This window comes from Bombina bombina, chromosome 7 (assembly GCF_027579735.1).
Source record: "Bombina bombina isolate aBomBom1 chromosome 7, aBomBom1.pri, whole genome shotgun sequence".
In the NCBI taxonomy this organism is placed as follows: domain Eukaryota; kingdom Metazoa; phylum Chordata; class Amphibia; order Anura; family Bombinatoridae; genus Bombina; species Bombina bombina.
The window spans coordinates 507,774,460-507,836,938 of record NC_069505.1 but is presented as its reverse complement, the minus strand read 5'-3'; the positions used below and the strand labels follow the sequence as shown (position 1 = coordinate 507,836,938).

At 38.3% G+C, this 62,479-nt stretch overlaps 1 protein-coding gene across 1 annotated transcript; it reads right to left on the bottom strand.

The window, feature by feature from the left end:
- Positions 1-2,324: 2,324 nt before the first annotated feature.
- DLL3 (delta like canonical Notch ligand 3) lies at positions 2,325-49,797 on the bottom strand. Its single transcript, XM_053689487.1, is given in 8 exon segments — positions 2,325-2,570; positions 3,963-4,068; positions 17,249-17,888; positions 18,783-18,999; positions 25,975-26,336; positions 34,754-35,011; positions 39,444-39,501; positions 49,510-49,797. Coding segments are annotated over 8 exon segments (1,935 nt in total). The 3' UTR covers positions 2,325-2,564.
- Between the last annotated feature and the right edge of the window lie 12,682 nt (positions 49,798-62,479).

Here is a 62,479-nt window from a genome sequence, read left to right as displayed (position 1 = left end):
CCGTCCTTCCCAGTGTCAAATATGTAGGCTTAAGCTGACCCTTGACTTTACCATCATATAGCTTCTAAGGATTCTATCTGTCACTGCATATACAGGACTTTCCTATTTCATTTTTACCTGTTAATTGCTCCACAACACTCCGGATAATTGGAACTGTTTGTTAATATCTGATGCTAATATGGAACTATATATTATAGATATGTATACTCCAGAAAGGTTTATATTATTTTAGTGTCAGCTATCACCTGTATGGAGACCTCTAACTTGTCCTAACTGGATTATAAAGCTCATACTATTTTCACTATCGTTAGATATGAGGAATTTTAACTGATATGTGGGTTTGATATCAGCTGTGTGTTCTACCATTGTTATAGCCTGTTTGTAGACCAGAGATAGTTTGCAACAAACCAATACTTAATTTACATATACAGTGATATATTTCTGGTTCTGCGGCCCAGACTTCGGAGTATAGTCATTTATATTTATGTGAGTTGTGTTTATACACCGGTAACAAATACATATATGGATAGAAGCTTAATCCCTTACATCCCATGAATGCGGATATCTGTTACTTTTTCACCAACATGGCACCTTCATTCAAAATGAAAGTACTGTATCTGTACTATTTTAAGGTTTTTTACACTTAGGTTAGAACATATTTCTTTCTTTCACTCTAACCATAAGTAGCGTAACCAACCCTCGAGCATATTTTTCCAAACTACCAGCTCTTGCTAGCATACTATTGTATGGGTCTTTTTCTTGCATCGCTCATATTCCCATAGTAGACCGCTATATACCACTACTCTCTTTAGAATCTCAGCTTACATATTCTCTTGTGGCCCAGCAATGTCCCAGTGACATACTAGATACAGGATTATACTTCACTATTATTGTATTTTATTATGCATGACTATTATTATTATTAGTAAACTAGATATCTATATATCCTATAGCTGTCATAGGGCCCAAAAGTGGCCGCCGGTGTGAGTACCATATCTACCCCATCTTTTATAACCAAGTTGTCCATAAGTGTCCAGCCAAGTAGTCATCTCAATAAGATAGCATTACTGTAAAATGGAGGTATAAGAAGTCTGTTTTGTCACTCATTGTTTCTCCTATTTCTATCAGTGTTCAATGTTAATTGTCATACTTGTTACATGACGATTGTTGTATGTTTTATCTTTTGCAAAACCTCAATAAAAGATTATTTAAAAAAAAATATATATATATATATAAATAAAAAAACAGCCATGTTGTTAAGGAGATGAATGAGATGGGTCTAAATAGCTTTTAATTATTTAACAGACCTGTCTGATGATGGAAATAAAATTGCAATGAAATTCAACTTTATATCAAGTTATTACCTGAACCTTTATTCCCCATTCTATTTCCATTTTACTTTCATCTTTATTATCAGACAGAGCACTGCTGTATGGTATTGTTAGACTACATTGTATGTAAATGTATGCATAGTTTGTTTCTATAGGGGCTGGTAGGAGCACACTGAATTTCCAATAAATTAACACTTAAAGGGACATGTTACCCAAATGTTCAATCACTTTTAGGGGCCAATTTATCATGTTTGGGTGGACATAATCCGCTGTAGCGGATCATGTCCGCCTGACAACGATAAATGGCGACAGCATATGCTGTCGGCATTAATCATTGCACAATCATTTCGTGTGAAATGCTTTTGCAATACCGCCCCCTGCACATTCGCGGCCAATCGGCAACTAGCAGGGGGTGTCAATCATCCCGATCATATCCGATCGGGATGATTGCTGTCTGCCGCCTCAGAGGTGGCGAACGAGTTAAGGAGCAGTGGTCTTAAGAGCCTAAAGGCTCGCGCAGAAACTGCTGCATTTGCAGCATCCTAAATCGGCCCCTATGTCTGAAGAAGGTACTGCAACCCCAACACTTTACTGTTTGGCTTTAAGGGTTCAATCACTGCACATTTCAAAACCAAATAAGTGTAAATCCTGCTGATTCATTTTATATAGTCTTTGTCGCTGACACCCTGGTAGTTGTTTCCCACTTGATGCTAGTGTTGAGCCCTTTTAAACTTGTTCACTGTTTCAGTGTCTAACCTGTGATACGTACTGCCTCTGCACGCTTTACTGGAACACATTTCCACAAAATGAAAGACATGGTTTGTTTCAAACAATATATATTTTATATATATTTATAAAAAACAACTTTTGTACATATAAATACAAACATAATTATATACATCCATATAAATATAACTAGGCAATATTAGTATATTTAGGTAAATAATTTTAATAGGTTCCTGTAGTGTATGGGTAGTGTATGGGGTCTATACATCTAACCCAGTTAAGAGGCTCAAATCCTCTTTCGGGGAGAATCTCATAGGAACCAATTGTAGGCAACAGTTTGAGTTTATTTGAGCAGTCTTTTGATTTCAGCAAATATAAATATAAATAGCTCTCTTTGTTAAATATATATAAATAATTAAATAAATAAGTAAATAAATACAAATCTTGAGTCATGAAAAATAGCTTGGAGTTTTAAAGATGTTGTCTTGAAATCTTCTTTGTTATCCATTACACCTAAAATCGGAGGGTAGAGGTTATTCTATGTCTGCGTTCATGTCAGAAACAAGATTTGCACAACTGTGAGTGTAAATAAGGGAAGCCGTACATTGTATAGAACAGTGTTTCTCAACCATGGTTCTCAAATACCCCTAACAGGCCAGGTTTTCATTATAGCTGAATCATGTGATGGATGAGAGCAGATTAGTAACCATGGTTACCTGTGCTCTAATTCAGCTATATTGAAAATCTTTCCTGTTGAGGGGTACTTGAGGACCGCGGTTGAGAAACACTGGTATAGAACAAGAGGTGAGTTGCATGGTACAAGGTGCAATCTGGTTACAAATTAAATATATTCATAGCTTGATTTACATGGGCACACCACCATTTTACTGGCTATCCAGCTAAAATGTAAGCCAATTTGAAGCTAAAAAATTAGATAATAATATTATTTTTTTTCCCCAATGTTTGCTGCACAAATTATTAAACAACTGTGTGTTAAATTATGCATTCATGATTCAGATAGAGAATACAATTTTAAACAATTTACTAATTTACCTCTATCTAATTTGTTTCATTCACTTGCTTTCATTTGTTGAAGGAGCAGCAATGCACTTATGGTTTCTAACAGAACTCATGGGTGAGCCAATCACAATCGATATACATATGCAGCCACCAATCAACAGCTAGAACCTAGGTTCTCTGCTACTCATGAGCGTGCCTAGATAAACCTTTCAGCAAAGTAGAACAAGAGAAGGAAGCAAATTAAATAATAGGAGTAAATTAGAAAGTTGTTTAAAATCGTATTCCCTATCTGAATCATGAAAGAAAAATATTGGGTTTCAGGGCCCTTTAAGTAACATTTATAAAGAACAGAAAACGTGATATTGCAAAGTATTAAAGCTACATGAAACCCCCCCAAAAAAATATTGTATGATTCAGATAGAGCATACAATTTTAAACTGTTTTCAATTAGCTTCTATTGTTTAATTTACGTTGTTCTCTTTATATCCTTTGTTAAAAAGCATACCTAGGTAGGCTCAGGAGTTGGGAGACCAGCTGTTGATTGGTGACTGCAAATAAATTCCTCTTATCATTGACTTACAATGTGTTCAGCTAGCTCCAAGTAATGCAATTGCTGCTCCTTCAATAAAGGATGTCATGGAGCAAAATTGTTAATATAAGTAAATTGGAAAGTTGTTTAAAATTGTATTTTCTATGTGAATCATGAAAAAAAAAAAAATGTTGGGTTTCATGTCCCTTTAATCTGCCCCACCTGGCTACTTCATAATGCCCCTGGCTGGCAATATTTCTGTGGAGTACACTGACGTAGGAACAGTGTGTGCATGTGATGTCTGTTCATATCAGTGTCTATAGATATAAAGTTACTAATAAGTTGAACATGATTACCTCAGTTGCAAATATACATTGCGCAGATGGCTCAGGCAGTATGTATATTGGGTAGTAAATTTCTTCCTCTGAAGAGGCACTGCAGTGTCTGACATCTGATTTCAAACTGCAAATCAAACCGTGGTATTTAGTCACAAGAACTAGAGTCACTAATAAAATGATTACATACTAATCACAAGATATTCAGAGGAGAGGGTGGGCTATTCACAATAATGGTGGCATGAACTATGGATATAGAGTAAGGAAAAGAAGGGGCACAATGTATTTATTTTTATGACCCTAAAGATTTTAATATAAAATGTTTGGTTAAATGTGGTAAAACAACTTTGCATTATGCTTTATTTTTTATTTTGCCCCCTTTCCATATAGTCAAACTCTGACAAGGGTGCATTTTCTAATTCTCAGAACTGTAATTAAACCCTGTTGGCTTCTCAAGGTTAACCCTTCTACATATCTTTCCTTAAAGGGATAGGAAAGTCAAAATTAAACGTGCATGATTCCGATGGAGCAAGTAATTTTATTTATTTTTATGACCCTAAAGATGTTTAATATAAAATGTTTTGGTTTAAATGTGGTAAACAACTTTGCATTATGCTTTATTTTTTATTTTGCCCCCTTTTCATATAGTCAAACTCTGACAAGGGTGCATTTTCTAATTCTCAAACTGTTAATTAACCCTGTTGGCTTCTCCAAGGTTAACCCTTCTACATATCTTTCCTTAAAGGGATAGGAAAGTCAAAATTAAACGTGCATGATTCCGATGGAGTAAGTAATTTTATTTATTTTTATGACCCTAAAGATTTTAATATAAAATGTTTGGTTAAATGTGGTAAAACAACTTTGCATTATGCTTTATTTTTTAATTTTGCCCCCCTTTTCATATAGTCAAACTCTGACAAGGGTGCATTTTCTAATTCTCAAAACTGTAATTAAACCCTGTTGGCTTCTCAAGGTTAACCCTTCTACATATCTTTCCTTAAAGGGATAGGAAAGTCAAAATTAAACGTGCATGATTCCGATGGAGCAAGTAATTTTAAGACACTTTTTAAATTCAGAGTAATGAAAGAAAGAGGAAATTGGATTATTATAGAAGCACTCAAAATAGCAAATAAAGATACTATAAGTAGAGTGGAGGCTGTCTAGGGCGGGTTAAAGATTAAAAATGAACTTTTATTAATTTAAGTAAAAGATAGTTACAAACTATTGGTGTATGCAAATGTAAAACTTAGATTAAAATAACGAGCTGGCATACCCAGGTAATAACCATACCTATGTACTTTAATCAAATAACACAGAGTAGAATCACAATCAGTGACACTAGGAAGGTGTAGACAGTAACGGAATATCAGGTAGGTGTGCACCCTAAAATGCTCACGGATTGCACAAGAGAAGCTATCTAAAAAAGAGGATTGACCTCAAACAATTGTACTATTCTAAGTGCAATACTGGAGCGATGCAGGCCTGTCTGAGTCCCAAGAAAGCTGTCCACAATACAGTATAATTTATTTAACTTAGTAAATACCACTATTAGTATAAACTAGAAACATAGGGTAAGGTAGCAGAGCTCTTTACAAGCACCCGATGCGCATTTCGCCAAACGAAGGCTTTCTTAAAGGCTAACCTGACTTCGGAAAGCCTCACTGCTTAAATGACGATAATGGGCCAATCATGGGTGAGTAATCTAACACACCCCCAAAAAAGAGCCAATGAAAATGTCCTCCTATCACTGGATAGGCGTTTGTCACGTGACTCTGACGTCAGGTAAAAGGGGTGTGTGTACTGTGACGAGCATAATAAACCCGTGGCAAATAGCAGGGGTTGAAAAAATTGATGCGTCAAATAAGAGTGATCAGAAGAGAAATGCAATCCATGATTTCAATATGGAATTTATGAGTGGTCAGAAATACTGACATACACGTAACTATAGGTGACTCAGGGGTACAATATACCTGTATGTAATGATGTTCTCTCAATGTGGGGTAACATGACTGTAGTACAAATCGGATACTCGGACATTTATATATGATGAGAAATGCTCGCATATAAAGGAATTTTATCTAATCATGGAGTAATAATTAATATTCCAGTGTACAATCAAAAGTGTGACATGTAGGTTAATGTGGTGATAACACATGCATCTATTCCTATTTGAAAGGAGATTGTTAGTTAAGATAAGAACAACCGTGACAGAGATGGTATCCACGATTGTAATATGGACTTTATAAGTAGTCAGTAATATTGACAAAAACGTCACTATCGGATGTTGAAATAGATACACTAGTACATGTGAAATATAGAGCATGATTAATAATGGCAATGAATCCCATGATTTTAGATAGTATTTACCTCTATTAACATAAGGGGAACATTTAATGCACCCATGAAATTTCAAATACATTCAAAGATACACTGAATAAGACTAGGGACCCCATCAACCCATGAAGGGGTAGGCGAGTCAGGGGTACAGTATTACTATATGTCATTACAATCGTGGATACCATCTCTGTCACGGTTGTTCTTATCTTAACTAACAATCTCCTTTCAAATAGGAATAGATGATGTGTTATCACCACATTAACCTAGATGTCACACTTTTGATTGTACACTGGAATATGAATTATTACTCCACGATTAGATAAAATTCCTTTATATGCAAGCGTTTCTCATCATATATAAATGTCCGAGTATCCGATTTGTACTACAGTCATGTTACCCCACATTGAGAGAACATCATTACATACAGGTATATTGTACCCCTGAGTCACCTATAGTTACGTGTATGTCAGTATTTCTGACCACTCATAAATTCCATATTGAAATCATGGATTGCATTTCTCCTCTGATCACTCTTATTTGACACATCAATTTTTTCAAAATGAACGAATATATTGGTTATCACTTTATTAACGTATATGTCATTATATTGATTGTCACTGGGAATATGAATTTTGACCCCATGATTAGGTAAAATCACTATAGATATGAGCGTTTCTCATCATATGTAATGTTCGTAGTATCCTATTTATATCTCAGTCATGTTACCCCACATAGACACTTTTCTGACTCGCATTTATATATTGTTTTGATGCTCCTTCATATCGTCGTTCATTACCATGTGTATCCTGTTACGAGCATAACTTATGAATTACGCTATGGCAAGATGTCATGCTATAATTAAAGATCTAGGAAGGAAAGGATAGAGGGCGCCACATGGTGCAGATCATAAAAATAAATAAAAACAGCAGCAAATGGATCACAAGAATCCTACTCACACAGTGTAAAGCACACAGTGTAAAGCACCAATGTGCAGTATTCGCAGTCCGGAACCACACGTCGTCCGGTAGACCTCTTTCAAGGGATGTCGTCAGGTGGGATTCCTCGTCTCACCAGGGAGAGTCCAGGGAAATCCCAAAATGGTGTGATGGGAGCAGGTCAGTGTCCAATATGTTTCATACCAGATAATCCCAAAAAAAACAAATGGATGGTGGTGATATAAAATTGTCCTAGGCCAAAAATGATGCAGCAGATAGAGAGTTAAAAAGTAATAAAATTTATTCCAAATTAAAAACAACAGCAACGCGTTTCTCAGTGTTCAACACTGTTTCATCAGGCTATACAAACATACTCTCAACATTGTTTCAAATAAAACTATATAAATTCTCTAAAAATCTGCAGAACCTGTTATAGTATGCTATATAAGCAATCAATTACCAAAGACAATAAATATATATAGTTTTATTTGAAACAATGTTATAAATAAAAACTGCTGTTCACCACATTAAGTGTATAATGGTATACCCCAATTAGGGTGTGGATTCTGATCAGATTGTTGATTGGTTCCTGTTTATTTTAAATATGGCAGTTGAGAGTATGTTTGTATAGCCTGATGAAACAGTGTTGAACACTGAGAAACGCGTTGCTGTTGTTTTTAATTTGGAATAAATTTTATTACTTTTTAACTCTCTATCTGCTGCATCATTTTTGGCCTAGGCCAATTTTATATCACCACCATCCATTTGTTTTTTTGGGGATTATCTGGTATGAACCATATTGGACACTGACCTGCTCCCATCGCACCATTTTGGGATTTCCCTGGACTCTCCCTGGTGAGACGAGGAATCCCACCTGACGACATCCCTTGAAAGAGGTCTACCGGACGACGTGTGGTTCTGGACTGCGAATACTGCACATTGGTGCTTTACACTGTGTGAGTAGGATTCTTGTGATCCATTTGCTGCTGTTTTTATTTATTTTTATGATCTGCACCATGTGGTGCCCTCTATCCTTTCCTTCCTAGATATATCATCCGTGTTGCGGCACAACACCCTGGAGGAGCAGCCTATACTATCTTGGAATACCCTCACCTGTCTATCAGCTTCTGGAATTGCCATTGTGTATTCTTGGACTCTGTATCAGAATACATACATTGAACTTTACAGGTTCTATTGTTACTTTTACTTTTGAGTGTCATTACAAGCAATGTTCTGATACTAATATTATAATACTGTTATTGTTATTTTATATACATTTATATACAATTATTTTTATCTTTACAGTTCATTTACTTTTTTCATCACTAATCTTTGTAATACCTATCCTAGGCGCATCTTATAAGTGCTGTAGTGATATCATCACTGAAACACTGGTTATTGTCTATAATTAAAGATGTTAATATAACCCTGCTATTTGCCACGGGTTTATTATGCTCGTCAGAGTACACACACCCCTTTTACCTGACGTCAGAGTCACGTGACAAACGCCTATCCAATGATAGGAGGACATTTTCATTGGCTCTTTTTTGGGGTGTTAGATTACTTACCCATGATTGGCCCATTATCGTCATTTAAGCAGTGAGGCTTTCCGAAGTCGGGTTAGCCTTTGAGAAAGCCTTTGTTTGGCGAAATGCGCATCAGGCGCTTGTAAAGAGCTCTGCTACCTTACCCTATGTTTCTAGTTTATAATAATAGTGGTATTTATTAAGTTAAATAAATTATACTGTATTGTGGACAGCTTTCTTGGGACTCAGACAGGCCTGCATCGCTCCAGTATTGCACTTAGAATAGTACAATTGTTTGAGGTCAATCCTCTTTTTTAGATAGCTTCTCTTGTGCAATCCGTGAGCATTTTAGGGTGCACACCTACCTGATATTCCCTTACTGTCTACACCTTCCTAGTGTCACTGATTGTGATTCTACTCTGTGTTATTTGATTATAGTACATAGGTATGGTAAAATAACGAGTATATATTATTATACTCGTTATTTTAATCTAAGTTTTACATTTACATATACCGATAGTTTTTAACTATCTTTTACTTGAATTAATAAAAGTTCATTTTTAATCTTTAACCCGCCCTGGACAGCCTCCACTCTACATATAGTATCCCCCCATTACACATTATAATTGTTGGGCTACCTTAGCCATAAACTATACTGTCAGTTTTCTGACAAACTATTGTGTTACTGATACGTATGGGGGGGTCTTGATAGATTGTATTACGATTTTTCCCTTCTATATATCATACTTTTAAATTCACTCCTATTTTCAAATGTGCTTTGTTCCTTTGGTATCCCTTGTTGAAAAATATTACTCACATATCTTACACTAGTGGGAGATGCTGCTGATTGGTGCCTGCACACATTTCTCTTTTGTGATTGGCTAACTAGATGTGTTCAGCTAGCTGCCAGTAGTGCAATGATGTTCCTTTTGCAAAAGGATAACGTGAGAACAAAGCAAATTTGATAAAAGAAGTAAATTGGAAAGTTGTTTAAAATTGTATGTTCTATCCAAATCATGAAATAAAATGTTGGGGTTTCCTGTCCCTTTAATTGGCTTGAGCAGAGAACAACTGCAAAACAATTCAGTTTATACTAACATAATGACAATAGTTAGCCTTGTCTTATGCAGAAGCAAGCTTGGATTGGCTGCTCCAAATAAGGCAAGTGGTGGGTGTTTTATTTAAAAACTACAGCAAACAACATGTTCATTTATTTTGAAAAATGTTTATACTTGGCTGATATTCTATAGCAAGACAACAGAACTATCTTGTAATTACAATTTGTTTAGTGTGTCTTAAAGGGACATGACACCAAATTTTTGTGATTTAGAAAGCGCATGTGATTTTTAACAACTTTCCAATTTACTTCCATTATCTAATTTGCCTAATTATCTTGATATCCGTTGTTGAAAAGCATATCTAAATACGCTCAGTAGTTGCTGATTAGTGGCTGCACATAGATGCCTTTGTGCATGTGCATTGCTATTTCTTCAACAAAGGATACCTAACGAATGAAGCAAATTAGATAATAGAAGTAAATTGGAATGTTATATTAAATTGTATTCTCTATCTGAACCATGACAGAAACATTTGGTTTCATGTCCCTTTAAGTGAGTTTGGACAGGGGTAGCGAGCATTTTATATTTTCAGAGTTGTTATAACTGCAAGTTTTTTTTATTTTTATTTTTTTATTATTTTAACATCTTTTTATGGTTTGGTATTTTAATTGTATCTTGTAATTTTTAATTACTTTTTTTTTAACTGAGAAACATAAATATAGAATCCTACATTTTGGTGTTTTAGGAAGTTGAACTGCTGGTATACAGTATGTGAAAATATAAAGTGTCCATGTGTGTTAGAAATATTTAGGACAAAGCTGTTTACAATATGCACTAAAATTATGTTACGTCGACTTTTTTCCATACATGAGTATTTTTGCTAAAAGTACTTTAGTCTTCTGAAGAAAAAAAAAAACATATTTTGTGTTTATAACTCACAGAAAAAGCACTGGAAATTAATGTGCAGCATACTAAAATTCTAATACAATTTCTGTTTTAATATATAACCATTTTGGAAATGTGGTCAGTTGTTTCATACATATAAAGAGTTAGGTTACACGTGGCATGCTTACTTTTACTTTCATTTATTTTATATGTTATGGGTAAAGTCAGAAATCCGGGTAATCCTAGGATTACCCAAGCAGCTCTGGGTAAAGTCCAATGTAGTGTAATTCCCCATCTACACTATTTTTTTTGCCTCTGCTTGAGGGGTTCAAGGAAGGCGCCCCCCGATCCTCTGGCATCCACCCAAGTGAACCTTGGGGAATGAGGTTTACAAGGGGGGCTTCACTTCCCTTGTACCCCACAGGTGGAGGCAGAAAAGATTGTACCCCCCAGGCGGAGGCAAAAAAGATAGTGAAGATGTGGGAATTACAGAGCCTCGTATATATGTTTGATAAATGTATTTATTGAAATGTGTTAAAAAGCAGGTCTTTTTTTTTTTTTAAATCAAATATATAGAAGATGTGGGAATTACAGTGCATCATATATATGTTTGATGCAGTGACTCCATGCACTTTGAGTAGATTTATGATGTTACTTCGGGCTTTACCCAGAGCTGCTTGGGTAATGCTAGGATTACCCAATTTCTGACTTAACCCAGAAAAAATTAGTGTAATAGTTTTTTTTCCATGTGTTTTTGATGTTTTTTGTGAACATTTATTTTTAACCCTTACACTTTAGACTAGGGGGATGATTTTTATTAAGATGCGAGCTGACATGATCGATCATGTCCGCCAGACATTGCTAAATGCAGACAGCAAACACTTTTGGCATTTAACATTGCACAAGCATTTCTAGTGAAATGCTTGTGCAATGCTGCCCCCTGCACATTCGCGGCCAATCGACAGCTAGCAGGGGGTGTCAATCATCCCGATTGCTGTCCGCTGCTTCATAACTTATGTTTTCCGATGCGCTGCATTCATGGCATGTTAAATGGGCCCCTAGGTCTTCAAGAGCTCTACTTCATTTAGCGCAAATCCAAGATGGCGTCCCTTCAATTCCGATTGGCTGATAGAATTCTATCAGCCAATCGGAATTAAGGTAGAAAAAATCGCATTCTATTGGCTGTTCCAATCAGCCAATAGGATTGAAGTTCAATCCTATTGGCTGATTGCATCAGCCAATAGGATTTTTTCTACCTTAATTCCGATTGGCTGATAGAATTATATCAGCCAATCGGAATTGAAGGGACGCCATCTTGGATGATGTCATTTAAATGAACCTTCATTCAGTCGTCGGATGAAGAAAGGAGAGGATGCTCCGCGTCGGATGTCTTGAAGATGGACCCGCTCCACGCCGGATAGATGAAGATAGAAGATGCCGTCTGGATGAAGACTTCTGCCCGTCTGGAGGACCTCTTCTTCCTGGCTTGGATGAAGACTTCTGTCCGTCTGGAGGACCACTTCGCCCGGCTTCGTTGAGGACTTCGGCCCAATTGGGTGAAGGGATTGTGATCTTCAAGGGGTTAGTGTTAGGTTTTATTAAGGGGGATTGGGTGGGTTTTAGAGTAGGGTTGGTTGTGTGGGTGGTGGGTTTTAATGTCGGGGGGGTATTGTACTTTTTTTTACAGGTAAAAGAGCTGATTACTTTGGGGCAATGCCCCACAAAAGGCCCTTTTAAGGGCTATTTGTAATTTAGTGTAGGGTAGGGCTTTTTATTATTTTGGGGGTCTTTTTTATTTTATTAGGGGGATTAGATTAGGTGTAATTAGTTTAAAAAACTTGTAATTATTTTATTATTTTCTGTAATTTAGTGGGGGTTTTTTCGTACTTTAGATAATTGTATTTAATTGTATTTAATTGTAGTTAATTTAGGGAATTAATTTAATTATAGTGTAGTGTTAGGTGTAATTGTAACTTAGGTTAGGTTTTATTTTACAGGTAAATTTGTTTTTTATTTTAACTAGGTAGCTATTAAATAGTTAATAACTATTTAATAACTATTCTACCTAGTTAAAATAAATACAAACTTGCCTGTAAAATAAAAATAAACCCTAAGCTAGCTACAATGTAATTATTAGTTATATTGTAGCTAGCTTAGGGTTTATTTTATAGGTAAGTACAGTATTTAGTTTTATAATAGGTTCCAGGCCCCTGGCACTCCCAACAAACGCGTCACCTACAAAAATGCTCCCGCACTGCTGAACGTGTCTGGAGGAAATCCCGCTCTGAACCTGATTTCATGCACTACAAGTTCATTCTCTACTCTTACACCTCTGCCCTTCACTTAGCTAAGCAAACCTACTTCTCTTCTCTTATATCCACTCACTCCTCAAACCCTAAAAGACTCCATTTTCAACTCTCTCCTCCACCCACCTGCACCAAACCCCTCATCTGCATTCAGTGCTCAAGACCTTGCTGACTATTTTCTCAATAAAACGTTTGCAATCCGAGGAAACATCCCAACACAAACCTGCAATCTCCCAACTCCGCTCCCAGTCACCCCCTCTGCCACTCTCTGCACCCTCCTCCCAACCACTGAGAGTGAAGTGGCTTCCCTTTTGTCTTCCTCACACCTCACTACCTTCCCACTTGACCCTATTCCTTCACATCTAATTCCTCCTCTGTCTACCACCCTCACTCCGGCTCTTACTCACATATTTAACCTATCCCTTTCTACCGGCTCATTCCCTGCCTCCTTCAAACATGCGAAGGTCACCCCCATCCTCAAAAAACCCTCCCTCGACCCTAACTCCCCTGCAAACTACCGCCCCATATCACTGCTCCCACTAGCTTCAAAACTCCTTGAAAAACTAGTTTTCAATCGCTTAACCCACTTCCTGTCCTCCAACTCATTGCTCGACCCCCTGCAATCTGGCATCCGTCCCCAACACTCAACTGAGACTGCCCTCACCAAGGTTACTAACGATCTCCTTTCTGCAAAAAACAAAGGCTACTACTCTATACTCATCTTACTTGACCTATCTGCTGCCTTTGACACTGTTGACCATCCCCTTCTCCTACAGTCTCTCAGTTCTCTTGGTCTCTGTGACACTGCCCTCTCCTGGATTCACTCTTATCTCTCTAACAGATCCTTCTCCGTCTCTTTTGCTGGTGACTCCTCCTCTCTATTGCCCCTGTCTGTTGGAGTACCTCAAGGCTCTGTCCTGGGTCCTCTACTCATCTCTATTTACACTTCTTCACTGGGTAAACTTATCAACAGCTATGGCTGCAGTTATTACCTCTATGCTGATGATACCCAGATCTACCTTTCCACCCCTGCACTCTCTCCTTCTGTCAACTCTCACATCAGCGACTGCTTATCTGGCATTTCCTCCTGGATGGCCTCTCACCACCTAAAAATAAATATGTCCAAGACCGAACTACTTCTAATTCCCCCCCTCTAGCTCCACTCCAGTCTCTAATTTTTCTATCACTGTTGGCGGCACCACTATCTCCCCATCACCCCAAGTCCGCTGCCTCGGAATCACGCTTGACTCAAATCTGTCCTTCATTCCCCACATCCAACTGCTCTCTTCATCCTGCCGCAACCACCTACACAATATCTCCAAAATCTGTGTGTTTCTGAGTACTGAAACTACCAAACAGCTCATCCACTCCCTGGTAATTTCCCGACTTGACTACTGTAACAACTTACTAACTGGCCTCCCTCTCTCCCGCCTCTCTCCCCTCCAATCCATCCTAAATGCATCTGCCAGGCTAATCCACCTCTCTCGACGCTCTGTTTCTGCTGCACCTCTCTGTGAGTCCCTTCACTGGCTCCCCATTCACAACAGAGTTAAATTCAAAATTCTCACCCTGACCTACAAAGCCCTCACCAATGCTGCCCCACCCTACCTGTCCTCACTCATCAACAAATATACTCCTGCCCGTCCCCTAAGATCCAACAACGACCTGCTTCTTGCATCCTCTACCATCACCTCCTCTCATTCTAGACTACAGGACTTCTCTCGTGCGGCACCAACCCTCTGGAACGCACTTCCTCGTGCTGTCAGACTTGCCCCTAACCTCTCCTTTAAACGTTCCCTAAAGACCTTTCTGTTCAGGGAAGCTTATCACCCAACTTATCAACAAACTAACTTCACTTAACTAACAGTTGCCCTCTATCTCCTCACTAATATCATTCTCACCTCTGCAGTCCCCACCTCCTGTTTCCAATCCTCCTACCCGTCCAGATTGTAAGTTCCCACGGGAATAGGGCCCTCAATTCCCCCCTGTATTTGTCTGTAAAATTTTGTGTCTTATTGTATTGTTTCTCCACTGTACTGTTATCCTTGTACCCATGGGCAGCTCTGCGGAATCTGTCGGCGCTTTATAAATAAAGAATAATAATAATAAATAGGAATAATTTAGTTAATTGTAGTTATTTTATTTAGATTTATTTAAATTATATTTAAGTTAGGGGTGTGTTAGGGTTAGGGTTAGACTTAGATTTAGGGGTTAATAACTTTAATATAGTGGCGGCGACGTTGGGGGCGGCAGATTAGGGGTTAATAAATGTAGGTAGGTGTCGGCGATGTTAGGGACGGCAGAGTAGGGGTTAATAAAATTTAACTAGTGTTTGCGAGGCGGGAGTGCAGCGGTTTAGGGGTTAATATGTTTATTATAGTGGCGGCAACGTTGGGGGCGGCGGATTAGGGGTTAATAAATGTAGGTAGGTAGGGGCGGCAGAGTAGGGGTTAAAAAAATAATGTAGGGTTCGGCGATGTTGGGGGCAGCAGATTAGGGGTTCATAAGTATAATGTAGGTGGCGGTGTCCGGAGCAGAAGATTAGGGGTTAATAATATAATGCAGGTGTCGGGCAATGTCGGGGGGCGGCAGATTAGGGGTTAATAAGTGTAAGATTAGGGGTGTTTAGACTTGGGGTTCATGTTACGGTGTTAGGTGTAGACATAAATTTATTTTCCCCAAAGGAATCAATGGGGCTGCGTTAGGAGCTGAACGCTGCTTTTTTTCAGGTGTTAGGTTTTTTTTCAGCCGGCTCTGCCCCATTGATACCTATGGGGAAATCGGGCACGAGCATGTTTTACCAATTTACCGCTACCGTAAGCAGTGCTGGTATTAAGGTGAGATGTGGAGCAAAATTTAGCTCTCCACTCACTTTTCTGCGGCAGAGTAGGGGTTAAAAAAATAATGTAGGGTTTGGCGATGTTGGGGGCAGCAGAGTAGGGGTTAAAAAAATAATGTAGGGTTCGGCGATGTTGGGGGCAGCAGATTAGGGGTTCATAAGTATAATGTAGGTGGCGGCGGTGTCCGGAGCAGAAGATTAGGGGTTAATAATATAATGCAGGTGTCGGCGATGTCGGGGGCGGCAGATTAGGGGTTAATAAGTGTAAGATTAGGGGTGTTTAGACTCGGGGTTCATGTTAGGGTGTTAGGTGTAGACATAAATTTATTTTCCCCATAGGAATCAATGGGGCTGCGTTAGGAGCTGAACGCTGCTTTTTTTCAGGTGTTAGGTTTTTTTTCAGCCGGCTCTGCCCCATTGATACCTATGGGGAAATCGTGCACGAGCATGTTTTACCAGCTTACCGCTACCGTAAGCAGTGCTGGTATTAAGCTGAGATGTGGAGCAAAATTTATCTCTCCACTCACTTTTCTGCGGCTAACGCCAGGTTTGTAAAAACCTGTAATACCAGCGCTGTCTGTAGGTGAGCGGTGAGCATAAACTGCTCGTTAGCACCGCACACCATTACCGACAACTCGTAATCTACTCGTAATCTAGGCGTAAGTATTGAAATAATGCTGTTGTACCTGAAGGTTATAGCTCTGAAGATATAGGGGTAGATTTATTAAATGTCAAGTGGACATGATTCGCTATAGCGAATCATGAACGCTCAACATCTCTAAATGCTGCTTCTTAACTTCAGTTTCAGGCGAGTCTGAAACAATTGGCCTCCGAAGTAGCATTCAATGCTTCATAAATGGAGCCCTAAGTACTCTTCCTGTAGTTTAAGGAGTTTAATTGTATTGTACTCATTTCTTTTCCATGTAGGTACACTCTTGAGGATACAAACGTTCATGATTCTGTTAGAGCACACAATTTTAAACAGCTTTCCAGTTTACTTTTATTATCAAATTTGCTTTGTTCTCTTGATATCCTTTGTTGAAAAGTATACATGGGCTCAGGAGCTAGATGCTGATTGGTGGCCTCCTGTCATTGGCTCACCTTATGTGATCTACTAGCTCCCCCTTGTGCATTGTTGCTCCTTCAACAAATTAGACCAAAAAAATGACACAGAAGGTAATTAAAGTTTCTTAAAATTGTGTGCTCTATCTGAAAATCTTTAAGTTTCATGTTCCTTTAAGGAGTTATAGGATTCCCTGTCTATCATTTTATGTGTACAGTGACACACATTGCTGTTGTAAAATCAGCCTGAGCTCTGGTGTGAGAACTCACTCAGCAGGGAAAAGGTTAATGGAATACTGTAAGGGAAAAGATTATTTAAATAAATACACATAAATATATATTTACACAAATACACGTACCAATTACTTCTGCGTCCACTTCGCTCTTCCTCACTGTCAGAACCTTGGAGAAGCTTCTGTTTACTGCTTGATTTTTCTCTTAGGCTGTCCTGCTTTGGCATCATGAAATGTGGAGAGACCAAAAATGGTTCCTTCTCCTTCAGGTTGTTCTTTTGCTCCAGATCATTGGTAACTCTCTCCATTTCTTTGCTCTGTACTCTCTTCATCCATTTCAGAAGCATCACTAACCCACAGCCCAGCAAACAGAGTGCAACAAGCCCCAAAGAAGCTATTGTAATCAAGTAGGATGAGGAATCTGATCCACGTCGATAGGATGGTGTGGGATCTTCAACCATGAACTCACAGGTAGATCCCATGAAGCCTACTGGGCATTGACACACATGGCCACTGAAATGAGTATAACAGGTGGCCCCATTTTGACAGGGATTTGAACTACAAGCGTCCATGCGCAGGGTGCAGTCTTTGCCTCCATATCCTAAAGTACAAGAGCACGTGTAGCTGTTTACCCCATCAACACATGTTCCCCCATTAGAACATGGCCCATGAGCACAGTCATCAATATTCAGCTCACATCGGGAGCCAGAAAATCCTGAACGACATTTACACAAAGCAACACGGCCCACGTCCAAGCAGTGACCACCTAAGTTACAGTAAAAGTGAAAACAAACAATCAGGATTGTGGATAGACTGATTCATATTACACTAGAACAAAAACCTATTCTGTATGAAATCGTATATGAGTTCTCACAACAAAAGAAATTGTTTGCTGCCTTTCTAACAGGAAGATTTGCACAGTTGTTGTTTGATTATGAAACTAAAATTTTTGAATATAGATCATTTTAATAAAATTTGCTGTGCTATTTTGCAAGGTACTGAACTTTGATCAAAACAACTGAATGTAAGGTTTACGTAAATCTTAATAGTTCCCATTGTTTCAAATGGACTTTGGAATACTATTTGCAGGGGTGGAAAAATCTCACCATTGAGTTGGTGAAAAAGGTTATTATAGACACAAATTTCTTACTTATCCACTGCAATTTCTTCCTTTATTATGGCTAGTTGAAAATTTTCAGTGCCGGATTGAACTACCAGGATACCAGGTGATTTCCCGGTGGGCTGCAGCAGCTGGGGCTGGAAAGCTACAATTTAAAGGGGTGGATAATGGATGCAATTGGGTTGTAGGATGCCTATATAACATCAATCTGGCATTTTTATTTATTGCAAAGTAATGTAATTTAATTCTGAAAAAATATTGGCTAAGGAGTATCTCAGTAATCCCCTTTGAGTTGGCATTCTACCAACTCAACGGAAAATAGGGGTTGTGTTCATATTTTTCCAGGCCTGCTTTTTATTCCGAGTCCGGCCCTTGTTGAAATACCCAGCCATTAATGTGAGTTTTCACTTACTATAAATCTTAACCTGAGCTCACGGGACACATTTGTCAGAAATAATATTCTTTGATACATTTCACATGAATTGCGAAGAGTTTAGCATCTAAGAAAAAGGATAACAGCTCCAGAAAATTGTTGCTCACCATTAAGGCAGGGGCTGTTGGTGCATCTGTCAATTTTCTTCTCACAGTTGGAGCCGTGGTAACTGAAGGGGCAACGACAGACATAGCCTCCATTGTTCTTTTCTACACATGTACCCCCATTAAAGCATGGGCCATCTGCACAAGTGATTGCGCTGATATCACAGTTTTTCCCATAGAACCCGCGTGGACATACACATTTATAGTCATTTTCCAAGTCCTGAAGTAAAAGTAAAAAGAGGAAATGCAGGAAGGGGAGAAGGCAAGAAAAAAATGATAGGATAGTATTGGAAAGGATACAACAGTAATGAATGGCATGAAGTGGAGTGAGGAAGGGGAAAGTGTGTCAGAGATTAGGAGATAAGTAAAATTTTATATGCAATGTTTGGAAAATAACAGAGTTGGTAGTTGAAACAAATTAGAAAAAAAAATGAGAACAAGAAGAGATACAAGAGAAAGGAGTCATGGGTAAATAATGAGAAAATGTTGAAGTGAATTGAGCGGAAAAGTGAAGAGAGTAGAAAAGAATATGAAGCGGATAGATTGCAATGTTGGGTGTTGACGGGACGTAAACAGAAAAACCCGATAGAATAAGGAGGGATTATTAAACGGAAAAAATTGGGTAATTAAAAAAAATGGAGAAAGGGCAATTAAAAAAACGGCGGATAAAGGGGGCAACGTGGAAAAACAAGCAACATGACAAAAAGAAGTAACAGATTTTGATAAAACAAGTGACGAGAGAATAAAGTGTGGGAGGAAGTAGAAAAATAAAGAATATGATAAAGAGAAAAGAAGAAATTATAAGAGAGGGTGGGAAAGTGGAAGGATTAAGGAATGGAAAGTAAGAGAAGGAATAGTTGGGAAAGAGAAGGGAGGTAGATGAGGGTAAAAAGGGTGTGAAACAAAAAAACAAAACTTGTTAATGGAAGTCCTCACAGACTTGTAAATATGTCTATATACAGACATGCAAACGTTTGTATTCATTTAGGTAGTTGCAATATCAGAACCGTTAACATCAATAACCCTGAAGAAGCCAACTGTAAGTTATTAAGCAGTAACTGTGAAACTTGTATTGAAAACTGAGTAAGTCATTCAAAAACAAATCTTGCAGCCCTAGAATTTAAGATAAATATTTTTCATTGAACGATAAGAATGGCGTTGGCTTTTCCCACCTGGTCCATCTCAGATAAGATTATTATTGCTAAGGGAGTATAATATATTCCTTGCCAGGCACCAAGTGGTTATTCTGTGCAACAAGCATTTGGCTTTGCTAACAATTTTTCTTTTAAAAGGTCAAAATTAAACTTTCAAGATTTAGATATAGCATGTATTTTTAAACAACTTTCCAATTGACTTTTATTATCTAATTTGCCTTTGATATCTAGTTATTCTTTGTTGACTTTCATATGTAGGTAGGCTCAGGAGCAGCAATGCACTACTGGGACCCAGCTGCCGGTTAGTGGCTGCATATACTGTATATACCTCTTCCCATTGGCTCACCCATTGTTTCAGCTAGCTCCCAGTAGTGCATTACTGATTCTTCAACATAGAATACCCAGAGAATGAAGCACATTTGAAAATTGGAAGTAAACTGGAATGTTGCTTAAAATTGTATGCTCTGTTTGAATCATGAAAGACAAAATGTGGGTTTCATGTCCCTTTAAGTTCGTAAAACTTTTTGTTTTACTGACATGCTACTTTTTGATGTCTTTATTTTCTGTGTAAAGTGGGATACGGTATTCATTGTCTGCTATGTAACCTCCTTATAAAGCAATGTATAAGTGGGTACAACATTTACTTTGCTGGGTTAGCAGTATTGATATTTATTTGTTTTCTTTTTTTTTATTATTCAAACAAAGAGATTGAAATGAATAGTTTCCACTGTTAATGTTTGTAGTATTTGTTGAACTGAATAACCTGCTTGTGCCTTTCTCCGCTTAATCAACTCTATTAATTTTGGAATAAGATATTGATAATTAAAGATAGAGGTGAGATAAAAAAGAATATATAATGTTTAGTAAATTTCTTTTGAATTTCATATTCATATTTTATTTAGCTTCAATCCCCAACTAGGCTGTCCGCATTAGAGAAATATTACTCTTCTAATGTGTTCTTTTTGAAAAAGTAAACTTTGCCATAACGGGCTGGATTACACGACGCTGGTAAAAATGGGTTCGCTACAGGAAAAGTTAGCGGTTATGTTTTTGTTAAGTACCGAGCCAATTTTCACTTACATATTACACGACACTTGTGGGTAAAATTCCTTGCGCTTGTTACTTCCGTGTGGTCATAAGTAGCGACCACTTACTACGTAATACAAAGTTGTAGGGATTTTTAGTTTGAAGGTGCTTCAGTTGCATATTTTGCAACAACATTGCTCCAGTCACTTTTCCAGCCATTTCTATTACCTGTGTTAGAGTCAGAGTAGCTACAGGTGCAAAGTAGCTGTAGCAGATTTTTAAAGAACTGATTTTACCTTCCCAAGTGTTTTTGTAAGTTACAAGAAATAATGAATGTATTTATAAAAAAAGAACAGTTACACTTACATTAGCATCTTATTATATAAATTAATTTAATTTTCTTAAAATAATGTATGCATATATCAAACAAATATTTATTTTAAAAAAAAAAGCATTAAAAATATTAAAATTAATATATTGTATTATTTTAAAACCATAAGTAAATTTTACCAATGCTCTGGTATTACTCTATTATAGTATCTATTAATTCAATTTGGTTTTGATAATATGTAATGGTCTCTTGACATATATACCAAAGGAGAGATTAATAAACGTAAGTTATAACGTTTATTTATTTTATTTTTAAAAAGCCATCTTGTATAGTTTACCAATACTAACATTCCGCGACTTTGAACTTACAAGTTTTGAATCCACCCGTAGAAAGAAGAGATGTCGTGTCAGCTTAGAAATGTTAGTAAATTTGTAGCGATTATCGTATGATAGGTTAGCTACAATGCATTAGAAAATCCCATTAAAAGTATAGGCAGCCATATCCTTTGGCTACCTTGTTCTTGCTACCATTTGTAGCAAATAAAGTGTGATAGTTCATGATTTACTACTTGTAGCTAGTGCTGGTACAAAGCTCTTGCTTACAGGTAGCTAACGTCGTGTAATCCAGCACCAAGTTGGCAGATATTCAAAGGTATTTCGTGAACAGGAAATAATAAATATATATATATATATTTATTTATTTCAATTTAGGATCTTGCAACTGCTTTGTACAGCTAGTGATAACTGAGAATTGTTTTGTATCTATGAATCAGCATTTGCTTGATTAGTAATAGAACTGCAATATAATGAATCAGCAAAATAAAGACGGTCAACACATTTTTAAATAGAAGCTCAATTTTTGCGGCAGTACCACATTCCCGTTGCTATTTTTGTGTGTCACTAAATAATTGTGACTCCTTATGGGTGGAAGTAATGATCACCCATAAGGAGATTTAGACCCTTGTCACATTAAGCATTGATACTTAGATTATAGTTGCTATATGTAGATGATATGGTTACAGAAGTTATTCCCTTAGCCTGGTCCGATTCTCTCTTTTTTTTTTTTGTTGTAAGACTGATAAAAATCTTGACTTTTTATGTAATTAAAGTGAATGTCAATTTTGATGCTAAAGGGCCGAGTTTTTAAAAATTTGATTAAAAACAGGGGCACTTTAATTCATCAAAATTTACATTTCACTCCTGTTGACAAAAAAAAAACTTACCTTTTAATCTTCACAGCAGCTCCAGCTTCCTCCACCCGTCGCAAAGCCTCTTACTGGGTCTAAAATGAGGAATCCGGCTTCCTCCAGCCACAGCGTTGAATCAGACACTGATTCCCCCGGGGGGAAGCCGTGATTGGAGGATGACCTATCCATTATTTCTGAAAGCAGAAATGGCTTGCAACGACCGGAGGAAGCTGGAGCTGCTGTGAAGATTAAAAGGTAAGTTTTTTTTCACAACACGAGTGAAATGTAAATTTTGATGAATTAAAGTGCCCCTGTTTTTAATCGAATTTTTAAAAACTGGGCACTTTAGCATCAAAATTGACATTCACTTTAAACCGGTCTGTAGTGAAGTAGGAGGGTTAATTTAGACATTAACCCCTTCATGCTGGGGCCAAGTGTTTAACATTGGAACTTAGTTTGCTTGTTTGAAAACTGAAAACACGCAACCGTCGATGTGATCACGTGATTTCAAGGTTGGAATCAGCTTATAGGGGACTGCCTATTATGCTAGGCAGACCCCCAGGACGCCAAAAAAGGTGGTCGTTCCATGCCTTCCTAACGGCTTTAAAGCTCAGCGCTGTTAGGTCGGTGTACAGGGGTTAAGGGATGAAATGTTATGTTACCATTGTTTTTTTCATTGTTATCTTTGCCTTAGTGAGTGGAATGCAGAATGACAGACTTAACAAACTGCACTGTACAAAACGTTCTGAAGACTAAAGAGTTAATTTATCAAGCTCCGTATGGAGCTTGATGCCCTGTGTTTCTGGCGAGCCTTCAGGCTCGTCGGAAACAGAACCTGTCTGCCTGCTCTGAGACGGCGGACAGAAATCAACCCGATCGAATACGATCAGGTTGATTGACAGCCCCTGCTAACAGCCGATTGGCCGCAAATCTGCAGGGGGTGGTATTGCACCAGCAGTTCACAAGAATTGCTTGTGCAATGATATCGATGTGCAGCGGACATCATACGCTACATCATATCATGTCCACTCGCACATTAATAAATTGACCCCTAAAGGTTATCTTAACAGGACAATACATCTGTCTCTTCCAATTCTCTGTACACCCCATGCTTAATACTACATTTTATCTAGATGGGTTAATGGAGCAAAAATATTCCAAATGCACTGTACAGTCTCCTAATATATAGGTTGTTTAGTAGTGGCCATACACCATTCTGAAGGCTACAGGTCACTTAGATGGCACAATTCAACCAAACTATAATAACGCACAGTACTCTGTCTCCTGAAGACTACAGACCATCTATGGGGGAGGGGGGAGCAGACTTCCAATTGCACTGTACTATATTGTAGATTACAGGTCATGTAAAGCACTGTTTCTTAACTCCAGTCCTCAAATACCCCTAACAGGCCAGATGTTCATGATATCTTAAAGGGACATGATACCTAATTGTTTTCTTTCATGGTTCATATAGAGCATACCATTTTAAAAATGTTTCAGTTTACTTGTTTTATCTAATTTACTTTGTTCTCTTGATATCATTTGTTGAAAGGCAAACCTAGGTAGACTCAGGAGCTGGGAGCTAGCTGCTGATTGGGGGTTGCACACATATGCCCATATTGATATTGGCTTACTGGTGTGCTCAGTTAGCTCCCAGTAGTGAATTGTTGCTTCTTCAAGAAAGGATACCTAGAGAATGAAGCAATAATAGAAGTAAACTGGAAAGTTGTTTACAAATCTATGGTCTTTCAGAATCAAGAAAGAAAATTTTGGGGTTTCATGTCCTTTTAATGAGAGCACAGGTGACATGATCGGATGATCGGTAACGATGGTTATTAGCCTGCCCTCACCCATCAGCTTATTATTTCACAAGTGCATCATGAAACTCTGGCCTGTTAGGGGTCAAACAGACAATATAGTACATTTAGGGTTAGATTACGAGTGGCACACTAACTGTTGCTTGCTATGATAAGGGGTTTATCGCGGCTCTTTGCGCACACCAGAAGTAGCACACGTGTTACAATTTGGAAGTAAACGTGTTTGCTTAAGCGCAAATTAATTTACCATGCTTTGGGTTGGCGCGACTTCAGAACTCTGGTTAACTGTTACGCAAGACAAAAAAAGTTGCACAAAAAACATAAAAAAATACATTTCAAAGTACAGTTACACTCATAATAAAATTGTCTGATAAAAATGATTTCAACAAAAATAATTGCATAAAAGTTAAAAGAGCTCGAAGATATGAGGTCTTAGGTGTTAATAAAAAAAGGGCTGCAAAGAGCTTAACTTAGCTTATTTTACCAAAAAACAAAACAAAACAAACATCAGATATATACAGAAAATATCTATTTAAGAATATATAGAACATATTCTGCTATGTGAAGAACATTGGAATGTGAAATAGTCATATTTCATGTCGGGTTAGCGCACTTTGGTTAAACGTGATCAGGTTTGCACGCGAGCAGGGTGTATTTACTTTGTTTCCACTTTTTCGCACTCCAATGACGTCTATAGGGGATTAAGTCAATTTGTAATACGCGCAAAAAAAAACTAACTTCTAAAGAAGTTAACACGCAAATTTGCGCTCCACCCGTAATCTAGCCCTTAAAGTGCATTTTCGATACGCTCCTGAAAGCTGCAGGTCATTTAGAAGCGACAATACTGTAGATTATTCCAACTGTACTGAATATACTGTTATAAATGGAATTGGTCATCTAGATAAGACAATACGGCAGACTTCTCCAAACAGCACTGTAAACATCTTAAAGGCTAGATTTCATTAGGATGTGACCATACAGCAAAAATATATCAATTGTATTGTACATAGCTTCTTGAGGGATGTCTAGAAGGGACTATGCAACAGTTGTATACATCTGTGCTGTACACACCATCTTGAAAATTACCACCCATTTAAATTGACAGTGCAACACACCTCTCCGGCTGGAGACTGGACCACATGATTGGATAATAATATAATCGAGTGATAATAGCAAAATGGAGTGTAGAGCTTAGTAGGGTACCAGTTGTGTATTGCTGCCAACTAGTGAAAGTTTGTAGATATGACTGTGATGTCAACCAAATCACCTAGAGTGTCCTAGGGAGTAAGAGCCATTATTCCACAAAACAACATCTCCATTAAACTGCTGTAGGAACAATATTGTATTGCAGTTAAAGGACAGTGACATTATCCTGGTGACATTGTAGACATAAGGCCGGAAGAGGATATAAACTATTGGAGAGTGCTGGACATCTAGAGAATATCATACCGAATAACAATCTCTACTGGATATAAGTTCTCCAAGAGAATTTAAGTGATATATAAGTATAATATAGCAATAAACTAATATAACCTAATCTAAAGAGTCGGTGTCATCTAGATGTACATTTCAGAACTGTAGGCCTCCCCCAGTCTTAGAGTGTTACTAAATAATCTATATAATTATTTATAAAGAATGTACTAAAAATGTACTTCTTGTTGTTCATACTATATACACTTACGTTGCAGCTGCCACCGTTCTTGCATGGGTTACTGGCACACTCGTTAGTTTCTATTTCACAAGTTTTCCCAGTGTAGCCAGCACGGCAGGTGCAGGAGTAGCTTCCCTGGCCGGTGTTGGTGCAGCTTGCTCCATTGCGACATGGTCGGTGGTTAGTGCAGTAGTTGAGATCCTGGTTACAGAAGAGGCCTCCCCAGCCTTCCTTGCAGGTACATTCCCATGGCTGAGAGCAGGCACCATGCAGGCAGCCAGGGTAACGAAGACATTCATCACACAAACGTCCTTGCCAGCCCATGCGGCACTTACACTCTCCAGGAACGTCACAGAACCCATGAGTCTCACTACAGCCTGCCAGACAGATTGCTGGAAGAGAAAGAGCAACAAACGTGTCACATATTGCTCAACTGCACTGCTAGAGCAAAAAAACGGTCAAGCTCATTATTATCAAGGCTAAATAATTAGCACAGTGATGGGTAACCAATATCATTGAAAGTGTTGTATACATAGCTCTCAAAAGGGCGGAACCAAACTTTTTACTACTTGTTATTATGTACCACATGGATCTTTAAACCTGTGTATAGCACACAGAAACCCCATGATCTCTTACACATGCAACTTAAAGGGACATGAAAGCCAAACATTTTCTTTCATGATTCAGATAGCGAATAGAATTTTAAACAACTTTCTAATTCACTTCTATTATCTAATTTGTTTAATTCTCTTAGTATCATTTATTGAAGGAGCAGCAATGCACTACTGGTTTCTAGCTGAAAACATGGGGTGAGCCAATGACTATCAGTATATATATGCAGCCACCAATCAGTAGCTAGAACCTATGTTCTTTGCTGCTCCTGAGCTTTCCTAGATAAACCTTTCAGCAAAGGATAACAAAAGAAGGAAGAAAATTAGATAATAGAAGTAAATTGGAAAGTTGTTTAAAAAATGTTTCTCTATCTGAATCATGAAAAAAAAAATGTGGGGTTTCGTGTCCCTTTAAAGACACAACATGAAGCTTAAACCCTGTCTGTGACCCACATATACCCATCGAATCCTCAAACCTTCGTGTGACTCACACCCCATGAATCCTAAGACGTGTGACTTTCGCCCTATAAACCCTTAAACATTAACACATAACAGACGCCACATAAACCCTAGGGGGCATATATGCCCGTGTTTACGGCGAGCCTGAAACAGAAGTTATGAAGCAGCAGTCTAAAGACCGCTGCTCCATAACCTCTCCGCCTGCTCTGGGGCGGCGGACAGAAATTAACCTGATTGAATACGATCAGGTTGATTGACACCCCCTGCTAGTGGCCAATTGGCCGCAAATCTGCAGGGGGCGGTATTGCACCAGCAGTTTACAAGAACTGCTGGTGCAATGATAAATGCCGACAGCTCGCGCATTAATACATACATTAAGACCCCTAGGGCTCATATTTGACTTACAAACTCCTTATGAACACTAAACCACACCAACACTTAACTTGCATGTGAGTCACAAACCCTTCCATCAACTCATAGTCATGTGTGTGACTAAAATATATATGGGACACTCCATACTGTGTGCCTTCTCTGGATTTCTCTTTTCCTTGCCATGGTTTTCTGTATATTCAACCCTATTCTGGAGTCTCTTTACATCTACTACTTATCTGTTTTCCATGTTGCTCTGGCTGTCTCTTCTACACCACTACCTGGGTGTTCCACGGTTGGTCTAGAGTTTCTGGGAACAGGGATTTGGGGGTGGGGGTCTGAACATATATAGGCAATATTTGTTAATTTGGGAATAGGATCTGGTCATTCAGAAGCAAGATCTGATCATTTGGGGTGGGCCAGGGATTTGGGTGTAGAAACTGGACATGCAATGTACTTTTATTATTTATTTTGACTTTTTTTTTTCCCTCCAATTTAACGGTTATTTTTTAAATTTATCACAGAATCTGCAGTGTACCCTACAAGATTCAGTACACTAATTGTTTATTATTATACAGAGTGACAGTTTGATCAGTGCAGTTTCATAGTTTTATCAAAGTTATATCTGTCGCTCATTGGCCATGACAAAGAAGATAAACGTATAAACATACGTAAAGGGACAGTCTACTTGAAATTGTATATTGTTTAAAAATATAGAAAATATATTTATTACCTATTCCCCCAGCTTTGCATAACCAACTGTTATATCAATACACTTTTTACCTCTGTGATTACCTTGTATCTAATCCTCTGCAGACTGCCTCCTAATCTCAGTTCTTTTGACAGACTTGCATTTTAGCCAATCAGTGCTAAGTCATAAATAACTCCACGGGAGTGAGCACAATGTTATATGGCACACACAAACTAGCATTGTCTAACGGTGAAAAACTCAAAATGCCCTGAGATAAGAGGCGGCCTTCAACGGCTTAGAAATCACTTTATGAGCCTACCTAGGTTTAACTTTCAACATAGAATAACCAAGAGAACAAAGCAAATTTGATGATAAAAGTAAATGGGAAAGGTGTTTACAATTGCATGCCCTATCTGAATCATGAATGTTTAATTTTGACTTGCTTGTCCCTTTAAGAGGCTTTTCAATGGGTGTGTTTTTGGATTGCAAAATGCTTTTTAAGTAGTTATGGCATATGCCTTTGTATTGCAGTGCATGATTACTGATTTATATTATTCACAAAACATGGGGATCAACACAGGATAAACGTGCTCCTTCCTGTATGCTTATTACAATCAGCACTCATATTTTTGACCTGTGTGTGTAAATAGGTTTGTTGCACTTGTGCAAGAATGATCAGTGTCTAATCCTATATAATAAAAGACAAGAGTTTGTCTGAAGCCGTCATGCGCAGTTCAGACAAACTCTTGCCGCGAGGACCCGGCAGCTCAGCTGTAACACAGAGGCGCGCGAGGACCCGGCAGCTCAGCTGTAACACAGAGGCGCGCGAGGACCCGGCAGCTCAGCTGTAACACAGAGGCGCGCGAGGACCCGGCAGCTCAGCTGTAACACAGAGGCGCGCGAGGACCCGGGAGAGAGAGGAGAGAGAGAAAAAGAGAGAGGAAAAGAGAGAGGAAAAGAGAGAGGAAAAGAGAGAGGAAAAGAGAGAGGAAAAGAGAGAGGAAAAGAGAGAGGAAAAGAGAGAGGAAAAGAGAGAGGAAAAGAGAGAGGGAAAGAGAGAGGGAAAGAGAGAGGGAAAGAGAGAGGAAAAGAGAGAGGAAAAGAGAGAGGAAAAGAGAGAGGAAAAGAGAGAGGAAAAGAGAGAGGAAAAGAGAGAGATATATAACATAACACGGCCCGTGTGAACGGGCTTTAGGACTAGTATCTTAATAATGCACTAAAGTTTATTTAAACATTTCCAGAAATGCATTCACTAAATTTGTGCATGTAAAAAAAATCCAGCAGCAAACAGAAAAGACAAAGAATATAAATAATCACAAACTATTATTTAAAATATCCAAGACTAGACTAGTTTTAGAATATACTGGAGATGCTTTCTGAACAAAGACTCTTTGGCCTGTTTGAAATAACAGATTAAGTCAGCACTACTAGCACCTGCATGAGTATGGGAGGGGATGTGGTGGCTTTCTTTTGTATGACACTTGTCATTATTTTTCAAGACAATGAGGGGCACCACTACTCTCATTTCCTTAGAATTCAGTTGACCCCTCCTCCACCTAGTTATCTCTGGCTGGCATTGGCGATAAATGGTCTCCAGGGAACCCTTCTTCAATAAACACATGCCATATGCTGCCCTCAAGCTAAAGCCCAAGGATAACAGAGAGTTGCAGTTGGGTAAACACCCCTATTGCAGGAGTATTTGCTTAAACAGCTTTTACTATTGCATATGTTTGCTGTACTGAAGTACATATTTATATCACTATGTCTTATACCAGAATACTGCTCTCTGCTTGTGGTAGGGTCTGCTATAGTACTGCTTTATTGTAAGGTCCTAGTAGCAGTCTCTCCCCTTATATAACTAGATTGCAAGTTCTTATGGACAGTCTCCTATTAGAACTCTAGAGTTTAACTTCCTTTATGACCAGTAGATTCTGTTACAGCACTAGACTTTAAACTCTTTGGACAGACTCTCCTATTACAAAACTAGATTGTTAGCTAGGTCTTTCACTATATCACTGGACTGTAATTAACTTGAGGCAGGGACTCCCATTATAACACTTCATTTTAAGCTACCTGGAACAGGATCTCCCATTATGTTCAATTGGCTAAAATTCCTTTGGGCAAAACTATAATTTCCAGAAGCCATATAAATGGGGGGCACACTGGTTTCCACGCTCAAAAATAGTGGGGCAACTATTAATTGCCAATGCTAAAACATGATCATTGACTGTATACGTCTATATTTTGGCAAAGTCTTTCTCTCGCCTTCTTAAGTTGTCACATTCAATTACAGTACAAATCCTTGCTGTGCATGCATTATAGGTTCTAGGGTAACACACTATTGTCTCATTAACACACAAAGAAACACTGCTTTTACTATTTTGTGACAGTATCTTTGCTGTGCACAGGCTGTGTCAATAGCATACAGATTTACACACTTCCATAATAACAGAGAGCAGATGTTTTAATATTACCCTATGCGTTATTGGCACAAAAGGGTTAAACTACTACTCTGTGTATTACTAACATAAGTGTTAGCCCAGAGTTGTATGTGTAACATAAGCGTGAACACAAAGTTGTATGTGTAACTGTTAAAAGGCTTTGTGTTAATGGCACAAAGGGTTTGACCTATTAGCACTATTTACAAATAGGAGTGGTTTTATAAATTTGTGTCAAATTTACACACAGTAGTTGTTTAACCCCTTTCATGCAAGATACATTTTATTTCTTGGTAGTAACATTTAAACTGTTCCTGCTGTGCCATATAACCACTAGATAGTAACATTCTAGGGCCGTGTTCTCTCACTATATAGTGATGGGCAGGGGCATTTAAGACATTCTGTTTGGGGCTTACAAAGGCAGCTAAATATTAAAATATATAAATGTGGTAGTGGAGCAATCAGGTAGAACAGGGTTCTTCAAACTTTTTCCCCCAAGACCCAGTGACATAATACCACATACCTTTGTGACCCTATTTTTATTTTTATTGGTCTGAAAATGTCAGAGGTAGTATACAACAAGATAGCTGCAATTTTTGGCAAAGTGACTTAAATGTGAGCTTACTTTATTCCTGACTGTATTCAAACTTGCAAGTGTTGTAAAAGATAATAGCACACACACTCTCTCATACAACACACACTCTCATGCCTTACACACACACACTTTCATGTCATAAACAAATACCACACACACTCTCATACCATACACACACCACACACAATCTCATACTACACACCTTTATAACATACACACACACTCTCATACTACACACACACCACACACAATCTCATACTACACACCTTTATAACATACACACACACTCATACTACACACACACCACACACAATCTCATACTACACACCTTTATAACATACACACACACTCATACTACACACACACCACACACAATCTCATACCACACACCTTTATAACATACACACACACACTCTCATACCATACACACACCACACACAATCTCATACTACACACCTTTATAACATACACACACACTCTCATACTACACACACACCACACACAAAATATCATACCACACACCTTTATAACATACACACACACTCTCATACCATTTTCACACACCACACACAATCTCATACCACACACCTTTATAACATACACACACACTCTCATACCATTTTCACACACCACACACAATCTCATACCACACACCTTTATAACATATACACACACACTCTCATACTACACACACACCACACACAAAATCTCATACCACACACCTTTATAACATACACACACACTCTCATACCATTTTCACACACCACACACAATCTCATACCACACACCTTTATAACATACACACACACTCTCATACCATTTTCACACACCACACACAATCTCATACCACACACCTTTATAACATATACACACACACTCTCATACTACACACACCACACACACAAAATCTCATACCACACACCTTTATAACATATACACACACTCTCATACCATTTTCACACACCACACACAATCTCATACCACACACCTTTATAACATACACTCACACTCTCATACAACATATTAATATCCAAAATGTGTAAAATCAGTAGCGCCTAAAAACCAACAAAAATCTAAAGTGATGCTGTTATAATCAATATACAGAACATGTGTGTGCAAAAGAATATGTGCAGATAAACATATGCATGTGCAAAAACACAACAATAAACTTCCCACACGCTGGGTGGTGTGAGGTAAACTCACATACAATAATGTCAATCAATCAAAAACTCAGGTGTGTGAACCCAAAAGTCCAAAGTTCGAATAATGATGGTATGGCAGCAAAGACTTCTTCCAAAAGTTGAAGGCAAATCAAACGTGGCAAATCTGTATAGAATACAAAAAAGAAGAAGGCGCAAACATAGTGTGAATCTATATTAAAAGTTGTTCACTCCCCACACATGAATTGTACTTACAAAAAGTTAAGCACTTGAGAAGTGCTACAACGGCTTTCTGGAGCATTAACAGCTGTCCAGGTAGCTGGTCTCTCGTAGTCAAAATGTGCTCCTAGTGCTGCGTACGATCTGCAGCAATTATGCAGCTTGAGCCCTTTCACCTGCTACTTTTTCTCGTAGTGTTCGTAATAAGAGAGATGCCTAAACCAGGTAGGCTGGTAGCTATGATCGGGTGCCAAGTACTAGATGGTAACGAATCCTGAACAAATAATATCACTCAGCCGTGATAAAGATATAGTTAAAAACAAATGTTTATTGCATAAACATGTATCACAACGCGTTTCCCGGTCTACCTTGACCGCTTCCTCAGGTGAATAAAGTTATTATTATTCACCTGAGGAAGCGGTCAAGGTAGACCGGGAAACGCGTTGTGATACATGTTTATGCAATAAACATTTGTTTTTAACTATATCTTTATCACGGCTGAGTGATATTATTTGTTCAGGATTCGTTACCATCTAGTACTTGGCACCCGATCATAGCTACCAGCCTACCTGGTTTAGGCATCTCTCTTATTACGAACACTACGAGAAAAAGTAGCAGGTGAAAGGGCTCAAGCTGCATAATTGCTGCAGATCGTACGCAGCACTAGGAGCACATTTTGACTACGAGAGACCAGCTACCTGGACAGCTGTTAATGCTCCAGAAAGCCGTTGTAGCACTTCTCAAGTGCTTAACTTTTTGTAAGTACAATTCATGTGTGGGGAGTGAACAACTTTTAATATAGATTCACACTATGTTGGCGCCTTCTTCTTTTTTGTATTCTTCTCATACAACATACATACACAAGTCACGACCCAGTAAACATAGTGTTGCGACCCAGTAATGGGTCCCGACCCCTAGTTTGAAGAACCCTGAGGTAGAAGATTGATCAGGAGTGTATTCATCATCTAGGGAGCACATTTTGCAGCCTATTCTAGTGCAGCAAAGCATGCATACATATTTCCCTTGTCTAGTTTTAGGAACAGACTTGGGGGCCTATCTATCAAGCTCCGGATAGAGCTTGAGGCCCTGTGTTTCTGGCGAGCCTGCAGGCTCGCCAGAGACACCAGTTATGAAGCAGCGGTCTAAAGACCGCTGCTCCATAACCTGTCCGCCTGCTCTGAGCACGATCGGCTTGATTGACACCCCCCTGCTGGCGGCCCATTGGCCGCAATTCTGCAGGGGGCGGCGTTGCACCAGCAGCTCTTGTGAGCTGCTGGTGCAATGCTGAATACGGAGAGCGTATTGCTCTCCGTATGAAGCGAGGTCTGGCGGACCTGATCCGCACTGTCGGATCAGGTCCACCAGACTTTGATAAATAGAAGCCTTGAAGAGTTTCTTTTTAACTGATGATGCTATAGAGGCCTTGATGAGTTTCTTTTTAACTGATGATGCTACAAAGCCCTATCTGCAGTCTAATCCTATTACAAGATTAAAATAGGAGCATAAATGCTCTGCTGTCTTGAAATACTGTTCAGGATCTGTTATAAACCTATATATAACCATTTGTTCCAGAAATTGTTTTAACTTTATGCTCTTGATAAAGACTTCTTTTAGCCTAAATGCGTTGAGCTGTATTTTAAATAAAACCTGAAGCTGCACCTGAAGACACCTTTGTGATGATTTTAATAAAAGGCTTATTTAACTGTAATCTCGTGAGTACAACCAGTTTGTGCGCCTACCACATTGTCTGGGATCTGCTACACTATTGTGAGCTCTTTTATTTTGGAGTTGAAAGCAACAAGGTTGACTCAGAGGATGTGGGCAGCTTGGTTCCCTTGGTTCATACTTTATCCTTTCTAATACGCTCTGTTATAAACATAGTATCCTATATATAGAGCTGCCACATTATGTCCTATATCTCATCTATGTAAGGTGTTTGGGGTATATTCTTTCCTTAAACTACTAGACGGAAAGTATGGTCTTTAGGGGGGAATTTCCATTCTACTCCTAGATTGTAAGCTTCTTGCTACAACATCTTCCATGTTTTGACATCTCATCTTGTCTCAGTATTATAAACTCTGTGTAAAAAGGTCTTAAAAGCAAGTGTTAGGAACTCAGTTTGATGTGAAGAAAAAGTTTTAAAAATTTAAGGCCAGCTAAGACTATGCATAAATTGAAACAAGAAAATATGATTGAATTCAATTGGTGGAAAATTATGGAAATGTAGCAGTCATGAAAATAGGACAATGCAGGTATAGGATACTTACGTTCAGAGCAGTATTCTCCTGTCCAACCAGAAAGACATAGCCTTTTCCCCTCCTGATCACATGTATAATGTCCAAAGGTGTCATCTCTTGGTCGGCAGTAATCAGAACAACTGTCTCCATAGTAATGATCATCACAAGTGACATGGTAGGAATAACGCAGCTCACTCTGTTGCCCCAGATGTATATCTTGGGACCAGTCTTCACCAATAGAAAGACGCCGGCGCGTTGCCAATCGACTGAGCAAATTATCAGGGTTCTCTATAGAAAGCAGACAAGAAGATTAGAGGAGATGTGGCATGATGAGGGGACAGTTGATATTCTGAGAGAACAAGCATCTTAGGAAACGGGAAATTGTGAAGTGACTATGAGTACGTTCACATGACAGGCACAATAGTGAGATGACATAATGCACAGGGGTGGTTCTAGACAAAGCTATGTATCAAATCTGAAGTGTCATACTGGTGTTAGGTGGATCATCATATTCTGCTACTTATTCCTAATTTCTTACTAAAAGTACCACCTTACTAATCAACGTTCTTCATATCCTTCTAGAGCAAATGATGTTAAAAAAGGGTCTGCATTGTAAAATTGGCTGTTGACATCTTTGAGAAATGGGGGTATTACAACAATGACTGAGGGTGCATTACACCCTGTTAGAACCACCACTGATGAGGAGATGAAAAGGTAAAGGACATGAATGATAGATACACAAATAACATTGTTAGAAGGTATATATGTCACTATGTTTAACTACTGTGAAGGTACATGAGCCATAGAGCATATGACATGAGCTAAGAGGGTTAGCACACTATTTCATAATAATGGAAAATATGACATTGTTAGATAATATATCTAATGATGATTAGTCATTAATTTTATCTTTTGTATTCATACTTACTCATCTCATCAAGAAAGAGGTATATTCACTAAAAGCTTGGCCAATGGCAACACTGGCAAAAAAACATTACTTGAAAATATATAACAATTTACAAAAAATGTCTCCTACAAATATTTGTAACAAGATAGCATTGCAACCTATCTTTATATTAACTTCAAAAGAACAATTATGAACACTCTAATGATTCTCAAAGTTATAGGAAAGAAGACGCAGGACAACAGGGTGAGATTTACAGTTAGGGGATACTAGGAGCATATAATGGTGGAATAGGAAACATGGAATAAGTTATAGGAACAGGAAATGCAGAGGAAACAGGCGAGATACACAGCAGTAAGGTAAGGAACAAACACATACAATTAGGAAACCAGTGTAAAGAATGTTCCTAGTATAGGTGTGAAATTCTTAAGAGTTTATAGTGAGTGGATGGACATCATGCAGAGGACAGTGAATGCACAGAAAGTGGGTGTGAATAGGGGACAGACCATGCATGAGCAAAGTCTGAGTATGGCAAGGGGACAGACAGTGGGTGTAAAGGAAAAGTGTGGAGTATTTTTTCATTACACCATATTATTGAACATCTTTTGTTTATATACTTTTGGCCTCATTTTCTAGAATTTTCATATCCAGAATAAAGTGTGGCCAAATCATATCTATTGGTAATGAGAGACCTCATGATTGAGTGATCTGCCTGGTATTTCCCCCCACCAGCTAAATGTGGGTAAAGTGGATGAATAGTGGCATTTCTCTGGAGGTACTATGAGGTGCTATGCCCCTAATTCTCAATGGTGTTAACAGCCATAAATATGCAATGTTTTCCCTTTTTATAGGTTGTTTGTTCTACCTGAGATAAAATAAATGGGTAGGAGAGGAGGCTGTAAATAAAAGCAGAAATAAATAATACAAAATGCTGACCCCCCCCACACACACACACACACACACACACACACACACACAGACCAGTGCAAACATTTAACCATTGCATCAACTTTTGTAAGCACTACCAATTTGTAATGTTCAGAATGACCCTTGAAGATAGAACAAAACTGTAAAAAGACATCTGTCAATGATTGACGCCAGGCTATTTTTTAAAGATGTTTCTGTGTAATGAAAACATAATTGATTGGCTATGATTAAATCTCCTATAATCTCCTAGGTAGATGCTGAAATCACTGAAAATGGAACCCTCCTGAAGGATAGAATAAGGGGACATTATATAAATGAGGGACAGAATAAGAACAGGTATAACATATGGGATTAGAGTTCTTATTCCACTATGTCAGAGATTTTATGGCTTTCCGTAGTGTGAGTGACAAACACAAGGTACAATAAATAGCATGGGGGGCTGAAAGTAAGCTCAGGAAATGGTATGAAGGACCGGCTGTGGGCACAGGAGTGTGAAGGCAAAGGAAGAAAGAACAGGAAATAGTAGCAATAAGAAGGCTAAGTGTAGTACAGTAATTATTATGAGGACACAGAAAGTAGGTACAAGTATAATGTAAGGGCATAGAGTTGAGACAATGCACAGAGAGAGGAAGCACTACAAGGTGAAAGAACAGGTTGTGGATGCAGGAAATAATGTGAACAAACAGAGGAAACAGAGTGGTGAATGAGATAAACATTAAAGGGACACTAAACCCACATTTTCATGATTCAGTTAGAGCAGCAATTTTAAGCAACTTTCTAATGTATTCCTACTATCAATTTTTCTCCATTCTCTTGCTATCTTCATTTGAAAAAGCAGAAATTTAAGGTTAGGAACCAGCCCATATTTGGTTTAGCACCTGGGTAGCACTTGCTGATTGGTGGCTACATTTAGCCACCACTCAGCAAGCGCTACCCAGGTGCTGAACCAAAAATGGGCCGGCTCTTAAAGGGACACTGAACAGCAACACACAATGCACAGAGGAGATATTGAAAGAGAACATACAGGGTTTAAGAGAACATTTCAGGTGAAAGAGAGGACGTAGAGGAGACTATGTGAGGGGAAAAGGGTGGGCTAAGTAGAACGTGCAAGAGAATAGAACATGGAAAGAGGCGATAGTGTAAGGAGAAAGTCAGTGGGTCTGCATAGGAAAAAAGAAGGCTCAGGGTGTGCAAACAAATATGTATAAGAGGAAAAAGAAAATGGGTGCTGTTGATAATATGAAGGGATGGAGAGAGTTTGATGGGGCAGTGAATGGATGTAGGAGACAGTGTGATGAAGCAGAAAGTAACTAGCAACGCTCTATGTCAAGACAGCCACTGCAAACTGCTCATGCAACGTTGTGAAACCACATATCTAACCTTTGTTACCACTTAATCTACTGGCATCCAATTTACTGGTACTGGTAACCCAATCAGGAGGACTCAAATCTGACAAACAAACCCCCACAACTCCAATCTAAAACTTGTGCTATGGCATAAAATATCAGGGCATTGATTGTTATAAAGTCACAAAAAAATGAGCGTCTATTAAACATTTTCTATCACAGGTTTTTCTAATAGTAGGTCCAGTGATATTGCCCAAAGTAAGATTGCTGAATAAGAACAAGTCAAAGTGTGAGTTGCGGAGCACAATAAACAGCCAGATTGAGGGTACTTTAAGTGCAATTAGTTTTACATGTCTGTAAAAGGCAGTGTGGAGACAAGCAAAGTAGAGAGAGGTCATCAAAAACGTGATGCACGTAATAATAAGATGCAAACTCATATAGGGTTTTGAGAAATAGAAGGGGTAAGGAATATGGATAAGTGGCACAAAATTAATCTACGTAAATAATTATGAGGTATAAGTGGGGCAGCCAAGTTAAGTATTAATGGTAAATAGCTGGAATAAATATGGATTAAACTGATTAAATTGACATATTAAGGGGTACATTGTGTTGGTGAGAACAAGGGTGTTGGTGCATAGTAATATAATGAATACAGGGGGGGATATAGTGACAAAGTCACAGACACAGAATGTGCATGTTATTAGGAAAATTAAAGGGACATGAAAACCAACAATTTTCTTTCGTGATTCAGATAAAGAATACAATTTCAAACAACTTTCCAATTTACTTCTATTATTTAATTTGCTTCTTTCTCTTGTTATCCTTTGCTGAAATCTTTATCTAGGCAAGTTCATGTGCAGCAGAGAACCTAAGTTCTAGCTGTTGATTGGTGGTTGCATATATAAACTGATTGTCTTTGGCTTACCCATGTGTTCAGTTAGAAACCAGTAGTGTATTGCTGCTCTTTCAACAAATGATACCAAGAGAATAAAAGAGATTAGCTAATAGAAGTAAATTAGAAAGTTGTTTAAAATTGTATTCTCTGTCTGAATCATGTCCCTTTAAGTGAGTACACTAGGAAGCACATAATGATGATGAGTAGATACACAGTACAAATGCATATTAAGGGAAGATACAGATCGTGAGTACAGAAAGTAAGGTAAACGGTAATGAGCTTGAAAGTATTAAGGCAAGAAAATAGAAATTGGTACTGGTGGTTTATAGAAAACAGCCACTTATGGCCATGTTACTTTCTATGGTTCATGTAATTGTGCAGTCAAATACCTAATATCATAATGCTGCCTAATATGTTGGAGTATTTTAAATAAATGCTAACAGAGATCATGAAAACTAATATTTTATATAATAGGCAAACAGACCATATTGTATTGTCTGGGACTACAGTACAGACACAGTCCACAAACTGACTGCCAAAGGACAGAAGTCATGATACTTCATGAGGATGCATGATTGGGGTATAATGTAACAACAGAACAGGACCCTTCTTGTTGGTAACTGATTTCACTGGTGGAGTGGTTCTTACCTGTGGACTGCTCAGAAGACTGCGTACTCCAGCACTCAATAACAAGGGAAAATGTACCCTAAAATAGCACAGGAAAAAATACATTAAAAAAAAATAAAACACAGCAATTGTGTTTACTATATCAAGAGAAACATAAAATCATCATTGGTTATTTAAAATAATAATAATAATTATTAATTCAAAGCAAAATGAAGAATATCAAAACCCTTAAAGGACAAGTCAATATAGTAGATTTGCATAAACAACAAATGCAAGATAACAAGACAATGCAATAGCACTTAGTCTGAACTTCAAATGAGTAGTAGATTTTTTCTGACAAATTTCAAAGTTCTGTCTATTGCCACTCCCCCTGTATCATGTGACAGCCATCAGCCAATCACAAATGCATATATGTATATTTTGTGAATTCTTGCACATGCTCAGTAGGAGCTGGTGATGCAAAAAGTGTAAATATAAAAAGACTGTGCACATTTTGTTAAAGAAAGTAAATTGGAAAGTTGCTCTATCTGAATCATTAAAGTCTCATTTTGACTTGAGTGTCCCTTTAACAATTAAAATTGTAATATAATATATATATATAGGTTGGGGTTTTAAAAATTACATGTTTTAAAATTAATATGTATATATATGTATAATAAAAAAGGCAACTAGAAAAGTATAATTTAAGAAATACAGTTATACATAGTCTATTTTTTTTATTTTTTTGTATGAAGCTTAATATCTTAATTATAGCAAAATAATATTTTTGACATACAAGGAAGAAATCTAAGTTAAAACTAATATCAGAGGAAAATAATATTTTTGAGATTAAGGAGATACAAAGAAAATATTTATTTAAAAGAAAAGAAGGGATTTAGAGAGTAAAATGGATTTAAAAAAAAATAAACAAGGGAAAAGTGAAAAATATTTCCCTCTTGAATCTTTACATAATAGTCTTTATTCTTATAATCATGTCATATTTTAATACTATTCTCTATACTATGGGCAAAAAATGCTCTAATTTGTATCATTTTTGTATATTTACATCAGTTTTGCAGCTAAAATATATAATATCTAAATTAAATACATCAGGTTACTTAGTAAGCTGCATTGATTTTATAAATTTTTTTACTATTTATGTTAATAAAAAAAATAAAAAAAATAATATGCAACATTTCCTATATATTTCTCAAATGTTTTAGGAAGAAAATACATTTTATAATAAAACTAACCAGATTTAATTTGATTGTATTGCTACCAATTTCTGACTTACCAGTACGTAATTACCAGACTCTACCCTACTTCTATGTTAATGTGGTGAAGCAACATTTTCTTTTCTCCCTTTGTTACTACTCTAATGGTGATTGAGATTCACACTCTGTTAACTGTAAATAAAACAGTCAAACAGTAAGATATATTGTATTAAGAACAATTACAAAGTATTGTTCTGTCAATCTCGGGTTTAACAAACACTCTCACTTCCTACTTACCTGACAACATTAAAATAGTGAGCAAATGACATGCTTAAACCAAGAAACATGTTTACAAATAAAACATATATTATAACAAAATAATATGGAAAGGGTTAATTGCACACACAAAATGGACTAAGCCAGAGACTAATTTAGGAGCCAATTAGAATATTTAGGAGCCAGTCAGTGGTATTTATTTATAGATATATGGAGAATTACCCAAAAAGTTAGGAGTCAGGGGTAAAATTCTAGGAACCAGTGGCTCCCAGACTCCTGAGTTTGTCCAGCCCTGGACTAAGCTTATTAATAGACTAGAACAACCTCAAACATACAAAGCAGTCATCACCAAAGATATATTGATGTTTAATTATGTTAATCATGAATTGGTGCCATGAAAATGTTTACTAAAGCTTTTGAAAATAATCTCTTCAACTACTCAGCGTCAATATCTTTATTTTACTTAGGATCAAAAGTAATAGCAATAGTAAGGAATTATAGTTCAGAGAACATCAAGAAAAAAAGATGCCTGGGAAAGTTGTGCTTAGTGTATTAAAGGGACAGTATACACTCATTTTCATATAACTGCATGTAATAGACACTACTATAAAGAACAAGATGCCCAGATACTGATATAAAAATCCAGTATAAAAGACTTACTTAGAAGCTCTCAGTTTAGCTCTGTTGAAAAGGTAGCTGGAAAGCCCATTGCAAGTGGGAACTAAGACACTCCCCCTCCCCCTTCTTTTGCATATGAAAAAACCCTTTACACAAACAGGAGCAAGCTGGAGAAGGTAGCTGACGGTATTCACATAAAACTTTGGGGCTTGGTTAGGAGTCTGAAAATCAGAGCAATGTTATTTAAAAATAAGCAAAACTATACATTTTTTAAAAAAAAATAAAACTTTATAGGCTATATAAATAGATCATCTACAAAACACACATGCAAAGAAAAAAATGAGTGTATAATGTCCCTTTTAAAGAGATTAAAGATTTAACCAGTGATCCCATACAGCTCAGCCATAATTGTAGGATATACATACAAAGAATAAACCCTCTCTCTTTAGCTTTCAAATATTTTAAACAAATTTAGTACAATTTTCTAGTTTTTCAAACAGATTGAATTTGTTCTATGTTGAATGATCATCTGAGATTTAACAAATCATCCAGCAACTTGCTCATAATCAGTTCTTCATAAGACTCTTTTGGACCTCAGAGTTTACAGAACCTCGCCTTGCTATTATATTTGTGTTTTGACGTTCTAGCATTTTATCTAAATAATCTTACATTTAATATATACTAATGCTGTAGGGAGAAGGTGAGAAGAATTGTTATTCTACTCCCACCATATTTGTTTGTTTGTTTTTTTAAATATCAAAATCAGTCATTTGTTGCAGACCCTAAAGCGACATTGTACACTAGATTATTTTTTTTGCATAAATATTTTGTAGATGATCAGTTTATATAGCCCACCTGGGGGTGTTTTTGTAACAATGTATAGTTTTGCTTATTTTTAAATAACATTGTGTTGATTTTCAGACTCCTAACCAAGCCCCAAAGTTTTAGATATATGATTGCTTCAGATTGCTTCTGTTTGTATAATGGGTCTTTTTATATGCATTGGAAGGGGGGGTCTGTTCTCAGCCCCTTTTAGTGGGTGTCCCAGCCTAACCTCATCAACAATGCTAAATTGGAAGCTTCTAAGTAAGTTGTTAAAAGGTTTTATACTGGATATTTAACAGTATGTGTGCATATTTTTCTTTATAGTAGTGTCTATTACATTCAGTTATATAAAAAATGGTGTATACTGTCCCTTTAATACATGAATATACTTGAAATATTGGGGAAAAGAGAGAAAGGGCAAGTCATAATACCATTATCCCATTTAAAATAAATTCTACTTCCTTTCTAGATATACAATGCTCACATAAAATATCTTTCTACCACGTGCTTAGTATCTCAGAAATCTAAGTAATCGCACTTAAAGGGACAGTCTAGTATAAATTAAACTTTCATTATTCATATAGGACTTTTAATTTTAATCAACTTTCCAATTTACTTTTGTCATCAAATTTGCTTTTTTCTCTTGGTATTCTTAGTTTAAACTAAATATAGGTAAGCTCATATGCTAATTTCTAAGCCTTTGAGGGCTGCCTCTTATCACATGCTTTTTAAATTTCTTTTCAACACAAAGAGACAGAAAGTACACGTGGGCCATATAGATAACACTGTGTTCAGGCACAAGGGGTTATTTAAGATTTAGCACAAAACAATGCTAAATTTAAGGCAATAGATAATAAACAGTCACAGTCATGTGATCAGGGGGCTGGAAGAAGGTTCCTAGATACAAGGTAATCACAGAGGTAAAAAATATATTAATATAACTGTGTTGGTTGTGCAAAACTGGGGAATGGGTAATAAAGGGATTATCTCTCTTTTAAAACAATAACAATTCTATGGTTGACTGTCCCTTTAACAAATCCTGGGATATCACCATTTATAGTTTTAACATTTTGCAGTATTCTATTTACAAACATTACCGTGGCTTTCTTTGACATAAATATGACAACCTCTGATGCCACTTTGTCAGTCATAGCCTCATCATTTTGGGGGGTTGATTTATTAATAGTCGAGTGGACATGATTCACTGTAGTGAATGATGTCCCATTGGACTTGATAAATGCCGACAGCATATGCTGTCGGCATTTAACATTGCACAAGCATTTCTAGTGAAATGCTTGTGCAATGCCACCCCCTGCTAACTGGCGGCCAATCGGCTACTAGCACGGGCTGTCAATCATTCCGATTGGATCAAGATGATTTCAATCCACCACCTAAAAGGTGGCGGACAAGTTAAGGAGACAGCCTGAAATGACGGGACTCCAAAGCAGCATCTGCTACTTAATAGATGGAGCCCTTAGAGTCAACAGCAATATAGCTGGTCATTACAAAGCTTTTAATCTACAAAATATGTATCTTTCTCAATGTATATATCCCATTCTAATGTGCAAGAATTATCTACCTAATATAACATCTACTTGAATGTGTAATCCCTGCTTCTAACAAGCCTTTTAGTCAACAACCGTCTGCTATTTTACTCATTGAACATCTCATACTATCATCCAGTCCTGCTCTACAACACGACACACACATAGCCTCATATACTATTGTCTAGTCTTGTTATAAAACGTCAAGCACCTATAACCCACATGGGGCTAGATAACGTATGGAGTAGTTATCCTGCTTGTGCATTAACTACGCTCAACTTCGGTTATTGCGCGCGTTGGGTTGTGCGCGTATTAGAAATTGTAAAAAGCCAAAGTTAGAATATTGCGTCCATGTTAACGTTTCCCCCCATAGGCTTTAGTGGAGCATGAAAAGTGGAAAAAAAATACCCAACAAGTCGTGCAAACCCTTTCACATTTTCTCAAGTAGGCTAACCCGAAATTAAATATTAATATTTCACATTCCAATGTTCTTAACATAGGACAATATGTTCTATTTATTCATAAATACATATTCCTATGTATATATAGACATGTATATGTATGTATCTCTGTGTTAAAGCCCTTTGACTGCCTTTTTTTCCTAACTCCTGAGACCTCATATCTTTAAGCCCTTAAATCTTTTTTATGCAATTTTTTTATTAAATACTTGTATTAGGTAGTAATATTACGAGTGTAACTGTATTTTTAAATGTAATTTTAATTTGCTCTATCACATATCTGTTTCAGTGACCAATCATTTTTTTTTCCAACCACTATATGTAGTTACTAAATTAGCTATGCACTGTAGTAACTAGCCTATTATAACACCAAAAGGTCATTATTAACCCTTCAGGCTCGCCGGAAACAGAAGTTTTGAAGCAGCGGTCTAAAGACCACTGCTCCATAACCTGTCCGCCTGCTCTGAAGCGGCGGACAGAAATCAACCCGATTGAATATAATCAGGTTGATTGACACCCCCTGCTAGCGGCATTGCACCAGCAGTTCACAAGAACTGCTGGTGCAATGATAAATGCAGAGAGCGTATGCTGTCAGCATTTATCGATGTGCAGCGGACATGATCCGCAATATCGGATCATGTCCGCTCGCACAATAGTAAATAGACCCCTTTGAGTGCTAGATAATTTCCCACCTTGGTGCTAAGCTGGATTTGAGGGTTGTTGATTTTTTTACTTTTTAAATATGTTTCTCTTGTAAGGTGTATCCAGTCCACGGGTTCATCCATTACTTGTGGGATATTCTCCTTCCCAACAGGAAGTTACAAGAGGACACCCACAGCAGAGCTGTCTATATAGCTCCTCCCCTAACTGCCACCCCCAGTCATTCTCTTGCAACTCTCGACAAGAAAGGAAGTATCAAGAGATATGTGGTGACTTAGTGTAGTTTTACCTTCAATCAAGAGTTTGTTATTTTTAAACGGTACCGGCGTTGTACTGTTTTTCTCTCAGGCAGAAATTAGAAGAATTCTGCCTGGAGATTTGATGATCTTAGCGGTTTGTAACTAAGGTCCATTGCTGTTCTCACACATAACTGATGAATATGGGAAAACTTCAGTTGGGGGAACGGCCTGCAGATTACCTGCTTTGATGTTCAGTATTTTTATTTCTAGAGAGAGGAATAAGTTCTAGAAAATGCTGACAGAGCCTTGTGTATTTGAGGTAAGCCTGATGCAGTGATTTAACAGCGACTGGGATCATGCTTACATAACAGGGTAATACTCATGTTAATATTCATATTACTTAGTGACAAAACGTTTACATGATTTCATAAATAGGACGTTTTTGCTCTGAGGGAGATAAGTCTTTATTTGGGGCCTAGTTTCCACATGGCTAGTCAGATATTCCCAGGAGTATTTTCTTAAGGCCCCTCTGACATCCAGTACATGGTGGGAGGGGCCTATTTTAGCACTCTAACTGTGCAGTTTTAATACAGACTGAGACATCCAGCTTCCCTAGAAGAGTCCTCTGGCATCTGAGAACCATTTCAAAGGGGTTATTTCTGCACAAAATCGTATTTAAGGGCAGGTAGGAGCCTCAGCAGAGCTGTGGCATGCTGCTCAATTGATTTTTAACGTTTTTTAATGTTTTTCAATCCGGTTTGGGGCCTAAGGGGTTAATCATCCATTTGCAAGTGGGTGCAATGTTGCTTTAGTCCCTTACACATACTGTAAAAATTTCAAGACAATATCACGACTGTAGCCTATATCAACCATCAGGGGGGGACAAGAAGCCCCCTGGCAATGTTGGAGGTTTCAAAGATAATTCTATGGGCAGAGGTTCACTCTTGCCATCTCTCAGCTATCCATATCAGAGGAGTAGAGAACTGGGAGGCGGATTTTCTAAGTCGGCAGAGTTTTCATCCGGGGGAGTGGGAGCTCCATCCGGAGGTATTTGCCCAGCTGATTCAACTATGGGGCAAACCAGAAGTGGATCTAATGGCGTCTTGTCAGAATGCCAAGCATCCCTGTTACGGGTCCAGGTCAAGGGATCCCCAGGCAGCGCTGATAGATGCTCTAGCAGTGCCCAGGTCCTTCAGCCTGGCTTATGTGTTCCCACCATTTCCTCTCCTCCCTCGTCTGATTGCCAAGATCAAGCAGGAGAGAGCTTCAGTGATTTTGATAGCACCTGCATGGCCACGCAGGACTTGGTATGCAGATCTGGTGGACATGTCTTCCACCATGGACTCTGCCGCTGAGGCAGGACCTTCTACTCCAAGGTCCATTCAAACATCCAAATCTAATTTCTCTGCGGCTGACTGCTTGGAGATTGAACGCTTGATTTTATCAAAACGTGGTTTCTCCGAGTCGGTCATTGATACCTTAATTCAGGCTCGAAAGCCTGTCACCAGGAAAATCTATCATAAGATATGGTGTAAATATCTTCATTGGTGTGAATCCAAGGGTTACTCATGGAGTAAAGTCAGGATTCCTACGATATTATCCTTTCTCCAAGAAGGATTGGAGAAGGGATTGTCAGCTAGTTCCTTAAAGGGACAGATTTCTGCTCTGTCTATTCTTCTGCACAAGCGTCTGGCAGATGTTCCAGACGTTCAGGCGTTTTGTCAAACTTTAGTTAGAATCAAGCCTGTGTTTAAACCTGTTGCTCTGCCATGGAGTTTAAATTTAGTTCTTAAAGTTCTTCAAGGGGTTCCATTTGAACCTCTGCATTCCATAGATATCAAGCTTTTATCTTGGAAAGTTCTGTTTTTTGTAGCTATCTCTTTGGCTCGAAGAGTTTCAGAGTTATCTGCCTTACAGTGTGATTCCCCTTATCTGATATTCCATACAGATAAGGTAGTGTTGCGTACCAAACCTGGGTTTCTTCCTAAGGTGGTATCTAATAAGAATATCAATCAGGAGATTGTAGTTCCGTCACTGTGTCCTAATCCTTCTTCAAAGAAGGAACGTCTATTACACAATCTTGACGTGGTTCGTGCTTTAAAGTTTTATTTACAAGCTACTAAGGATTTTCGTCAAACATCTGCATTGTATGTTGTCTACTCTGGACAGAGGAGAGGCCAAAAGGCTTTGGCATCTTCTCTTTCTTTTTGGCTGAGAAGTATAATCCGTTTAGCTTATGAGACTGCTGGCCAGCAGCCTCCTGAAAGAATTACAGCTCATTCCACTAGAGCGGTAGCTTTCACATGGTATTTAAAAATGAGGCCTCTGTTGAACAGATTTGTAAGGCGGCGACTTGGTCTTCGCTTCATACTTTCTAAATTCTACAAATTTGATACTTTTGCTTCCTCGAAGGCTATTTTTGGGAGAAAGGTCTTGCAGGCAGTGGTGCCTTCCATTTAAGTTCCTGCCTTGTCCCTCCCTTCATCCGTGTCCTAAACCTTTGATATTGGTATCCCACAAGTAATTTAAAAATAAAAAACACATGCCTTAAAGTGACAGGGCGGGCCGTGGACTGGATACACCTTACAAGAGAAAACAAAATTTATGCTTACCTGATAAATTTCTTTCTCTTGTGGTGTATCCAGTCCACGGCCCGCCCTGTCACTTTAAGGCAGGTGTTTTTTATTTTTAAACTACAGTCACCACTGCACCCTATAGTTTCTCCTTTTTCTTGCTTGTCTTCGGTCGAATGACTGGGGGTGGCAGTTAGGGGAGGAGCTATATAGACAGCTCTGCTGTGGGTGTCCTCTTGCAACTTCCTGTTGGGAAGGAGAATATCCCACAAGTAATGGATGAACCCGTGGACTGGATACACCACAAGAGAAAGAAATTTATCAGGTAAGCATAAATTTTGTTTTGTTTTTTTTTACTTTTTTTTTTTTCAGATCCCCAAGACTTAAGGCGATTACCTTTCCAACAGTGGGTCTTGGGGGTCTGTACCTGCTTAAATGACTGAGATACAGGTTTCTAAGCAGCATGCCCCTATTTCCCTATACTGTCCATTGTAATTTTTAAATAAAGTTGCGCGGTGATGCCATCACGTCATTGCGTGTGACGTCACTGCGCAAAACGTGAAGCCCCGACGATGCCTGTCACTATACAGGGCAGATCGACGGGGTAGGAGTCAATGGGAGCCCCCATATTGCCCTCAAGGTGGGTGAGTGCTAGTGACGGCTCTGAGCCGTTGTCAGCACCTGACTTGGGACAATTTGCAATGGCTCAGAGCTGCTGTTAGCACTCAAAGGGTGACTCAAGGGTTTACTCAAGTCAACAATAAACTTTCATGATTCAAATAGAACATGCAATTTTAAACAACTTTCCAATTTACTTCCATTAACAAAATGTGCATAGTGCATAGTCTTTTTATATTAACACTGTTTGAGTCACCAGCTTCTACTGAGCATGTGCAATAATTCACAGAATATACATATATACATTTGTAATTGGCTGATGACTGTCACATGATACAGGGGGAGTGGAAATAGACATAACTTGACATCTGTCAGAAAAAAATCTACAACTTATTTGAAGCACAGACTAAGTGCTAGTGGATTGTATTTTTATATTGCATGTGCTGATTATGCAAATCTAATGTATTTAGTGATACTTTAATAAAACTTTTGCTTTAGGTGTGTAATGTGTGTGTGTGTTTAGTTTTTAATAGCTTTTTTGGTTGACTTCTTTGATTCTATGGTTGTATTTATATTCGCAGGGGTTGACAAATATCTTTAATATTTTGGAGCCAGTAAGAATATTTAGTAGCCAGACATACTTTTAGAAGCCAGACAGTGGTATCTGTATATAGATCTATGGAGAATAACCCAAAAAGTTAGTAGTAGGGCAAAAATTCTAGGAGCCAGTGTCTCCCGCTCCTGGGTTTGTCGAGCACTGGTATATTCATTTTCTTAACTTTTCTGTATATTTAGAATTGTTCTGCTCATATAGGTAGCTTTCCAGTAATAGTAAAGATGGATTCCTATGACAATTTTAGAAGACTGCTTTAGTTTTTTCTTATCTTTTGCATAGTCTTACCATTATCAAAAAAGACACATAATGCATTATTATCCAGTGTGTAAAATTCACTAACAGCCTTTCCAGTCAATGGGCTCCACTAAATGACATAGGTACAAGTTTAGACTGGAGACACCAGAGGGTTTGTCGGAGAACTTTGACCTTAGGTATTAAAAATAATATTCCACTCAGCTTCCTCTTACCGGCCACTTAAAATGGAAGGGGACTCGGATCGGACTGCTTCCAGCAATGGCTCCAGACTCAGCAGGTAGTATTTCACTAAGAGCGGTTCCAAAGGTGCAGGGGGGATCCGGGGAGACTTGAGGAGCAGCATGCTTCAGACATACACGGAAAAAGAGGCGACACGGACGACCAGGGACACACTGACTTCGAGGACTGCTAAACGAATGAACCTTCAGCTCAAAAACTCCAGCAGATTGGACCTAGGAACACAGTGAGATAGAGAATATAGTGGCCTTGTTAGAATACATTACATTTTACTGTGAAATATTTAAATTTAGTGTCTTCCTTTTCAATGGCATTCCAATCCATTGCTAGTGTGACTAGTTTAGTTAAATGGATATGAAACCCATATTTTTTTCTTTCATGATTCAGATATAGCAGCAATTTTAAGCGACTTTCTAATTTACTCCTATTATCAGTTATTCTTCGTTCTCTTGGTAATCTTTATTTGAAAAAGAAGGAATGTAAGCTTAGGAGCCGGCGCATTTACATATCATTTAGGTTGTCAACTGTATAAAGTGCTTCAGGTTAAAGTGCATGATACAAAGTAGGAGCTGTACATTTTTGCGTACTTTAAATACATTTTATGTAACTGTAAAACTGAGTAAAAAAAGCACAAATGTAAAGCTCACATGATGTATCATGCACACTTAAAGTGAAGGTCCATTTTGTTGAATTAGTGCCCGGTTTTTAATAAACCTATTAAAAACAAGGGCACTTTAATTCATCAAAATTGACATTTTTAACTGTTTTCTTCAAAAGCTTACGTTTTAATCCTGGTGGCCGCTACCAGCACTTCCTCCGCACATCGCAAGCTGTCTTTGCGGGTCCAAAATGACGAATCCGGCTTCCTCCAATCACAGCGTTGCATCAGGCCAAGATTCCCCCAGGGGGAAGCTGTGATTGGAGGAAGCCTGATTCGTCATTTCTGATGTCTGCAGAGGCTTCCGACGGCCATGGGAATCGCTGGAGCGTTATTCAGGATTAAAAGGTACGTTTTTGAAGAAAACAGTGAAATGTCAATTTTGATGAATTAAAGTGCCCTTGTTTTTAATAGGTTTATTAAAAACCGGGCACTAATTAATCAAAATTGACCTTCACTTTAATTCATGCAACGCTAGAGACATTTCATTCCTGAAATATAAGATACTTTGTGCAGAAAGTGCCTTTATTCGTTTCAAATGTTCGCCGTTCTTAGCTGCTACGGCAGCCCAAGGGCAAAATTTTTTTTTGCTAAGAGCTGATGTTTTCACCTCTTAGCCAATAGCCATGCGGGAAATCCGGTCTTGCGCCCATGGGAGCCGGATTTACCGCACAGCTATTTGCTAAGAGGTGAAAACGTCACCTCTTAGCAAAATATTTTTTTGCCGTGGGCTGCTGTAGCAGCTAAGAATGGAGAACATTTGAAACTAATAAAGGCACTTTCTGCATGAAGTATCTTATACTTCAGGAATGAAAGTGCCCTTTATTTGTTTCAGCAGTCAACCCTAGCGTATCAAAATTAAATGCAATCACATAGTGAGTAGTTACTATTCTTTTGTAGTTGCGCACAGCAGTTTAATGTCTCTAGCGCTTGTGTTAATTTTGACTTAGCACTTAAATGCAATCATAAAGATTCAGATGACTATTTGTGCTGATGTTTCCTAAGTTTTATTAAACTAAGAAGTAGTGTTGTTTGTTCAAAATATGAACCGGACATGTGTGAAAACGTAAACATTGGTTAACAAAAACGGCAGACAGCTAAGAAATTGTATGCAAAACAGTACAAAGTGGGATTTCAAGAGAGTAAAGTTGTTTATATGATTCCAAAATTGTTCTAAAAACTCAGAAAAATATGTTTTCTGATGAACTGGAATACTGTTGGTGAGCAGTTGGTGATATGATAGTATATTTCAATTATATTAAGGGGCTTAGTAAAGCTGAGTCTGTGAGTATTTCTCATAAAAAAGAAAATTTCAAGAACAAGGGGTCAGGATATGAAGGGTATTAGACTGAAAGCACTTCTTTACAGAAAGAAAGATTTAATGGAATAAACTTCAACAAAAGGTGGTAATGACAATCTGTGGGGGACTTCGAGAATAGAAAAGTTTATACTTTTAGGAAATATTGGGCAGAATTGTTGGGCCTATGGCTCTTATCTGCCATCAAAATCTATGTTTCTATGTTTCAGTCTTAATGGAGTGTATCTAATTTTTTTTAAAGAGCTAAATCATGGGAACAATTAGAATTTGAAACCTGGGTTTTCAGATTTATTAGAATGGCTATTATTTTAAAAACCCGTAGAAAACAGTTTCTTCATCTCATCTAAAGAATTTGAATAGAAATGTTTTTTGGGGTTTTTTTGCCTTTAATTTCCATGGGCTTATGATTAATGGCCACTTCTTATGGTATGAATGGTAATTTTAGGATTTAATTCCTTAAAATTTGTAATTTAAAAAATAAAATTTATAATTTCTAGATTAAAACAAAAACAAATTTGAACTCTGCTATACCCCACACATAACATGTAAGTTCAGTTGGGAAAAGACTGAATCTCTTTATCAAAGACGGTGCATTAAACCATGAATTTACTTGATATTTCACATCCATTACCTTTAGTGGGATTTGAATCTGTGGAACTTACTTTAGGAATCAGTTGCTCTATTTGCTAAGCTATTCTGTAAAGCAGGGGTTTTCAACCCAAGTGACCTCAAGGCCCGTAAATTATAGCCGGATCTGTCCAGAACCCGGTAATCATCGGAAAGTGGGTTGTAAATTGCGGAACATTTATACACATACATACACACACACATATCCTATTATATAAAAGGCCAAGTGTGTTTGTCCGAAGCTGTCATGCGCAGTAGAGACAGCACAAGGACAAACACACCTGGCCTTACCTGACAATCCATGTTGGTGTTTGCTGCAAAAAGTGGGCGTGGCCGGATGGGAGCGTGGGCGTGGCCGGCTGGAGCGTGGATGTGATCGGGCATGGTCGGGGCGTGGTCGGGAGCGGTCAGCGCGACAGAGAGGGGAGAGAAATAGAAACAGAGGGGGGGGGAGACAAAAAGAGATAGGAAAGTGCTAAAGAGGGGGAAGTGCAGAAGAGAGGGGGGAGAGAGCAAAATAGAGGGGAAAGAGCAAAAGAGAGGGGAAAGAGTAGAATAGAGGGGGGAGAGAGAGCAATAGAGAGGGGTAGAGAGAAAGCAAAAGAGAGGGGGAGAAAGGGAGTGTAAGAGAGGGGGGAGAGAGAGTGCAAAAGAGAGGGGGAGAGAGCGCAAAAGAGAGGGGGAGAGAGCGCAAAAGAGAGGGGGAGAGAGCACAAAAGAGAGAGGGAGAGAGAGCAAAAGAGTGGGGGGAGAGAGAGAGCAAAAGAGAGGGGGGAGAGAGAGAGTAAAAGAGAGGTGGAGCGAGAGAGAGCACAAAAGAGAGGGGGAGAGAGTGCAAAAGAGAGGGGGAGAGAGCAGAAAAGAGAGAGGGAGAGATCACAAAAGAGAGGGGGGAGAGAGAGCAAGGGGTGGGACCGCTGTACTGCAAAAAATGGCCCGTGTGTGAACAGGCTTTAGGACTAGTATATATATATATATATATATATATAAATGCATTGGTGCCAGTGGGTCGGTAGAAATTAAATGCAAACTTCATTGGTGTTAGTGGAATCAATATATATATATGCATTGGTGTCAGTGGGTTCATTTTATATATAAATATCTATTAAATACAAAACTCAGTGGTGTCAATATATATATATATAATGCATTGTATGTATGTATTGGGTACTTGTAAAGTGCAGCTAATCACCCGTAAGGGTCTCAAGGCGCTGCTCATTTTATCGACCTCAGAAGGATGAAAGGCTGAGTGGACATTGCCGGCTGCTGAGCCTTAGCCTGCTGAGCTATCTGTCCAGTGGGTCAGTATAGCTTAAATGCAAACTTCATTGGTGTCAGTGGGTTTATTTTATATATAAATATCTATTAAATACAAAATTCATTAGTGTCAGTGGGAGATATATAAATAGATATATATATATATACACACACACAGATATATATATGCATTGGTATCAGTGGGTCAGTAAAGGGAACCCAAATGTTTTTTTTTCATGATTCAGATAGAGCATGCAATTTTAAGCAACTTTCTAATTTACTCCTATTATCATTTTTTCTTCATTCTCTTGCTATCTTTATTTGAAAAGCAAGAATGTAAGTTTAAAAGCCGGCCCATTTTTGGTTCACAACCTGGGTTGTCCTTGCTGATTGGACAGCACCAATAAACAAGTGCTGTCCAGGGTCTGAAACAAAAATTGTCTGGCTCCTTAGCTTAGATGCCTTCTTTTTCAAATAAAGACAGCAAGAGAACAAAGAAAAATTGATAATAGGAGTAAATTAGAAAGTTGCTTAAAATTGCATGCTCTATTTGAATCATGAAAGAAAAAAATGTGGGTTTAGTGTCCCTTTAAATGCAAACTTCATTGGTGTCAGTGGGCTTACTTACCTGAGGTCCAATCCATCTTCTCCTCGTTAGGCTGCCGCTGAACCACCACTACATGTGCACAAGCGGTCAAGCGCAATGGCACTCTGACAGGCCCGTCTGGTATTTCAAATGTGTGAAGCGCAGGCCTGTCAGAGTGAGCATTGGGCGTATGTCGGGTCATGACCCACCAAGGGCAGTCATGGCCCGGTATTGGGCCGGGGCCTGGCTGTTGAGAAACACGGCTGTAGAGTGTTTACTCTGTAGAAGTGATTTGCTAAAGAGATGTATGCAAAATACATCTTAAACTTTTTAAAGCTAATTTTGTTAGCAAAATGTGCAAATTGTATTGCAGTCCAGTGGCAAGTCCTTTAAAAAGTTTAAGTATTGTCTGTCTCCTCAGACAAATATTTAGGAAATATAAATCAGCTCCTAGACTGATCACAAAATAACTGTATACAATGTTGTAGAACCTGTGGGTACGCGGCGGACTAGTTGGGGGTAAACGAAAATATTGTTGGTAATGGCGGAAGAAGTGGGGGGAGCGTCAGTGGCACTCTCAATGGGTCATCAACTAATAACCATTGTGGAAGGAAGGAACGCTCAGCCGGAAAGTAACAAGTCAAGTCCTGGCCTGGCATATAGGCAGATGCCCCTGCACCTGAAATATGTGGACCGGGTGTGGATGACTCCGGTCCACATATTAATGATCACCCTGTTTCACCAGACAGCTTAGGCTCCTGCTCCACCCACCCCCGTGCCGTGCACAAAATTTTGACTGCGAGTGCACAGTTAGAAGCGGCACTAGCATAGCTGCGTGGACACGTGTGGTAGAGCCGTGGAGGTTGCGAGTCACATAGATGAGGTGGGTCTGCATCCCCAAATAATTTATAGTCAGTGCCGGTAAGTAAAGTACTGCTGATAGTGCTTGCTTGATTCAGATTGCTTTACTTCCAACTAAAAACGTCCATAGTGGCTGGGTGGTTAATATTGATCTGATCTCACAAATGTAAATATTTTTAAGATCATTACACGTTGACTCCCCCCAAGGCCGTGTTTAGGGGCAACCAGGCAGCTGCCAGGGGTGCCAGCCACACAGCAGGCCTCCTCCTGATAATGAGATCTGAGCTTTAATCCTGTTGATACACGTACAGTTGTATGCCATTCAGGTATAGCTTACCTTAAACTATTTATTATCAGGGTATTGTCAGTTATTAATCAACTATTATCTGGGTTTATCCTGATAATAAATAGTTTATTAATACCCGACAATACCCTGATAATAAATAGTTTATTAATACCGGATAATAGATAGTTTATTTATACCTGACAATACCCTGATGATAAATAGTTTAAATTGAAAAAAAAAACTTTTGAGGGATGGGTGCGGGTTATGAAAAGAGGGGGTACTCATAAATGAAAAGCCTAATCAAGGGGTACGAGAGAGAAAAAAGGTTGGGAACCGCTGTTGTAGAATAAGGATTCTGGGTTCTGCATGGGGTATTCTGGCTTCTTGAGAAAAAAAAAAAAAAACTATCATAGTGGGAGTTTCAGAAACAGTAAAGGAGGCAAAATAAGTAATGAAATTACTATAAAAGTTTTATTTACATATCATTTTTTTATAGGGATTTTTATTTCATGTTTACTGTATCTATAAACAGATTTTTACAAATGGGTTCTCTATGCAAATGATCTTTAGAGTGGACATGGTGTCATGGATAATATATATTTAGGACACAGTTATGTACAGAAATGACACAATAAAATGAGTTGGCATAGTGCAATTTATTAATAATAAAAATGTGAAATAGTGCACACACTATTAGGATATGTGATCAGAGTTCCAAGTATATTAAGATGTTGGCTGTAGCATCTTAATTTAAAAAAATAATAGTGAAGTCCTGTTTAAACAACACTGTAATGTTGAGAAGTAGTGTAGAGATATAACTCAGCTCTAAGTAAAAAAACAAACATGTAAATCTGGAAGAAGAAGCAGAACCTTGAATTTTCAAGTAAAATGTTTATTAGGAGAACACATACAATTACCAGGGTAAAACAAAGGGGTAATCCACAGCAAGAACCATCTGCATGCACAGACTGATATTGAGCTCAGTGTCTTTAGTTAGCGGGTCATTGGTTGAGTAGAATAGTTCCCATCCTCTTTGTTATGTAATTCCCAGCATATCCGACTTGCGTTTCACCAAAGGGTGCTTCGCTTTTTCAAGGAAGCCAAGCACTCTTTGGTGAAATGTGCGTCAGATAAGATGGGAATTATGTCACAAAGAGAGTGGGAAATATCCTTCTGAACCAAAGACCGCTAACTAAAGACACTGAGCTCAATATCGGTCTGTGTATGAGGATGGTTCCTGCTGTAGATTGCTCCCTTTTTTTACCCTGGTGATTGTATGTGTTCCCCTAATAAAAGTTTTACTTTTAATTCAAGGTTCCGCCTCTTCATCCAGATTGGAGGATTTACATGGACTTTTTTACTTAGAGCTGAGTTATAGCTATCCACTACTACAGTGTTGTTTAAACAGGACTTCACTATTATATTTTTCTTTAATTTGGAGGTCTTCAGAGCGATACAGCCAGCCTCTTGATATACTTGGGAATCTCATCACATATTCTTTTTGTGTGCACTATTTTACATTTTTATTATTGTTACATATTTTATTTTGTGAATTTACAAGGACAGTATACTGTTGTTTTGTGATACAGTAACATATAGAGATATCAGAGGGACATAGTGAAGGCATCAAGTGATGAAATTATTAAATAATTACGTAGTTGCCATGTAACTGGAATGACTGGGTTACAGTTGTCTATTTTCCTATAAAATGCATATTTGTATGCATTACTGATCATCAAGTGTTGTTAGTTTCACTGGCTTATAAGGTCAAACCCAACAGTTATATTGGTTGACAAGCATATTCCAGAGCTGTATCTTTTAGTTGTAACTTAAAGTGACACTGAACCCAATTCTTTTCTTTCGTGAGTCAGATAGAGCACTGTTAGAACAACTTTCTAATTTACTCCTATTATCATTTTTTCTTCATTCTCTTGGTATCTTTATTGGAAAAGCAAGAATATAAGTTTAGAAGCCGGACCATTTTTGGTTCACAACCTGGTTTGTTCTTGCTGATTGGTGGATAAACAAGTGCAGTCCAGGGTCTAAACCAAAAATCGTCTGGCTCCTTAGCATAGATGCCTTTTTTTTTTTTTCAAATAAAGATAGCAAGAGAACTAAGAAAAAAATGATAATATGAGTAAATTAGAAAACTGTTTAAAATTGCATGCTCTATCTGAATCATGAAAGAAAAATGTGGGTTCAGTATTCCTTTAAAAATAAAAAACTTTCACATTCTCTTACAGCCTGACTTTGTGGTTCATCTTTATTAACATTTGGTGTCAGGGTACTATAAATCCCATAATCCCATGGTAGGATACATAAAAACTAATGCTACTAAATCCCTTGTTTCTTGCTTAGGGTTGGATGATGATGGGATCTGACTCAACTTATTTGGTATTTAATATATAGCTTATATTTTGTATTGAATGGCAATACAAGGATGCTATTGGGTTTATGGTATTGATGTCACATTGTAATACACCAGTATATTATGAGATACATGTTTTTAAGCTCTCCCAGATAATTGTCCTTTTACCTATACTGCCCTGTAAAGCAGTATACACTCCAGGTTATTTGTTTTGGTTTTGTTGACTACAAGCATCTATTTGGCTTAGTATTTGCTGCCTTTGATTACTAATATATGTATACAAAAAATTACCCATTACTTCCTCTTTCCTGCCTGCTTCAGTGATTCCTACTGGAATATACTTTTTTACATGTGACCACTCACTCATCTTACTTCAGAGGTGGAACTACAAGGGGTGCAGAGGTCGCAAATGCGACTGGGCCCCTGAGGGTTTCATTATTATTATTTTTTTTTTTCAATAAAAAAACGTTGACCTGCCATTGCCTGCACTGATATCATGTGATGCTTCACTAGTGTCTCTGACTACAGGGGTTAGTGTTTCTGTTTTACCCATTGGTGTTCATGTGTGTGTGTGTATGTATGTGACTGTGTGTGTATTTATGCATGTATGTGTGTGTTTGTATGTGTGTATGTATTTATGCATGTATGTGTATGTATGTATGTGACTGTGTGTGTATTTATGCATGTGTGTGTGTGAGTGTGTGTGTGTGTGTATGTATGTAGAACCTGAAAATTACAGACCTTGTTACTACAGCATGGGAGGGCGGGGGATAAACAGTGTCACTATACAGTACCACTATATACAGTACGAGGGGGCTGGACCATGTCACTGACTACTGTGGCACTTTATAAAGTATGGGGGTGGGTAGGGTCAGGCCAGTCATCTCACCGGCAGATTACAGACTGTGTCACTGACTCACTATATACAGTACTGGTGGGTTAAACAGTGTCACTATATACAGTAATAGGGGGTCAGACCATCTCACAGACTGTGGGCACAGGGTACCTCCTTTTGCAGACATGTAATCTGTTTCAATTTTTTGTGTGTGTTAAATGTAAAATATATATATGTATCAAATTCACATTTTCTTGCACCTGGGCCCTGTGGTTTCTAGTTACGCCTCTGTTACTACATAGTGGTTTAAAGGGACTTCAACCCCCCCCCCCCTGCAGAACTATATGGCAGCAGTGATTGGAAACTTTTTTTAAATATGAATGATGAGGAAAAAAATGGGTTTCAAGTCCCTTTAAACACTGGATATAGATACTAACAGATAGGCCAAGTTCTGGGTTCCACTTAAAGAGAGGGTAAAGTTACTATCTAACAGTAAATCCTGAATCTAACTTTAATTTTAATTGGACTTTTGTTTATCATTTTTTTTTTAAGATTTGCAAAATGCTTTTTCATTATATCAGTTGGATTATTCCCTGTCCAACCTTATTATTATTTATTATTATCAGTTGTTTGTAGAGCGCCAACAGATTTTGCAGCGCTAAAAAGATGGGCCTAACATGCAAGGTAGCAATTATGGGAGACAAAGGAATTAAGGGCCCTGCCAAGAGTTTCACTGTTGTAAATCAGCTCTCATGAAGGTGATCTACAAAGCAGCTATACTCGTAGGCTTACATACTAAGGGGGTTCAAGGGGATAACTAAAGGAGGAGAGGAACTAAGATAGGAAAATGTTAGTGTATATTATATGCATCCCTGAACAGTAAAGTTTTTAAAAAGCACTTGAAAGTTTGAAAACTTTGGGAGAGTCTTGTGGAGCGAGTTAGAAAGATCCACAAAATAGGGGCCAGTCTAGAGAAGTCTTGTAGACGGGAATGTGAGGAGGTAACAGGAGAGGATTAGAGAAGAAGGTGAAGAACAGAGCGAAGGGGATGGGAGGGAGAGTATCTGGAGATATAGGGTGGAGCAGTGTTATTGAGCCCTTTAAAAGTTAGAGTCAGGATTTTGTGTTTTATTCTGGAGGTTAGAGGAAGCCAATGAAGGGACTGGCAGAGAGGTGCAGCAGATGAGGAGCAACATGTAAGGAAGATCAGCCTGGAAGAGGCATTTATTATGGAATGTAAGGGAGATAGCTATGGAGGCTGGAGAGGATGGAGTTGCAATAGTCAAGGTGGGAAATGATGAGAGAGTGGATTAAAGTCTTAGGGGCCCATTTATCAAGCTCCGTACGGAGCTTGTGGGCCATTGTTTCTGGCGAGTCTTCAGACTCGCCAGAAACACAAGTTATGAAGCAGCCGTCTAAAGACCGCTGCTCCATAACCCTGTCCCCCTGCTCTGAGCAGGCGGACAGGAATCACCGAAAATCAACCCGATCGAGTACGATCATGTTGATTGACAGCTCCCTGCTGGTGGCCCATTGGCCGCGAGTCAGCAGGGGGCAGCGTTGCACCAGCAGCTCTTGTGGTCGCTTTATAAAATACTGGGGTGGGTAGGGTCAGGCCAGCTATCTCACCGGCAGATTACAGACTGTGTCACTGACTCACTATATACAGTACTGGTGGTGTGAGCTGCTGGTGCAATGTTAAATGCGGAGAGCGTATTGCTCTCCAAATTCAGCGAGGTCTTGCGGACCTGATCCACACTGTTGGATCAGGTCCGCAAGACTGATGATAAATAGGCCCCTTTGTTGTGTCTTGTGTGAGGAAGTGGCAAACTTTGGATATGTTTTTAAGGTGGAGGTAGCAGGAATTGGCCTGGATGTGGGAATTGAAAGAGAGACCTGAGTCAAATGTGACCCCCAAGGGCATGTGAGGTTGGGGTAATGATGGTATTATCAACAGTTAGAGAAAGTTGGGGGGTAGGGATTTTAGAAGAAAGATGGAAAATAAGGAGCTCAGTTTTGGAGAGATTTAGCTTAAGGTAGTGAGAGGACATCCAGGATGAAATATTAGAAAAACAGTTAATGGCACGAGTTAGTAAGAAAGGGGATTGGTCTGGTGCAGAGATTTCGATTTGGGTATCATCAGCATACAAATAGTATTGAAACCAATGGAACTGTATTAAGGAACCAAAGGATGATGTATGTAATTGAGAAGAGAAGAGTACCAAGGAAAGAGCCTTGTGGGACCCCAACAGAAAGTGGTAAAGGGTCAGAGGATGTGCCAGAGAAGGTTAAACTAAAGGTCCGGTTAGACAGGTAAGAGGAGAGCCACAAGAGGGTTGTGTTGCAGATGTCGAAGGATTGGAGGGTTTGGAGCAAGAGAGTGTGGTCAACAGTGTGAAAGGCTGCAGACAGATCAAGAAGGATTAACAGAGAAAAGTGGCCTTTTGATTTTTTATTATTATTATCGGCTATTTGTAGAGCGCCAACAGATTCTGCAGCGCTAATTTTGCTGTAATTAGTTCATTAGTAACCTTAAAGGGACAGTCAACCCAAAGCGGCTTTTAAATCATACATAGAGTTTAAAATGATTATGATTTTTAAATGTAGCCCGATTTTCAACAATATTGCATTAGCATGTAAAAAGACTATGTCCGTTTCTGTTGTTCAAAAATGTCTGCCTGCCCCCTCCCCTAATTCGTCACAAGTGTGTTTGTTCTCGCATTCACTTTCTATTCTACATGCTCCCGGCGTTTGCACATGCGCAATGCGCCGATTTTCGTCAAGGGGTACTTTCGAAACTGGAACAGAAAGTAACCGCTCAGTACACAGCAGTTTCATATGTGCGACGTACGATTGTGCTCTGGTTGATCAAGACTTGGTCATACTCATTGCCAGCCAGAGCTGTTCCAAGATTGGACTATAAACACTAAGTATATGATATGTAAATTGTCCAAAAGACTAAATTGTTATTTTATTTTTTTATTAATAATCTTTATTTGCGGTATGTATTTCATGCAACTGTCATGGACTTATAAGTTGCATCGTTATTGCCTCATATGATAAGCTTATAACTTAGACTTAAACTGTTATAAACTTATCATATGAGGCACTAACGATGCAACTTATGTGTCCATGACAGTTGCATGAAATACATACTGCAAATAAAGATTATTAATAAAAAAATAAAATACCAATTTAGTCTTTTGGACAATTCACATACCATATAATTGGTGTTTATAGTCCAATGTGGGAACAGCTCTGGCAATGAGTATGACCGAGTCCTGATCAAGCAAAATACAATCGTACGTCTCACATATGAAACCGCTGTGTACTGAGCAGTTACTTTCTGTTCTGGTTTCAAAAGTACCCCCTTTACGAAAATCGGCGAATTGCGCATGCGCAAATGCCAGGAGCGTGTAGAATAGAAAAGTGAATGCGAGAACACACTTGTGACGAAATAGGGGAGGGTGCAGGTGGACATTTTTGAACAACAGAAACATTACATGCTAACGCAATATTGTTGAAAATTGGGCTACATTTAAAAATAATAATCGTTTTAAACTCTATATGTATGATTTAAAAGCCGTTTTGGCTTGACTGTCCCTTTAATAACTGCAGTTTCTGTGGAGTGTTGGGGCGATATCCAGATTGCAATGGATCAATAAGGGAGTTTAATGTGAGGAAATGTTTTAAACGTGTATGCACGAGCCTTTCTAGAAGTTCTGAGAAAAGGGGTAGTAGGAAAATAGAGCAGTAGTTGGATGGGGATGATGGATCGAGAGAATATTTTTGAGGATAGGTGTGGTTAGTGCATGTTTAACAATTGTTTAAGGTGGAATGAAATAAACTAAAATGGGCCTAGATCAGTACCTTGGGTTGTCTACTTAAAGGGACACGAAACCCACATTTTTTCTTTCAGATACAGCATGCAATTTTAAGCAACTTTCTATTTACTCCTATTATCATTTTTTATTTGTTCTCTTGCTATCTTTATTTAAAACGCAGGAATGTGATGCGTAGGAGCCGGCCCATTTTTGGTTGAGAACCTGGCTTATGCTTGCTTATTGGTGGGTAAATGTAAGCCTCCAATAAGCAAGAGCTATCCATGGTGCTGAACCTAAAATGGGCTGGCTGCTAAGATTTACATTC